Raw genomic sequence first — 72,089 nt, 5'->3', positions numbered from 1 at the left:
CAGCACCCCTGGCTGATGTGCAGGCAGCAAATGGCAGTGCACGTGGGCAGCAGGCAGTCAGGCAGCAGCAGATGGCAGGTGGGAGCGTGCTCGGGGCTCTGGGGGGCAGTAGTCCGGCCTTCTGGGCAGGAGCGTGGTCTTCCGTGGGCATTCATTTTAGCTGCTTGAATGTGCAACTTCACAAAACTGCATTGGTGGTGTCTGTGTGGGTAGGGATGCACACATTGTGACACTTCCAGGTGAACAATCTCAGGCTGATATGGTTTTCACGGTTCTTTCTCCAGACATTCAGGGTCAGTGTCAGGTTGAGTCATCATTGATTGTCAGATGGAAAGTGGCAGGGCAGTGTGCACTCCTCAGGGGTGTGATTTCTATGTGAAGTAATTAGCCACTAGCTGTGTACGGGCTGCCTCCCCCCGTGCCCTTCCCCTCCCATGCGCAACGGCTGTGCATGTGGTTGGGGATGGGGGGGCACCACCATGTCCACGGCCAGGCCCCGGCGTGTTGCAACGTTGTGCAGGACACATGCTGCCACTATGATCCTGCACACTACTGGGGGAGCGTACAACAGCTGCCCGCCAGAACGGTCAAGGGAGCAAAAGCGTGACATCAGCACTCCGAATGTGCGCTCCACTATGCCCCGGGTTGTAATGTGGCCTGCGTTATATCTTACCTGGGGTGGCGTGGTGGGGTTCCGAATTGGCGTCATCATGTGGGGGCTGAGAGGCTAGGCACTGTCCCCTGTGGAGGTGGTGATTGGTATCATTGGTGGGGTTGTGACCTTGCTCAGTATCTGAAATGCATGCATGTGCAGTGGCATTCATACTCACCAAGCAGCCATGTATCGCCATGCCGCCCTGCTTCTAGGTCCCGGCTTAGGGTGGACATTCGGTAAATGAAGCTGTCGTGGGTGGACCCGGGATAGTTGGCATATACTGAGGTGATGATTCCCTTGGCATTACATACTACCTGCACGTTGATGGAATGCCAGTGCTTGCGGTTCCTATAGATGTGCTCAGATGCCCTGGGGGGACGTAGAGCCACATGGGTGCAGTCGATGGCACCTTCTCCAGGGGGTGCTTGGGAGCACAGGGTGGGTGATGTGAGGTCATCCTCCCACTCACTCACCAGGTCCAGTATGATGTGTGGTGGAAACCTGTACCTCCCATGCACCTGGTCATCAGGCATCCCGAAAAGGCTGGTTCTGGGTGTAAATATTCTGGCCCTGACTATCCTCCTCCTCCTCCTCCTTTGGTAGGCCACGCCCACTGCTGCTAGGAACGGTATGTTCATCCTGGGTCTGAGCTTGTTATTTTTTTAGCGCGCAAATTAATGCGTTGCGCGTGTTGTAGGCGTGCGTGTGACCCGCGCACCCCTGAAATCCAGTACCCAGTCCAATAGCGTGTGGAAATTCCCGCACACACCGGGATACAGGTGCGCTGACGTACTTGCGTGTGTAAGTGTCCGCGCACACCTGATATACACGTACATAGGCCAATCGTGTGTACGCGCACTTTTGTCCAATTACACGCGATGACACCCTGACGTGCTGTCCAATTACACGCAATGAGACTCTGCCGTGCTGTCCAATTACACGCGATGACACTCTGACGTGCAGTCTTTCCACGTGTGCTCTGTCATCACGTGCTGTGTGGGAAACACCCGTGCGGGTCACGTCACAGAGGTGCTTACGCGCTGAGGGCCTTTGGTCCAATAGAATCGCGTATGCGTGCTGACGCGCTTACGCGCTAAGGGCCTTTCCTCGGTTTTCACGCTGACGTGCAGGATTTTCACGTGCCTAATCACTCCGTACCAAGCTGGCCACGCGTAAGCACACGGAATACCACGCTCCTGCCCGGAAGGCCGAACTACTGCCCCCCAGAGCCCCGAGCACGCTCCCACCTGCCATCTGCTGCTGCCTGACTGCCTGCTGCCCCTGCACTGCTGGGGGGTGGGGGTGGTGGTAGACATTAGTGGGGGCCTGGTGGAGGGTGCCCCTGCACTGCTGGGGGGTGGGGGTGGTGGTAGACATGAGTGGGGGCCTGGTGGAGGCTGCCCCTGCACTGCTGGGGGGTGGGGGTGGTGGGAGACATGAGTGGGGGCCTGGTGGAGGGTGCCCCTGGTGGCTGGGGGGTGGGGGTGGTGGGAGACATGGGTGGGGGCCTGGTGGAGGCTGCCCCTGCACTGCTGGGGGGTGGGGGTGGTGGGAGACATGAGTGGGGGCCTGGTGGAGGGTGCCCCTGGTGGCTGGGGGTGGGGGTGGTGGGAGACATGGGTGGGGGCCTGGTGGAGGCTGCCCCTGCACTGCTGGGGGGTGGGGGTGCAGGGGGACATGAGCAGGTGTGCAGGGTAGTCCCCTGTTTTGTGGGCTGCCTGCAGGGGCCGTCGAGGGTGTACAGGGAACACCTGTGAGGACCCACCCAGCCTAATCGCGTGTGGAACTTCCCGCGCACCCCTGTAATACACGTACCAAGCCAAATCGCGTGTGATAATTCCCGCGCACCCCTGTAATACACGTACCCAGCCGAATCGCGTGTAAAACTTCCCGTGTACCCCTGTAATACACGTACCCAGCCAAATCGCGTGTGATAATTCCCGCGCACCCCTGAAATACACGCGCCCAGGCTATTCGCGTGTGGAACTTCCCGCGCACCCCTGAAATACACGCGCCCAGGCTATTCGCGTGTGGAACTTCCCGCGCACCCCTGAAATACACGCGCCCAGGCTATTCGCGTGTGGAACTTCCCGCGCACCCCTGAAATACACGCGCCCAGGCTATTCGGTGTGGAACTTCCCGCGCACCCCTGAAATACACGTAGCACGCTGGGAGACATGAGTGGGGGCCTGGTGGAGGGTGCCCCTGGTGACTGGGGGCTGGGGGTGGTGGGAGACATGGGTGGGGGCCTGGTGGAGGGTGCCCCTGCACTGCTGGGGGGTGGGGGTGGTGGGAGACATGAGTGGGGGCCTGGTGGAGGGTGCCCCTGCACTGCTGGGGGGTGGGGGTGGTTGGAGACATGAGTGGGGGCCTGGTGGAGAGTGCCCCTGGATGCTGGGGGGTGGGGGTGGTGGGAGACATGAGTGGGGGCCTGGTGGAGGGTGCCCCTGCACTGCTGGGGGGTGGGGGTGGTGGGAGACATGGGTGGGGGCCTGGTGGAGGCTGCCTCTGCACTGCTGGGGGGTGGGGGTGCAGGGGGACATGAGCAGGTGTGCAGGGTAGTCCCCTGTTTTGTGGGCTGCCTGCAGGGGCCGTCGAGGGTGTACAGGGAACACCTGTGAGGACCCACCCAGCCTAATCGCGTGTGTAACTTCCCATGCACCCCTGTAATAGACGTACCAAGCCAAATCGCGTGTGATAATTCCCGCGCACCCCTGTAATACACGTACCTGGCCAAATCGCATGTGAGAATTCCCGCGCACCCCTGTAATACACGTACCCAGCCGAATCGCGTGTAAAACTTCCCGTGTACCCCTGTAATACACGTACCCAGCCAAATCGCGTGTGATAATTCCCACGTACCCCTGAAATACACGCGCCCAGGCTATTCCAGTGTGGAACTTCCCGCGCACCCCTGAAATACACGCGCCCAGGCTATTCGCGTGTGGAACTTCCCGCGCACCCCTGAAATACACGCGCCCAGGCTATTCACGTGTGGAACTTCCCGCGCACCCCTGAAATACACGCGCCCAGGCTATTCGCGTATGGAACTTCCCGCGCACCCCTGAAATACACGCGCCCAGGCTATTCGCGTGTGGAACTTCCCGCGCACCCCTGAAATACACGCGCCCAGGCTATTCGCGTGTGGAACTTCCCGCGCACCCCTGAAATACACGTACCCTGCTGAAATCGCGTGTAAAAGTTCCCGCGCACCCCTGTAATACACGTACCCTGGCTAATCGCGTGTATAACTTCACGCGTACCCCTGATATGCACGTTACCCGCTTTGCGTTCCTTGTTTGGCAGCCCTGTAAACTGGTCCAGGGTTAGCTCAGCCCTTTGCGATGATTTAGCGATTTTGATGGCTTTTCCTTGCGCGAGGGCGTTCTTGGGGGCGTTACTGGCGCTGCTGCAGGGTCGCTGCGATACTCTGCGCCACGGCTGGTTTGGGAGCCTAAAATCCATGAATACGCTGTGCGCGGAAATCAGTTTTAGCGCACGTGCCTGGCGCAGACAATCGCACGCGGACACTCTGCGCCAGCCGCTTGCGACACTTTTCTGCGAAATTCTATGAATTACCCTGTCAATGTCAATGTCTAGTGTCAAAAAAGCCTTTGACAAAACAAGACAAGAAAACAAGAAAATAAGCAGCAGACAATTGGATACAGAACCAACTGAGGTGAGATTCATTACACAATTTAACAAAGATCATAATGAAATTTACAAGGCATTACAGAAATACTGGTACTTACTGAAGCTGGATAAACATATACATAAATTTGTGGACGATAAACCATTGTTGATTTACAAGAGAGCACACACCCTCAAATCATTAATCAGTCCATCATTATTACCACAAAAAAAGGAATAATCAGGATGAAGAAGATCCTACAAGTAAGCCAGTTGTGCCGTGCATGTATGTTTATTTTACATTGACACAGTCCTTTTTTAGTTCATTCAACAATTTATTTTACAGGTCTTTCGATAAGCACGAAAGTTTTTTGGCATCAAACGGACAAAAGTGATTGTGAACGGTGGTAACACGGGTTAAGTGTCAACCTCTGATGTATTGAGGTTAAAACTCCACACTGAAGTACATTCCCTGTATAGATGTGATAGAGAAAGAACTATCAAGCAGGGAAAGTATACCTGAGGCTTGAAAATGGCCCCAGGGTTAGTTCACACAAGGTGTACACAACAGATATTTACACAACATACACAAGGGGGAAGACACAGTGGTGTCACGGGGATCGACACAGGTGTGTTTCGGCCAAAACATGGCTTGATTGAAGCCGGTCTATATGCTGGCCTTCGTCAGGAAAGGCACCATTGGTGGTGCTGTCCGTTGATTCTGCTGCTCCGGTGGCAGTGGCAAGCTGGGAAATATCCTCACGTGGTTGAAGGATAGTGTGTGCGTGATTGCATTTCGAGCTGAGGACCCCGTATACAGAGATCTGGGACCCACTGTGGCCCTTCACAGTCAGCGGGAACCCGAGAGATGTCGGCCTGAAGCACTCTCAGGCATATTCCTAAGTGCAATCACGCACACACTATCCTTCAACCACGTGAGGATATTTCCCAGCTTGCCACTGCCACCGGAGCAGCAGAATCAATTATTTGCTCCAGCGCATCGCTGGACGTAATTGGACCAGCTATGAAATAACTTGGGCACGAAGCGTTGTCTCGAGATCTGGAGGGTAGAGGGGTTGGGGTTATGGTGTCCAGTACTTTTAATAATATTTGATGGAGAAGGGGGTGCCCCCTTCTCCCAAAATTATAGCGATATCTCCCATGGTTCTTTGCAGCAGAGAGACTTTTCAGAAATGAAAAAGCAGACTTATTTTATTTCCTTGATCCGAGAGGTTTTTGTGAATATTCACGGATATATCTGAGGTTACCCAAAAACAAAAAGTTGAAAAAATGCCATTTGGAGGAGAAATGAAAGGATGAAATGGCATCAGGCTAGAGGTGGGGAGGGAGAAACAGGGGGAAAGAGGAAACCATGTGAAATTGCGTAGTTGGGGATTGGAGGCTGAGAACTAAATTCAGAGCTTGAACGTTTTGGCATATTGAAGGTCATTTTTCATATCCAAAGTTATATGTTAAACTGTGTTCAATATCCATGAATATTTTTGAAATATTCAAGGTTATTTGTAGTTTATCGTGGTTATGGGAACAACATTTTTTTTAAAGTGAGAGTTAAAAAATGAAATTATTTAAAAAAAGTGGAATTCTACTCTGAGGTGTGGGGTAACCTATTGGAGCAACATGTCAAGGGGTACAATATGGCCCTGCCCAGTGAGCACGAAGGCTGTGATCACTGGCCGGGGCCAAAGCCTGTGGCTTATAGGCTCAAAAGACATTTACAGTGGCCATGGCCAAAGGCTGTGGCCACCTAGTGGGTCCAAAACAGACATATTTGAGTAACATGTACAGAGGTCATGACTGAAGGTCATGGCAAGTGGCCCGGTAATGTCTTAAAATATAGAGTGGGCACGGCTGAAGGCGCTCCGTAGTATCTTTGCTGTTTAATTATTTTGGATATGATAGTGCAAATATTCTGCAGTCCTCCAAATGCTGTTCTATGAACATCAAAGAACATCAAAGATAAAACGGAGCGCGCACATGAAAGAGAACCCTAATGCAAAATAGATAGAAACGTCAAAACGCACAAAACCGGAAAATGACTGTTGAAAATTAAGAAACAAGACTTCCCAATGATCCACAACAAATAGAAAATGTGGTGAAACACATGTAGAGGAAGACCTTATTTGAGGGCCCATGATCTATAAGAGCAAATTAAGGATCACAACTCCATTTTCTGATTAATGAACCCAAAGATTTGAAATGATGACATGGTGCATGAACTCATGATGTGATTATACGTTTGATTCTACTATATTGAGGAAGTCTATCCATACGAGTAAACCAAGGATCAAACTCCTATATTTGAATTTATGATTTGCCAAGTTGATGGACCTTCGACTTGACTAGAAGTCACTGACAATTTTGAATTTGTGAATCTACAAACAATTTCTTATATGTTTAGACTTAGGCTGTTTCGAAAAATAATAAAACTTGATTTTGATGAAGATAAAAAAGGAAATGATTCACATTTTTGTCTGGTGTGGAAATCAACCCTGTAACCCTCCTAACTACTTTATACATAGCTTAATCAACCCAAGACGCATGAGCACAGTATAATGTTGACATCCTTGTGGTTGGAGGATTTGGCCATGTTTTCAAAACCCCAAGAAAGTTGGGGTGGGTTTAAAGTTTTTTTTAAAGAAAACCCTATCACTTGAAATGTGAAAGGCAGATAGTCCATAAGTCCATAGTCCATAAGTCACACATTCCACAACGTCACCTAGTGGCCGTTGCTGGAAGTTCACCTCCAGTTCTAAGCCACAACAGCAAGACATTTAATAACCTCTGACACACTTGTGGTTGAAGCTTTTGGCTATGTTTTCAAAATACCACGAAAGCTATGGTGGGTTTAAAAAGGTTTGAAAAGATGGCAGTGCTACTTTAGACATAGCTTAATCAACCCGTCAGACAATTTGCATATATATATATATATATATATATGCACTAACACCTAAAAATACCTCAACATTAGACACTTTTTGGGCGGCTTATAACTCCGCTCCCCAGGGACAAATCCTCACCAAACTTTGCAAAAAAAGTATATGGGCCACTCTGAATTTTGGTGATGTTTGGTCTGGGGGGGAAAAGTTATAGGGGGTCCCAAAACGTCTTTTTTTTCCCATAGTCTGAAAAAAAACTTTGCGCACGCCTACAGGCCAAACCGCTAGACGGATTTTCACCGAATTTGCGGCAGGGGCAGGGGCTTGGTCCCGAAAGCGGGCTTTTGTAAATTTGGTGACAATCCATCCAGTAGTTTCCTTTAAAACGACCAAAAAGTATGTCTCTAAAAATGAGTGATATCTATGTCCGCTCCACAGTCACACTTCCCTGTTAGCTCCGTGGACAAGATACCGATTGGCTAAGGGGCTGGCGTCATGACCGCGGACAAGTGACGTCCCCGCAGATTGGCTGCAGTGAGCCGTGATGTGCGTCAGATTGTTTGGATGCGCCCGACATCTTGGATCTGCCGACAGTGCGGCGGCGACCAGAGGCGAACTGCTGTTTCGGAAACTGTTTTGGTGTGTTTTGGAGTGCTTGGGGAGGTTCAGAGAGTATGAGATGGGTGAAATACTGTATTTGTTTAGGCAGCAGGTGTTAATGATGTATTCCCTATGCCTGCCTTGTCCGGGATGTTTGTAAGTACTGAAAATGAGGGGTCTCATAAGGATAGTACTTCAGTCCGTGCTGTGCGAAGGCAACATGAAACTGTTCTAAGGACACGCGTGGTGTTAGCGAATATTAAAAATTAAAATTGAGTACCTGCCGTAGTTAAAAATTTTTGTTTCTATGGGTGTGCTCCTGATTTATACGCCCCCATGGGTGTGATATGCTGCGGTGGTTGTGGCCAGTGCCTAGAGTCTTGGGTGCATGGCCGTAGGCCGTAGGCCATACTCAAAGACGCTAGGTCCTAGCCACAACCACCGCAGCATATGACAGCTATAGATACACCCGAAGTATCGCATATCGATCAGTTGGTTGTGGGGAGGGCCTAGAGTCTTGGTTGCATGGCCTAAGTGTAGTGACCTGCATTGGTTGTGGCTCCTTCGCGGTATTGTTGTAAAGGTTTTCTTACCAAGTGACACTTGACCGTGTGTGAATCCAGTCAGCTTGCAGTTGTTTTTGGTACCATCTGCATTGTAACGTAGAAGCATTAGTATTATGTATTTACAATGTGTTTGTATCAGTAAGGTGGAGCGATTATCTGAATTGCAGCTAGTACATAATCTGCCATGGTTTGCATTCTGTAGAAGTTGCTGAAATGGAATGGATTCACAATTAGGTATGGATACATACACAAATCGCTCATTTGGGATTTGTTTCTGTGTCACATTGTTACAGAGCGTGCATGTATGTTTCCACATGTATGAAATCTGGAAGATTTCATTTATAGGTATGATTTTGTTTTCCAGTACTTGTAGTAAGTACATTAGAAATTCTTGTGGATCTTCTTGTGAGTTTATAGTAAATCTCACCATTCCAGCACAGTAGTCCAATTCTTGTCTTATTCCGTGAACACTATACATGTTGTCAGGATTGTTTGTTGCGTTTCTATGAAGGACTAACATGTGCAAACACAATTGGTCTGTACTGTGTAAGTAAATATTGTTAACAATTGGTGGCAATTGAAATAGAATATTCATTGCTACACTTGCGTAGCAATTTACACCAGTTTCATTTGAAAATTTGAATGGACCAGCTAGTTCTGTCTCTGAGTGATTTCTTCTGAGTTTCTGTTCCTTCTTTGAAGAAGTACCTGATTTACTTTCTCTAATAGGTTCTTCTTTGCTTGTGGTAATTGATGAAGTTTTAGCTTCTTTTGGTTTCTTTGAAGGATTTGCCATCAGATTCTGTTGCATTTCTGTTTGAATTAGTTTTCTTTTACCAGGTTTTCCTTTTTTGTAACAGGATATGATTTCAGATGGGGGGTGTACAGTGAACACAGTCTATTTTTTTCTAAAATGCAAGGAATATCAGCGTTCACTTTACTTGCATCAAGGTTGATTAGAAATAGACCGCCAAGTGTACATAAGCGTGATAGTGCTACGTAGTTCATGCCTTCTTTAAAGACTGTGTTTCCTATATCTATCAATGCTTTGTCCAGGGTAAGACCTTGGGATTTATGAATGGTGATTGCATATGCAAGAGTTAGAGAAAATTGTTCACTACGTACATACATGTCTTTGAAGAGAAGGAATCGAGCTGTTGAGCGCCCTATCCTTTTCACTTCTGAAAGTTTGTCAAAGCGAATATTGACAAACTGAATGTTTTTGTCACGTGGGTATGTTTGAAAGCCAACAACTGTACCTAGTGCCCCATTAACTAGCCCTTGCTCCACATCAAGGTTACGTTTAAGCATTACTCTACAATTTAATGATAATTTTAATATTTTTTCCAACCCAGCTGTGTTGAAGATTGAATTTTCTAAGGTATTTATAGGCCGATTCATGGAATAATTAGCGCGGCGCAAGTGGCCAAAAACGTGCGAATCGCAGTGGAATAGCGAAAATCGCAGTGCAAGTGCGAAAATCGCACGAAAAGCAGCGCACATCGATTCATGGAAGGCCGTGCGCGAGAAAACCATCGAATGTGCGATAAAAAAGTGCGCGGCGCACGTTGGCGCACAGGCCATCTAACTGCGTGCGCCAGGTCTCAGCGAAAATCGCACAGGCCACAGCGAAAATCGCACATAGCGCGGCGCACGCAACAAAAGTAGGCGGAACACGGGGCGTAACACTCGGAATGGGGAACAACTTGCCAAAATGTGGGCGTCACGGGGGAAGTACAGGGTACAAGTGCGCGGAACGCCCACACGCTCGCCTACAACACGTATTCATGGAATTGAATAGGGCAAAAAAGCGCACGCTCAAACCAGCGCACAGGCACAAACACGACCGCAACAAGAAAGCAGGCGGTAGCGTCTCTGCGCCTGTAAGAAATGTGCGCCAAAAGGTGCGCCAACAAATAGCACCTATATACTGCCATGATGAATGTCCCATACTGTGGCCCTCCAGGACAAATGACGTGCAAAGGGGTACCCACAAACACAGACACCCGCTGACAAAAAATACGTGTGCGTGTATACCGGGGTGAACGGGAAGTCTCACACGCGAATTGGCAGAGCATGTGAATTCCAGGGGTTTGCTGGAAGTTCCACACGCGATTTGTCAGGGTACGTGGATTACAGGGGTGCGCGGGAAGTTCCACACGCGATTTGGCCGTGTACGTGGATTTCAGGGGTGCGCGGGAAGTTCCACACGCGATTTGGCCGGGTACGTGGATTTCAGGGGTGCGCGGGAAGTTCCACACGCGATTTGTCAGGGTACGTGGATTTCAGTGGTGCGCGGGAAGTTCCACCCGCGATTTGGCCGTGTACGTGGATTTCAGGGGTGCGCGGGAAGTACCACACGCGATTTGGCCGGGTACGTGGATTTCAGGGGTGCACGGGAAGTTCCACACGTGATTTGTCAGGGTACGTGGATTTCAGGGGTGCGCGGGAAGTTCCACACGCGATTTGGCTGGGCACGTGTATGACAGGGGTACGGGGGAAATTCTACACGCGATTTGGCTGTGTGCTCCCAGGTATTCCATGTACACCCTCTACGGCCCCTGCAGGCAGCACACACCACAGGGGACTACCCTGCACACCTGCTCATGTCACCCAGCACCCCCACACCCCAGCATCCAGGGGCACCCTCCACCAGGCCCCCACTCATGTCTCCCACCACGCCCACCCCCCAGCATCCAGGGGCACCCTCCACCAGGTCCCCACTCATGTCTCCCACCACCCCCACCCCCCAGCCACCAGGGGCAGCCTCCACCAGGCCCCCACTCATGTCTCCCACCACCCCCAGCCCCCAGCAGTGCAGGGGCACCCTCCACCAGGCCCCCACCCATGTCCCCCACCACCCCTACCCCCCAGCAGTGCAGGGGCACCCTCCACCAGGCCCCCACTCATGTCTCCCACCACCCCCACCCCCCAGCATCCAGGGGCACCCTCCACCAGGCCCCCACTCATGTCTCCCACCACCCCCACCCCCCAGCATCCAGGGGCACCCTCCACCAGGCCCCCACTCATGTCTCCCACCCCCCCACCCTCCAGCAGTGCAGGGGCAGCCTCCACCAGGCCCCCACTCATGTCAACCCCAGCCACCAGGGGCACCCTCCACCAGGCCCCCATCCATGTCTCCCACCACCCACACCCCCCAGCAGTGCAGGGGCACCCTCCACCAGGCCCCCACTCATGTCTACCACCCCCCCACCCCCCAGCATCCAGGGGCACCCTCCACCAGGCCCCCACTCATGTCTCCCACCACCCCCACCCCCCAGCATCCAGGGGCACCCTCCACCAGGCCCCCACTCATGTCTCCCACCACCCCCACCCCCCAGCCACCAGGGGCAGCCTCCACCAGGCCCCCACTCATGTCCCCTATCACCCCCACCCCCCAGCCACCATGGGCAGCCCCCACCAGGCCCCCACTCATGTCTCCCACCCACCCCCACCCCCCAGCCACCATGGGCAGCCCCCACCAGGCCCCCACTCATGTCCCCCTGCACCCCCACCCCCCAGCATCCAGGGGTACCCTCCACCAGGCCCCCACTCATGTCTCCCACCACCCCCACCCCCCAGCCACCATGGCCAGCCCCCACCAGGCCCCCACTCATGTCCCCTATCACCCCCACCCCCCAGCAGTGCAGGGGCACCCTCCACCAGGCCCCCACTCATGTCCCCCTGCACCCCCACCCCCCAGCATCCAGGGGCACCCTCCACCAGGCCCCCACTCATGGCCCCTATCACCCCCACTCCCCCGCCACCAGGGGCAGCCTCCACCAGGCCCCCACCCATGTCTCCCACCACCCCCACCCCCCAGCAGTGCAGGGGCACCCTCCACCAGGCCCCCACTCATGTCTCCCACCACCCCCACCCCCCAGCAGTGCAGGGTCAGCCTCCACCAGGCCCCCACTCATGTCTCCCACCACCCCCACCCCCCAGCCACCAGGGGCACCCTCCACCAGGCCCCCATCCATGTCTCCCACCACCCCCACCCCCCAGCAGTGCAGGGGCACCCTCCACCAGGCCCCCACTCATGTCTACCACCCCCCCACCTCCCAGCATCCAGGGGCACCCTCCACCAGGCCCCCACTCATGTCTCCCACCACCCCCACCCCCCAGCATCCAGGGGCACCCTCCACCAGGCCCCCACTCATGTCTCCCACCACCCCCACCCCCCAGCCACCAGGGGCAGCCTCCACCAGGCACCCACTCATGTCCCCTATCACCCCCACCCCCCAGCCACCATGGGCAGCCCCCACCAGGCCCCCACTCATGTCTCCAACCCACCCACACCCCCCAGCCACCATGGGCAGCCCCCACCAGGCCCCCACTCATGTCCCCCTGCACCCCCACCCCCCAGCATCCAGGGGCACCCTCCACCAGGCCCCCACTCATGTCTCCCACCACCCCCACCCCCCAGCCACCATGGCCAGCCCCCACCAGGCCCCCACTCATGTCCCCTATCACCCTCACCCCCCAGCAGTGCAGGGGCACCCTCCACCAGGCCCCCACTCATGTCCCCCTGCACCCCCACCCCCCCGCATTCAGGGGCACCCTCCACCAGGCCCCCACTCATGGCCCCTATCACCCCCACCCCCCCGCCACCAGGGGCAGCCTCCACCAGGCCCCCACCCATGTCTCCCACCACCCCCACCCCCCAGCAGTGCAGGGGCACCCTCCACCAGGCCCCCACTCATGTCTCCCACCACCCCCACCCCCCAGCAGTGCAGGGGCACCCTCCACCAGGCCCCCACTCATGTCTCCCACCACCCCCACCCCCCAGCAGTGCAGGGGCACCCTCCACCAGGCCCCCACCCATGTCTCCCACCACCCCCACCCCCCAGCATCCAGGGGCACCCTCCACCAGGCCCCCACTCATGTCTCCCATCCCCCCACCCCCCAGTAGTGCAGGGGCAGCCTCCACCAGGCCCCCCACTCATGTCCCCTATCACCCCCACCCCCCAGCCACCATGGGCAGCCCCCACCAGGCCCCCACTCATGTCTCCCACCCACCCCCACCCCCCAGCCACCATGGGCAGCCCCCACCAGGCCCCCATTCATGTCCCCCTGCACCCCCACCCCCCAGCATCCAGGGGCACCCTCCACCAGGCCCCCACTCATGTCCCCCTGCACCCCCACCCCCCAGCATCCAGGGGCACCCTCCACCAGGCCCCCACTCATGGCCCCTATCACCCCCACCCCCCCGCCACCAGGGGCAGCCTCCACCAGGCCCCCACCCACGTCTCCCACCACCCCCACCCCCCAGCATCCAGGGGCACCCTCCACCAGGCCCCCACTCATGTCTCCCACCACCCCCACCCCCCAGCAGTACAGGGGCAGCCTCCACCAGGCCCCCACTCATGTCCCCTATCACCCCCACCCCCCAGCCACCATGGGCAGCCCCCACCAGGCCCCCACTCATGTCTCCCACCACCCCCACCCCCCAGCAGTGCAGGGGCATCCTCCACCAGGCCCCCACCCATGTCTCCCACCACTCCCACCCCCCAGCAGTGCAGAAGCACCCTCCACCAGGCCCCCACTCATGTCTCCCACCACCCCCACCCCCCAGCAGTGCAGGGGCAGCCTCCACCAGGCCCCCACTCATGTCTACCACCACCCCACCCCCCAGCCACCATGGGCAGCCCCCACCAGGCCCCCACTCATGTCCCCCTGCACCCCCACCCCCCAGCATCCAGGGGCACCCTCCACCAGGCCCCCACTCATGGCCCCTATCACCCCCACCCCTCCGCCACCAGGGGCAGCCTCCACCAGGCCCCCACCCATGTCTCCCACCACCCCCACCCCCCAGCATCCAGGGGCACCCTCCACCAGGCCCCCACTCATGTCTCCCACCACCCCCACCCCCCAGCAGTACAGGGGCAGCCTCCACCAGGCCCCCACTCATGTCCCCTATCACCCCCACTCCCCAGCCACCATGGGCAGCCCCCACCAGGCCCCCACTCATGTCTCCCACCACCCCCACCCCCCAGCAGTGCAGGGGCATCCTCCACCAGGCCCCCACCCATGTCTCCCACCACTCCCACCCCCCAGCAGTGCAGAGGCACCCTCCACCAGGCCCCCACTCATGTCTCCCACCACCCCCACCCCCCAGCAGTGCAGGGGCAGCCTCCACCAGGCCCCCACTCATGTCTACCACCACCCCACCCCCCAGCCACCATGGGCAGCCCCCACCAGGCCCCCACTCATGTCCCCCTGCACCCCCACCCCCCAGCATCCAGGGGCAGCCTCCACCAGGCCCCCACTCATGTCTCCCACCACCCCCACCCCCCAGCAGTGCAGGGGCAGCCTCCACCAGGCCCCCACTCATGTCCCCTATCACCCCCACCCCCCAGCCACCATGGGCAGCCCCCACCAGGCCCCCACTCATGTCCCCCTGCACTCCCACCCCCCCAGCATCCAGGGGCACCCTCCACCAGGCCCCCACTCATGTCTCCCACCACCCCCACCCCCCCAGCATCCAGGGGCACCCTCCACCAGGCCCCCACCCATGTCTCCCACCACCCCCACCCTCCAGCCACCAGGGGCACCCTCCACCAGGCCCCCACTCATGTCTCCCACCACCCCCACCCCCCAGCCACCAGGGGCACCCTCCACCAGGCCCCCATCCATGTCTCCCACCACCCCCACCCCCCAGCAGTGCAGGGGCACCCTCCACCAGGCCCCCACTCATGTCTCCCACCACCCCCACCCCCCAGCAGTGCAGGGGCACCCTCCACCAGGCCCCCACCCATGTCTCCCACCACCCCCACCCCCCAGCATCCAGGGGCACCCTCCACCAGGCCCCCACTCATGTCTCCCATCCCCCCACCCCCCAGCAGTGCAGGGGCAGCCTCCACCAGGCCCCCACTCATGTCCCCCTGCACCCCCACCCCCCAGCATCCAGGGGCACCCTCCACCAGGCCCCCACTCATGGCCCCTATCACCCCCACCCCCCCGCCACCAGGGGCAGCCTCCACCAGGCCCCCACCCATGTCTCCCACCACCCCCACCCCCCAGCATCCAGGGGCACCCTCCACCAGGCCCCCACTCATGTCTCCCACTACCCCCACCCCCCAGCAGTACAGGGGCAGCCTCCACCAGGCCCCCACTCATGTCCCCTATCACCCCCACCCCCCAGCCACCATGGGCAGCCCCCACCAGGCCCCCACTCATGTCTCCCACCACCCCCACCCCCCAGTAGTGCAGGGGCATCCTCCACCAGGCCCCCACCCATGTCTCCCACCACTCCCACCCCCCAGCAGTGCAGAGGCACCCTCCACCAGGCCCCCACTCATGTCTACCACCACCCCCACCCCCCAGCAGTGCAGGGCAGCCTCCACCAGGCCCCCACTCATGTCTACCACCACCCCACCCCCCCAGCATCCAGGGGCACCCTCCACCAGGCCCCCACCCATGTCTCCCACCACCCCCACCCTCCAGCCACCAGGGGCACCCTCCATCAGGCCCCCACTCATGTCTCCCACCACCCCCACCCCCCAGCCACCAGGGGCACCCTCCACCAGGCCCCCATCCATGTCTCCCACCACCCCCACCCCCCAGCAGTGCAGGGGCACCCTCCACCAGGCCCCCACTCATGTCTCCCACCACCCCCACCCCCCAGCAGTGCAGGGGCACCCTCCACCAGGCCCCCACCCATGTCTCCCACCACCCCCACCCCCCAGCATCCAGGGGCACCCTCCACCAGGCCCCCACTCATGTCTCCCACCCCCCCCCCACCCCCCAGCAGTGCAGGGGCAGCCTCCACCAGGCCCCCACTCATGTCCCCCTGCACCCCCACCCCCCAGCATCCAGGGGCACCCTCCACCAGGCCCCCATTAATGGCCCCTATCACCCCCACCCCCCCGCCACCAGGGGCAGCCTCCACCAGGCCCCCACCCATGTCTCCCACCACCCCCACCCCCCAGCATCCAGGGGCACCCTCCACCAGGCCCCCACTCATGTCTCCCACCACCCCCACCCCCCAGCAGTACAGGGGCAGCCTCCACCAGGCCCCCACTCATGTCCCCTATCACCCCCACCCCCCAGCCACCATGGGCAGCCCCCACCAGGCCCCCACTCATGTCTCCCACCACCCCCACCCCCCAGCAGTGCAGGGGCATCCTCCACCAGGCCCCCACCCATGTCTCCCACCACTCCCACCCCCCAGCAGTGCAGAGGCACCCTCCACCAGGCCCCCACTCATGTCTCCCACCACCCCCACCCCCCAGCAGTGCAGGGGCAGCCTCCACCAGGCCCCCACTCATGTCTACCACCACCCCAGCCACCATGGGCAGCCCCCACCAGGCCCCCACTCATGTCCCCCTGCACCCCCACCCCCCAGCATCCAGGGGCAGCCTCCACCAGGCCCCCACTCATGTCTCCCACCACCCCCACCCCCCAGCAGTGCAGGGGCAGCCTCCACCAGGCCCCCACTCATGTCCCCTATCACCCCCACCCCCCAGCCAACATGGGCAGCCCCCACCAGGCCCCCACTCATGTCCCCCTGCACCCCCACCCCCCAGCATCCAGGGGCACCCTCCACCAGGCCCCCACTCATGTCTCCCACCACCCCCACCCCCCCAGCATCCAGGGGCACCCTCCACCAGGCCCCCACCCATGTCTCCCACCACCCCCACCCTCCAGCCACCAGGGGCACCCTCCACCAGGCCCCCACTCATGTCTCCCACCACCCCCACCCCCCAGCCACCAGGGGCACCCTCCACCAGGCCCCCATCCATGTCTCCCACCACCCCCACCCCCCAGCAGTGCAGGGGCACGCTCCACCAGGCCCCCACTCATGTCTCCCACCACCCCCACCCCCCAGCAGTGCAGGGGCACCCTCCACCAGGCCCCCACCCATGTCTCCCACCACCCCCACCCCCCAGCATCCAGGGGCACCCTCCACCAGGCCCCCACTCATGTCTCCCACCCCCCCACCCCCCAGCAGTGCAGGGGCAGCCCCCACCAGGCCCCCACTCATGTCCCCCTGCACCCCCACCCCCCAGCATCCAGGGGCACCCTCCACCAGGCCCCCACTCATGGCCCCTATCACCCCCACCCCCCACCACCAGGGGCAGCCTCCACCAGGCCCCCACCCATGTCTCCCACCACCCCCACCCCCCAGCAGTACAGGGGCACCCTCCACCAGGCCCCCACTCATGTCTCCCACCACCCCCACCCCCCAGCATCCAGGGGCACCCTCCACCAGGCCCCCACTCATGTCTCCCACCACCCCCACCCCCCACCAGTGCAGGGGCAACCTCCACCAGGCCCCCACCCATGTCCCCCTGCACCCAGGTCCTCACAATCACCACCCATGTGCGTAATGGTCAGCCTCCACAGCCAAAAGGCCCTACCAAGTAACCCATTCACCCACATGGAAATGAAAATTACATGTTACACCCCCAACGTACATAAAGCAAATGAACCCATGTCTGTCACACACAATGGTTGCAAATGAATTTGAAAACACCCAACATGACATGCATGAAACCAATGAGATGATACCACACAGTGAAGTATGAAACCAAAAATTTATTAAAAAAATATGAATGCAAATGAAATGAAACAAACTACAATGCCAATGAAAAAAAGAAAAGGTGCATGTCCGTCCCAAAAAATGAAAAACACCAAATCCAAAAAAAATGTACTTCAAAGTCACATTAAAAATGAAATCAATCCGACAGAAAAAAAAGAAAATCCAAACACCATTGCTCCATGGAGAAGAAAAAAATAAATTAAAAAATAAAACAATCCAATGAAGAACTATGTACAAAATATCCAAGGGTCCATGAGCCCAACTGGACAAAGGAAACCTACAAAAAACCCTAACAAAAATGCAACTATATACAAAAAGTGGAACTGTGTCCGTCGACTCCAAATCATAAGAATAAACAAATGAAACCTAAAACTAAAGAACTATATACAAAGGCGGCGGGCAAGTCCAGCGGCTCACTCCGTAGTGTTCCGGGCCAGGGCATCATCAAACTCCTCGTCTATGTCCCGGAGGCGGTCCTGTTCCATGGCCCCGAGGGTCCGCAGGGACGACGCCATCTGCTCCTCCAACCCCCTGCGGATTGCCTCGAGGCACTTGGCCCGCCTCAGGGCCTTCCGCATGGAGTTCTCCGCCCTGACCATCGTGAGCCGCTCCTCTTCCGCCCGCCGCCGCTCCGCACCTATCTGCTGGCCCAACCGCAGCCACACGGAAGACACTTCCTGTCCTGGGTCCTCCTGCCCTCCGGCCGATGCCTGCCCCTCCGATGTTGATGGCCCCGAGCCATGATGCCTCCCACGTTGACTCTGCTGCTGCCTCCGACGCAACTGCCTCTGCCAGCACGACGGCATCCAGGCTGATGGAATCCACCGACGCCGTCGTGCACGTGCCCTGCCTGATGATGCCGGCACATCCTCCATCTGCTGGGGTACAGTTGCTGTGGTGTCCACCCCTGCTTGACCTCCGACTCCCGACTGTGGCAGGGATGGGATCCCCACCGAGCTGGCTGCATAGGTCAGGGCAGGTCCACAAGGGGCCCTGGTGGCATCTGGGCCGGAAGACGGCAAGGAGAACGACTGGCGTATAGCCTCCACAGAGGAGGAGAGGGCCGCCAGATTGGCCGACACATGCAGGAAACCCCCGAACATGGAAGATCCCAATTAGGCCACGTCGGCACGGTGCTCTTCGTGATGATGTGCGTGCTCCTCCCGGGAAGCACGCACGTCATCACGAATTGCACCCGCGCGCATCGCAACCCCAATCAGGACCTTCTCCATACGGACACGGGTCCCCTCGTCCGCAGGTGGAGGGGAGTCAGGTGACATGGACATCCCCTCTACCTGCGGACGGGCCTGGGACGGGGCAACCCTGCTGGTGCATGGTGGTGCACTCACAGGGTCAGGGACAGCGACATGCCCAGGCCCCTCCACGGTGACCTGTGCTGCCTCCTGCCCCTGGCCCTGGACTGCACCACTTGCACCAGCAGGGATGCCCCCACCAGGCCCCATGTGTGCCCCTGTGGCGGCCTCCTCCTCCTCTGTGGAAACCACCAACCTGGATGGCTCCTCACCGTCTTCCACCGTAGCAGGCCCCTGTGGGGGCTCACCCACCCCTTCTGCTGCAGCCGTGGGGGCATCCCCGCCGCCTTGCTCCACAGCGCCGTCTCCGCCCTCTTCTTCACTAGCCGCTGCGTAGAGGGAGACAAAGAACACAAGCATCAGGGTACTGCACAATGGTCCCCTAGACAGGAAGCAATAGCAGATGAGTACCACTGTCAAAGTACACTTCCATCATGTCCCTCCACAACACATGGGTCAGTCCAGGCAAAACACACACAGTAACAGGCATGGTGCATGCCATGGACATTTCCATACATGTCCAATGGACTCTTGAAACATACAATGATATGGAACTCACATGCATCATGGGTCATGCCTATCACATGCACCCACTTCACCTCAGTCACATCCATCTGGCCCCATACACCCCAAACACAGCGGATACAAGGGTAACTAGGCTGCATCAGTGAATCTGTGCATTGTCACACACATGTGTCATGCATCCATGGCATGCACAAGTCACAGACACGCAGGTCAGGCACACAGACATGGCTACCATATATGTACCTGCCATCAGCACCCATCCCTCACCCCCACCCATGTCCAGGAACAGAGACTGGCATGCTCTCATGTCTAAAATCTGCATAGGGCTCCCCATGTGGCATTGAAACACATGCAACAACCATGTGGTTCACACATCACTGGTCGCACATGCATTACCATGATGTCCCTGCACACATACATGCATACATGGCCTATGTCACACATACAGGCAAGTATCAGAGAACCAGCACACCGCAACATGCCCTGTCTCACACAGCAATGCTTGGACACTTACCGCTCAACTCCAGACGGGTCTCCCTCTCAAGGATCTGGGCGTGGAGCGCTGGGCGTACTCGTTCCAGGACCCTCTTCTGGATGGAACTCATGCGGCCCCAGCCCCCCTCCACGAGGCGCCGGGCCTTCACGAGGGTCCTGGACCTCAAGTCCTCCCAGCGCTTCTTGATCTTCTGGACATCGCGGGTTGCCACCCCCACCGCGTTGATGGCAACCACACAGTCGGCTCAGATCCTCTCCCGTCCTTCCTTGCTGGCGTGGGACGATCCAAAGAGGGCATCATACTGCCCCAGAACATGCTCCACCAGGACACCAACTTCGGTGGCAGTGAAGCTGGTGCCCCTCTGCCCCTCTGGCCTGGGGTTGCCACTGGTGCCAGATGTGGAAGTGCCCGACATGGCAACCCCAGAGGCAGGTGTGGGTGGGCAACTGGGTCCTGGGGCTGGGCTGTGGAGCGATGTAATCCCAGTCGGGAGTCTTCAGTTCCAGCAGGGGTGGACACAGCAACTGGACCCCTGCAGATGGCTGATGTGCAGGCACCAAATGGCAGGGCACGGTGGCAGGAGGCAGGCAGGCAGGCAGCAGCAGATGGCACGTGGGAGGCTGCTCGGGGCACTGGGGGACAGTAATTCGGCCTTCTGGGCAGGAGCGTGGTCTTCCGTGTGTTTTCGCGTGGCCAGCTTGATACGGAGTGATTTGGCACGTGAAAATCCTGCATGTCAGGGTGAAATTCGAGGAAAGGCCCTTAGCGCGTAAGCGCGTCAGCACGCATACGCGATTCTATTGGACCAAAGGCCCACAGCGCGTAAGCGCGTCTGTGACGTGACCCGCACGGGTGTTTCCCACACAGCACGTGATGACAGAGCACACGTGGAAAGACTGCACGTCAGAGTGTCATCGCGTGTAATTGGACAGCACGTCAGAGTGTCATCGCGTGTAATTGGCCAAAAGTGCGCGTACACGCGATTGGCCTATGTACGTGTATATCAGGGGTGTGCGGGCACTTACACACGCAAGTACGTCAGCGCACCTGTATCCCGGGGTGCGCGGGAATTTCCACACGCTATTGGACTGGGTACTGGATTTCAGGGGTGCGCGGGTCACACGCTTGCCTAAAACACGCGCAACGCATACATTTGCGCGCTAACAAAATAACAAGCTCAGACCCAGGATGAACATACCGTTCCTAGCAGCAGTGGGCGTGGGCTACCAAAGGAGGAGGAGGAGGATAGTCAGGGCCAGAATATTCACACCCAGAACCAGCCTTTTCGGGATGCCTGATGACCAGGTGTATGGGAGGTACAGGTTTCCACCACACATAATACTGGACCTGGTGAGTGAGTGGGAGGATGACCTCACATCACCCACCCTGTGCTCCCAAGCACTCAGCCCCCTGGAGAAGGTCCTCAATGTACTGCACTTCTTAGCCACTGGATCATTTCAGCGGACAAGTGCCATAGTGGGTGGGGTATCACAGGCCACCCAGTCACGCTGCCTACACCAGGTCTTGAACATCATCACTGCACGCCCATCAGTCCGCAGGCACATATACCTGTCCAGAACACCTGCAGAAAGGCATGCTGCCGCCCTGGATTTTTACGGTGTGGCACGATTCCCCAAAGTGCTAGGTGCCATCAACTGCACCCATGTGGCTCTACGTCCCCCCAGGGCATCAGAGCACATCTATAGGAACCGCAAGCACTGGCATTCCATCAACGTGCAGGTAGTATGTAATGCCAAGGGAATCATCAGCTCAGTATATGCCAACTATCCCGGGTCCACCCACGACAGCTTCATTTACCGAATGTCCACCCTAAGCCGGGACCTAGAAGCTGGGCGGCATGGCGATACATGGCTGCTTGGTGAGTATGAATGCCACTGCACATGCATGCATGTCAGATACTGAGCAAGGTCACAACCCCACCAATGATACCAATCACCACCTCCACAGGGGACAGTGCCTACCCTCTCAGCCCCCACATGATGACGCCAATTCGGAACCCCACCACGCCACCCCAGGTAAGATATAACACAGCCCACATTACAACCCGGGGCATAGTGGAGCGCACATTCGGAGTGCTAAAGTCACGCTTTCGCTCCCTTGACCGTTCTGGCGGGCAGCTGTTGTACGCTCCCCCAGTAGTGTGCAGGATCATAGTGGCAGCATGTGTCCTGCACAACGTTGCAACACGCCAGGGCCTGGCCGTGGACATGGTGGTGGCCCCACATCCCCAACCACATGCACAGCCGCTGTGCATGGGAGGGGAAAGGGCACGGGGGGAGGCAGCCCGTACACAGCTAGTGGCTAATTACTTCACATAGGAATCACACCCCTGTGGAGTGCACACTGCCCTGGCACATTTCATCTGACAATCAATGATGACTCAACCTGACACTGATCCTGAATGTCTGGAGAATCAACCGTGAAAACCATATCAGCCTGAGATTGTTCACCTGGAAGTGTTACAATGTGTGCATCCCTACCCACACAGACACCACCAATGCAGTTTTGTGAAGAAACACATTCAAGCAGCTAAAATGAATACCCACTTGCAAAATGCAACAAGAGGACAGTGCCATGTCAGCCAACTCATCCCCAGCACCGCCACACGACACACTGTGCCATGTCATGCTATTTGCAGGTAAACAAAGTAATCCCCACAACATGACACTAGTGTCACAATGTACAGTGTCCCTAATTGAAACTTGCAACACCTGAAATGCTCACAGTAATGCAGGACCAACAACAAACTTGAGCAGGTACTACCATTAACATGACATCACAAATGTAATAAATTAGTAGTCTCACCACCTGGAAATGCCTACACTCCCACCACTACCAACTGTGCAGTGTTGGCGCCATGTAGAGTTGTAGGTGCACTGCTGCCAACATGGACCCCATCTCCAAACTAGAGGGCCTTGTGTAGACATGAGGAAGGGACCTGCAAATTGGGAGGTAGACACAGATGATGAGTTACACATCAATGCAACATGCAGTGTACAACACAACAGCAATATGCACTAGGAATGTACACACAGTATTGACTAGACTACCCACACATGTAGTGGGAGTCCAATGTCACCATGTGCGTCAATGTCACTTGGGCACACCCTTTGCAAGCCCATGGAAACGGGAAGCAGGAGGGGTTTGTGTGACTCAAACCCAAGCATCTGAACCAAATACATGACAAGCCTGCATGTGTCCAGCCACAATGCAGCGTATGCCCACAGGAACCACGGAAGGCAACAAATTGTCCCAAATAAATTGGGAAAATAAAAATAAAAATAAAAAAAATAAAAAATGGCCATTGATGGGCCCGGGGGGGTTGGGGAGGCCACCCAGGAGGTCCGAGGACAGGGTGCACACCAAAACCCACCTGTGTGGATCCTGGGAAAAACAAACACCTCCCTGGGCTCATGGCCCACACGGCTACCCTATTGTGGGAGTATCACTGCTGTCGCTATTATCACCCTGTGCAGCTGCATCCGGAGGTGGTTGCACTATGGGAGGCAGCCCACGCAAGGCCCTAGTCTGCTCCTCCATGGCTGCAAGCATGCGGGTGTGGTAGGTCTCGTTCTGGAGGATGAGTGTGCGGAGGTCCCCATGCAACAACTCACGGGATGCCCGGACCTCCGCCCTCGTTGCCTGCATCTCAGCTGAGAGCGTACGGGTGAGACGCTCCAGCTGCTGTTCTGTCCTTTGGTGTGTTGAAGCCTCAAGCTCAACAAGAGTCGTCCTGAGGTGAAGGAGCTCCTGCCTCAGGGCTTCCCTGTGGCCCTGGGACTCTATGGAGATGGCCTCCTGCAGAGTCGCCAGTGCCGCCCGCCTGTCCCTGTTGGACGCCAACATGTCCTCCCTGTGTGACTGGCAGATGGAGTCGGTTGCCTGCTGTAGTCGCTCCATCAGCCTTTCAGGGGGGACAATGGAAGTGGCCACCCTATCCATGGCCTGAGCCATCATCTCGGATGATGCTGCCTGTTGGGTTGCCATACCGTAAATGGATTGCTCCCATGCGGTATTGCCAGGTGGCGTACGGCCACCACGTCGGCGGGCACCACACCTGTCTGGGGCAAGGCGAACTGCACCTTGCTGTGCCGGCTGCAGGACTGCATTCCCCCTCTGATCTGCTGGCCCAGGAACAGGATCAGATGTCGCGGAGTGTGACACTGCATCCGTAACCACCAAAGGCGTAGCTGCCAACACTGACATCCCCATTGAGGGTTCTGACCCTGGTGCAGGTGGGTGGGACAGAACAGAATCCCTCCCTGGATGCGACGGCACGTAGGTCTCATCATCCGAATCAACACCTGAGTACAGCTCGGGGGAGGTGCAGCCAGAGACACCCCTTGAGAGCACGACCTGCAGCACTTGTGGGTTCTCACCCACCACCACACCACGTCCCTCACTGGTGGTTGGTCGGCCCTCGGACCCCTCCTGGGTCTGCACCATCTCCACAACCCCAGCAGTATCAGGTGCGTCTTCCCCTGCAAAGACATAAAAACAAAGAAATGGAAACAGGCATTAGCACCATGGCACACAATGAGGGCTGAGAAGCAAGAGAACCAGTACTTGATTGACACATGTCCCACATGACTAAAACCCTCCCATGCATGCACCCTCACTGCATATGAAGGGCAGGCAAATGGCACACACTGATGACACCAAGATGGAAGATGAACACATTTTCTGCATGCTGCCTGGCAGTGGCATCACACATTGGCCTGTGATTGGCAGGTGAAACACACATGCCATCACACAGATGGCATGTACCATTGCTATTGAGTGAAGATGGAGAGGAGGGCAGCACCTATTCATTCAGTCCAGTTCCCGCATGTAATAGCTTTTCTAATTCAAACAGGTCAGATTTTTCACCTGGAGCTGCCAGTCCAAAATGGTCCAATTGCACAGGGACATGTGTGAACAAATGATATCCAGGTAACAAAGTCACTCCACTTTACCATAGCCATGTCAGACATGTGACTAGAGGACTGCGAAATGCCTAGTAAAAGTGGTGGAATGCAAACAATCTGCCTGAATGAACAGTGAAAAATAAGCAACAATGTTGTGGAAAGGTGACACTTCAAGGGCAACTGGCGTGCAGTTGGGCTAGATGTCTACTGTTGGCAGAAGGGATACTGCTATGGCCAAATGCAGCTGCGCAGGATGTATTGCATGAAGCACATGGCTGACCCATACGACTCAGGCGCACACACTCTCACCTGGCACACAAACAGAAGCCCTCACACACACACCATGCACATGGATGACACACACATGCATGTGCACTCACCGGACAATGCCTCGTAATCAGGCATATCTCCCACGCCTTGGATCTGTTCCTCCGTGACGTAGGTCCCAGCGACTGACTCATGTGGAGTGAGTTCCATGTCTACTACTGGAGACCCACCTCCAGTCACTAGAGTTGCGGCATGACTTGAGGCCAGCTTACTCTTTGCCCTGTGCTTTAGGTAATTCCAGCGCTTATAGCAATCATTGGCTGTGCGCCTCACGATTCCAAGGGCACTTACGATGTCCGCAACGGACTGCCAGTGTGCCTGGCGTTGTGCAGGTGTGGTCTTGGATCCTGCAACAATGACCATCTCGTTATCATGTGCGGACACATACTCGACAAGTGCATTCAGTTCGTCATCCGTGAAGCTGGGCTTCCTCGACGGGCCGGACTGTGTAGCCGTGTCTGGGGCATCAGCCTGTGCCGGACGAGCACTCTTCCTCTTCCGCTTGGAAGGTGGTGGTGATCCTGAGTGTCCTGTGCCGCTCTGGACACTAGGGGCAGGAGCCCTGGTGGACTCTGTATCAGGAGTGTGGGATTGCACACTCAGCATGGGAGTTGGTGCAGGCATTGGCTCAAGTGTAATGGTGTCAGGGGGAATGTCAGCAGGATGGACTAGGACCGACACTGTCCTGGCTGGGTGTGTGAGAGCTGGGGTGGATGGAGCCGCAGCTGCCCCTGCAGCCTCTCCGCCCTGCCTACTTGGGGCAGCAGATGACCTTGCTGCCCCAGATGCACGTGGCATGATGACATCAACGTGCACCAGCGCACGTGTCATAGGCCTGCTGACCTGGAAGTCAGCCATGGAGTCAGCCAGGTCTGGTGCCACAGTGGGCTGGTCCAACAAGGGCTGAGCATGGATGGTGTCAGCCACATCAGCCTCAACGGGAGGGGGGGGGATTATGGGTGCCCTTGACTGGTCCTCCACACATGGGGGGACAGGCTCACCCTGCAAGTAACGACCACGTCCCCTACCGGATCCACCACGGCCACCACTTGTGGCTCTTCCACCTTTGCCACCCTTACGGAATCCTCGCCTCCCAGCCATGGCACTGATGTTAATGTGCGTATGGGAGTGGCTGTAAACTATTGTCCTGGGCAATTGGGGGTCAAAGGGGTTGGGTACCAGATGGTAATTGTACCCTAGTGCTCTAGCAAGGCTGAATGTAACCCCTGGGGAAAGATGATGGGTCACGCTACGCACAGGAGCCCCAAAAAAGGGAGATGACGTGCACGCAACCCCTCCTAGACCACGTGTGCAGAAAGAAAAACCTGCACTACGCTGTGGCACCCAGTAACACAAGAATGAACGTATGCGTGTCACATGCAGCCTAGAATGACCTCTGAAGGGGTAGGCTACACACGGGGCAAGCACAGATGTTAGATACGTGCGTGACTCACCGTCTGCCATGTAAAAGAGCGTGAAAAAGGAGCGCGTTTGGTTGGCAACACCCCCGCCAAAAGAAGATTTGTACGCTGTCTGAGGAGACAGGACAACAGTAGAAGGGAACACTGTTTGAGGGAACAGGCCCAGGTAAACCAGTAAAAGAGAAAAAAGAGAAAAAGCTGTCAGAGGTAACAGGGAATACGAACTTGAAACGCCGTGAAGTAAATCGCGTGTGAAACGACAAAAAGTACAGAATTCACCCACTCGCTCTCCACGAAAAGCACGTACAAGGAAATGGTGTTCTACACGTACCTTTTATACAGGCCCACAGGTCCAGCGTCACTTATGCGGCGTGTACGCGCTAGGGCCATTTCCACCAATTACACGCTTTGTCACTTCTGCGTGTAGGGCCATTTCCACCAATTACACGCTTTGTCACTTCTGCGTGTAGGGCCATTTCCACCAATTACACGCTTTGTCACTGCCGCGTGTACGCGCTAGGCCCATTCCCACCAATTACACGCTTTGACACTCGGACGTGTCTTTCATTTTTTTCACACGCAACATTTTCAAACGTGTGCCCAATTCAACGTGCACGTGACTTCTTAGACGCGCATACGCTGGCGACGCGTTTACGCGCTAAGGGCCTTTACTCGAATTACACGCAGACGTGTTGGATTTTTCACGTGCCAAATCACTCCGTATCAAGCTGGCCACGCGTAAGCACACGGAAGACCACGCTCCTGCCCAGAAGGCCGAACTACTGCCCCTCAGAGCCACGAGCACGCTCCCACCTGCCATCTGCTGCTGCCTGACTGCCTGCTGCCCACGTGCACTGCCATTTGCTGCCTGCACATCAGCCAGGGGTGCTGTTGCTGTGACCACCCCTGCTGGAACCGAAGACTTCCGACTGGGATTCCATCGCTCCACAGCCCAGCCCCAGGACCCAGTTGCCCACCCACTCCTGCCTCTGGGGTTGTCATGTCGGGGCAAACACCATCTGGGACCACTGACAACCCCCGGCCAGAGAGGCAGAGGGGCACCAGCTTCAGTGCCACCGAAGTTGGTGTCCTGGTGGAGCAAGTCCTGGGGCAGTATGATGCCCTCTTCGGAAGTTCCCGCGCCGACAAGGAAGGACGGACTCGGATCTGGACTGACATCGTGACTGCCATCAACGCGGAGGGGGTGGCAGTCCGCGACTTACAACATGTCAGGAAGCGCTGGGAGGACTTCAGGTCCAGGACCCTGAACAAGGCCCGGCGCCTCTTGAAGGCAGCGGATGCCAAGGGGCGCCGGGGCCACTTGTCTGAAGAACAGATGAGGGCCCTGGAACGCATATCTCCAGCACTCCACGTCCAGGTCCTAGAGAAGCAGACCCGTCTGGAGTCGAGCGGTGAGTGTACATGCATCCTGATTGTGAGCAGTGCGTGTGGTGATTATTCGGTAGTGTGCAGGTTGCACATCTGTTTGTATGGGGTCGAGTATGGGTGGGGGTGTACAGGGCCGTGGGGCTGACACATGCGAGGGCTGTAATGTGTGAGACATGGATGGTGCTTGTGTGTGTAGGCTTGCATGCCAAATGCAGTTGTGTGGGCACACTTGTTTGGATGAATGTGTATGTAAGTAGACATGTCCGTGATGTCACGCATGTATGTTGTTTTCGGCTGCATGTATGAGCACTGTGTACATGTGCATGTGTGTGTATTTGACAAGGGTGCAACAGTGATGCAACATGGATGCATGTGACAGCGGTATGTGGAAGCCTGATTGGCAGATGTGACATGGATGCCCGTCTGAACAGTGCGACACATGGCAGAGGTGTACACATGCATGCAGGTGTGGTGGTGTGTGTACATGTGTGGTGCACTTCCTGTGTTGCATGTGATGTCTGGCTCACCTTTGGCTGGTCATGCTGTTGTATGTGTAGGGATGGTGGTGGCAGTTGCGATATGGCTGTGGTATGGCTCATGTGTGCGAGTTGTAATGACATGTGTGTTGGGGATTGTGATGACATGTCTGAGGTTTGCCAATGCCACTCATGTGCAACTGTCATGTGTGTATGTGTCCATTGTACAGTGCCCTGATGCCTGTGTTTTGTTTCTCCCTGTCTGCAGCGTCAACTGATGAAGAGGGCGGAGAAGGTGCTGTGGAGCACAGCGGCGGGGATCCCACCGCCAGCCGGAGACGCAAGGCCCGGCTCCCCTCCCGTGTTGTCATCTCGTCGGGGAGTGAGGAGTCCGGTGCCGCGTCCCAGGCCGCAGCTGCCGGGGGGAGGTCCAAGAGGCGGAGGTTGGAGTTGGACTCCTCGGCAGCAGAAGGGGCAGCTGGGACCCCACAGAGCCCAACAGGGGAAGATGGCACGGAGTCATCAGGTTGGTGGGGGGTTTGGTGGAGGAGGAGGCCGTGCAAGCACCAGAGACTGGGTCTGGAGGTGGGGATCCCACTGGTGCTAGTGGTGCAGTGCAGGACCAGGGACAGCAGGCGGCCGCGGAGGTGCCTGTGTGCAATCCTGTCCCCGATCCTGTCCCTGCATCATCTTGCACCAGCAGGGATGCCTACGTCCAGACCCGTTTTCAGGCAGGGGATGAGCTGACGTCAACTGGCCTTCCTCTGCCTGCGGACGTGGCTATCCAGGTCCGGGTTGAGCCTGTCCTGGCTGGTGTGGCGTTGCGTCAACGGGCCATGCGAGGTGACCTGCAGTCTTTTCATGGAGAGACTGCACGTCATCTCGAATGGCTCGTTGACCACGTCAGCCTGCTGGGACAGGTCACCCAGGCTGGATTCCTCCGTCTGTTGGGGCTTGCTCCGACCCCCTCCTCAATTGGACCCACTACGTGCCAGTCGTCCTCTGTGCCATCTTCCCACCCATCAGTCACCTGGGTGCCCTGTGGAGCTGCCTCTGACGGTGCGGCCAGGCTGGTGGAGGAGGCATCCCTGCCACAGTCGGGAGTCGGACGTCCAGCAGGGGTGGCCACATCAACAACTGCACCCCAGCCGGCGGAGGATGTGCAGGCAGCAGGAGGCAGGGCACGGGCAGAGGCACAGCAGCAGCAGCAACGTGGTGGGAGCCATGAAGGCCCGGGGCCTTCAACATCGGAGGGGCAGGCATCGGCCGGAGGGCAGGTTGACCCAGGACGGGGTGTGTCTTCTGTGTGGCAGCGGTTGGGCCAGCAGATAGGTGCGGAGCGGCGGCGGGCTGAAGAGGCGCGGCTCACAATGGTCAGGGCGGAGAACTCCATGCGGAGGGCCCTGAGGCGGGCCGAGTGCCTCGAGGCAATCCGCAGGGGGTTGGAGGAGGACACGGCGTCGTCCCTGCGGACCCTCGGGATCATGGAACAGGACCGCCTCCGGGACATCGAACAGGAGTTCGATGATGCCCTGGCCCGGAACACCACGGAGTGAGCCGCTGGACTTGCCCGCCACCTTTGTATATAGTTCTTTAGTTTTAGGTTTCCTTTGTTTGTTCTTATGATTTGGAGTCGACGGACACTGCTCCACTTTTTGTATATAGTTGCATTTTAGTTAGGGTTTTTTGTAGGTTTCCTTTGTTCAGTTGGGCTCATGGACCCTTGGATGTTTTGTACATAGTTCTTCATTGGATTGATTTTATTTTTCATTTGACTTTTAGGATTAGGATTTGGTGTTTTTATTTATTTTAAATGGACATGCAGCTTATCTTTTTTTCATTGCCATTGTAGTTTGTTTCATTTCTTTTGTATTTATTTTTTTTTTAATACAATTTTGTTTTCATACTTCACTGTGTGGTATCATCTCATTGGTTTCATGCATGTCGTGTTGGGTGTTTGTGTGTGACGGACATGGGTTCATTAGCTTTATGAACATTGGGGGTGTAACATGTAATTTCCATTTCCATGTGGGTGAATGGGTTACTTGGTAGGGCTTTTTGGCTGTGGAGGCTGACCATAACGCACATGATTGGGGATTGTGAGGACCTGGTGGAGGCTGCCCATGGTGGCTGGGGGGTGGGGGTGGTGGGAGACATGGGTGGGGGCCTGGTGGAGGGTGCCCCTGCACTGCTGGGGGGTGGGGGTGGTGGGAGACATGAGTTGGGGCCTGGTGGAGGGTGCCCCTGCACTGCTGGGGGATGGGGGTGGTGGGAGACATGAGTGGGGGCCTGGTGGAGGCTGCCCCTGGATGCTGGGGGGTGGGGGTGCAGGGGGACATGAGTGGGGGCCTGGTGGGGGCTGCCCATGGTGGCTGGGGGTGGGGGTGGTGGGAGACATGAGTGGGGGCCTGGTGGAGGGTGCCCCTGGTGGCTGGGGGCTGGGGGTGGTGGGAGACATGGGTGGGGGCCAGGTGGAGGGTGCCCTGCACTGCTGGGGGGTGGGGGTGATAGGGGACATGGGTGGGGGCCTGGTGGAGGGTGCCCCTGGTGGCTGGGGGGTGGGGGTGGTGGGAGACATGAGTGGGGGCCTGGTGGAGGGTGCCCCTGGTGGCTGGGGGGTGGGGGTGGTGGGAGACATGAGTGGGGGCCTGGTGGAGGGTGCCCCTGGTGGCTGGGGGGTGGGGGTGGTGGGAGACATGGGTGGGGGCCTGGTGGAGGGTGCCCCTGGTGGCTGGGGGGTGGGGGTGGTGGGAGACATGAGTGGGGGCCTGGTGGAGGGTGCCCCTGGTGGCTGGGGGGTGGGGGTGGTGGGAGACATGAGTGGGGGCCTGGTGGAGGGTGCCCCTGGTGGCTGGGGGATGGGGGTGGTGGGAGACATGGGTGGGGGCCTGGTGGAGGGTGCCCCTGGATGCTGGGGGGTGGGGGTGGTGGGAGACATGAGTGGGGGCCTGGTGGAGGGTGCCCCTGCACTGCTGGGGGGTGGGGGTGATAGGGGACATGGGTGGGGGCCTGGTGGAGGGTGCCCCTGGTGGCTGGGGGGTGGGGGTGGTGGGAGACATGAGTGGGGGCCTGGTGGAGGGTGCCCCTGCACTGCTGGGGGGTGGGGGTGGGGGTGGTGGGAGACATGAGTGGGGGCCTGGTGGAGGGTGCCCCTGGTGGCTGGGGGTGGGGGGCGGGGTGGTAGACATGAGTGGGGGCCTGGTGGAGGGTGCCCCTGCACTGCTGGGGGGTGGGGGTGGTGGGAGACATGAGTGGAGGCCTGGTGGAGGGTGCCCCTGGTGGCTGGGGGGTGGGGGTGGTGGGAGACATGAGTGGGGGCCTGGTGGAGGGTGCCCCTGGTGGCTGGTGGGTGGGGGTGGTGGGAGACATGAGTGGGGGCCTGGTGGAGGCTGCCCCTGGATGCTGGGGGATGGGGGTGCAGGGGGACATGAGTGGGGGCCTGGTGGGGGCTGCCCATGGTGGCTGGGGGGTGGGGGTGGGTGGGAGACATGAGTGGGGGCCTGGTGGGGGCTGCCCATGGTGGCTGGGGGGTGGGGGTGGTGGGAGACATGAGTGGGGGCCTGGTGGAGGGTGCCCCTGCACTGCTGGGGGGTGGGGGTGATAGGGGACATGGGTGGGGGCCTGGTGGAGGGTGCCCCTGCACTGCTGGGGGGTGGGGGGGTGGGAGACATGAGTGGGGGCCTGGTGGAGGGTGCCCCTGGATGCTGGGGGGCGGGGGTGGTGGGAGACATGAGTGGGGGCCTGGTGGAGGGTGCCCCTGGTGGCTGGGGGGTGGGGGTGGTGGGAGACATGGGTGGGGGCCAGGTGGAGGGTGCCCCTGCACTGCTGGGGGGTGGGGGTGATAGGGGACATGGGTGGGGGCCTGGTGGAGGGTGCCCCTGCACTGCTGGGGGGTGGGGGTGGTGGGAGACATGAGTGGGGGCCTGGTGGAGGGTGCCCCTGGTGGCTGGGGGGTGGGGGTGGTGGGAGACATGGGTGGGGGCCTGGTGGAGGGTGCCCCTGGTGGCTGGGGGGTGGGGGTGGTGGTAGACATGAGTGGGGGCCTGGTGGAGGGTGCCCCTGGTGGCTGGGGGTTGGGGGTGGTGGGAGACATGAGTGTGGGCCTGGTGGAGGGTGCCCCTGGATGCTGGGGGGTGGGGGTGGTGGGAGACATGAGTGGGGGCCTGTTGGAGGGTGCCCCTGCACTGCTGGGGGGTGGGGGTGATAGGGGACATGGGTGGGGGCCTGGTGGGGGCTGCCCATGGGGGTGGGGAGGATAGGGGACATGAGTGGGGGTCTGGTGGAGGCTGCCCCTGCACTGCTGGGGGGTGGGGGTGGTGGGAGACATGAGTGGGGGCTGGTGGAGGGTGCCCCTGGTGGCTGGGGGGTGGGGGTGGTGGGAGACATGAGTGGGGGCCTGGTGGAGGCTGCCCCTGGATGCTGGGGGGTGGGGGTGGTGGGAGACATGGGTGAGGGCCTGGTGGGGGCTGCCCATGGTGGCTGGGGGGTGGGGGTGGGTGGGAGACATGTGTGGGGGCCTCATGGAGGGTGCCCCTGATGGCTGGGGGGTGGTGGTTGACATGAGTGGGGGCCTGGTGGAGGCTGCCCCTGCACTGCTGGGGGGATGGGGGTGGTGGTAGACATGAGTGGGGGCCTGGTGGAGGCTGCCCCTGGTGGCGGGGGGGTTTGGGTGATAGGGGACATGAGTGGGGGCCTGGTGGAGGCTGCCCCTGCACTGCTGGGGGGTGGGGGTGGTGGAAGACATGAGTGGGGGCCTGGTGGAGGGTGCCCCTGCACTGCTGGGGGGTGGGGGGTGGTAGGAGACATGAGTGTGGGCCTGGTGGAGGGTGCCCCTGATGGCTGGGGGGTGGGGGTGGTTGTTGACATGAGTGGGGGCCTGGTGGAGGCTGCCCCTGCACTGCTGGGGGGTGGGGGTGGTGGGAGACATGAGTGGGGGCCTGGTGGAGGCTGCCCCTGCACTGCTGGGGGATGGGGGTGGTGGTAGACATGAGTGGGGGCCTGGTGGAGGCTGCCCCTGGTGGCGGGGGGGTTTGGGTGATAGGGGACATGAGTGGGGGCCTGGTGGAGGCTGCCCCTGCACTGCTGGGGGGTGGGGGTGGTGGAAGACATGAGTGGGGGCCTGGTGGAGGGTGCCCCTGCACTGCTGGGGGGTGGGGGGTGGTAGGAGACATGAGTGTGGGCCTGGTGGAGGGTGCCCCTGATGGCTGGGGGGTGGGTGTGGTTGTTGACATGAGTGGGGGCCTGGTGGAGGCTGCCCCTGCACTGCTGGGGGGTGGGGGTGGTGGGAGACATGAGTGGGGGCCTGGTGGAGGCTGCCCTGCACTGCTGGGGGGTGGGGGTGGTGGGAGACATGCATTGTTGATCAGTAGTGCAAGGTGACATGTGGGTTGGCTGGGGGGCATGCCCATGGTGGATGGGCTGCCTGCGGAACATGAGCAGGGGTGCAGGGTAGTCCCCCGTGGTGTGGGCTGCCTGCAGGGGCCGTGGAGGTTGTGGAGCGTACACCTGGGAGGACCCACACGGCCAATTCACGTGTAGTACTCCCCAGAACCCCTGAAATACACATACCCTGCTGAAATCGCGTGTGGAACTTCCCGCGCACCCCTGAAATACACGTACCCTGCTGAAATTGCGTGTGGAACTTCCCGCGCACCCCTGGAATACACGTACCCTGCTGAAATCGCGTGTGGAACTTCCCGCGCACCCATGGAATACACGTACCCTGCTCGCACTGGGCCATCGCGTGTGGAACTTCCCGCGCACCCCTGAAATACACGTACCCTGCTGAAATCGCGTGTGGAACTTCCCGCGCACCCCTGGAATACACGTACCCTGCTGAAATCGCGTGTGGAACTTCCCGCGCACCCATGGAATACACGTACCCTGCTCGCACTGGGCCATCGCGTGTGGAACTTCCCGCGCACCCCTGAAATACACGTACCCTGCTTGCACGGGGCCAATCGCGTGTGGAACTTCCCGCGCACCCCTGAAATACACGTACCCTGCTTGCACTGGGCCAATCGCGTGTGGAACTTCCCGCGCACCCCTGAAATACACGTACCTTGATGAAATCGCGTGTGGAACTTCCCGCACACCCATGGAATACACGTACCCTGCTCGCACTGGGCCAATCGCGTGTGGAACTTCCCGCGCACCCCTGAAATACACGTACCCTGCTTGCACGGGGCCAATCGCGTGTGGAACTTCCCGCGCACCCCTGAAATACACGTACCCTGCTCGCACTGGGCCAATCGCGTGTGGAACTTCCCGCACACCCCTGAAATACACGTACCCTGATGAAATCACGTGTGGAACTTCCCGCACACCCATGGAATACACGTACCCTGCTCGCACTGGGCCAATCACGTGTGGCACTTCCCGCGCACCCCTGAAATACACGTACCCTGCTGAAATCGCGTGTGGAACTGCCCGCGCACCCCTGGAATACACGTACCCTGCTGAAATCGCGTGTGGAACTTCCCGCGCCTCCATGGAATACACGTACCCTGCTCACACTGGGCCAATCGCGTGTGGAACTTCCCGCGCTCCCCTGGAATACACGTACCCTGCTTGCACGGGGCCAATCGCGTGTGGAACTTCCCGCGCACCCCTGAAATACACGTACCCTGCTCGCACTGGGCCAATCGCGTGTGGAACTTCCCGCGCACCCCTGAAATACACGTACCCTGATGAAATCGCCTGTGGAACTTCCCACGCACCCCTGAAATACACGTACCCTGCTTGCACGGGGCCAATCGCGTGTGGAACTTCCCGCGCACCCCTGAAATACACGTTCCCCGCTTGGCGTTTGCTGTTTGCCAGCCTGGTGAACTGGTCCAGGGTTAGCGCAGCCCTTTGCGATGATTTAGCGATTTTGATGGCTTTTCCTTGCGTGAGGGCGTTCTTGGGGGCGTTACTGGCTCTGCTGCAGGGTCGCTGCGATTCTCTGCGCCACGGCTGGTTTGGGAGCCTAAAATCCATGAATACGCTGTGCGCGGAAATCGGTTTTAGCGCACGTGCCTGGCGCAGTCAATCGCACGCGGACACTCTGCGCCAGCCGCTTGCGACACTTTTCTGCGAAATTCTATGAATTACCCTGTAAGTCTTGTTGTGGCTTGCTGACACATGGGTAGTGTCATACCATGTACGTCCAGTTTGTCTGTGGAGCAAATTTCAATTATTGGTTGCATTTCTTTTTTTTAACATTGTTTCATTGAATTTAAAACACCTTGCAAGAGTTGGCATTAAGGCCTTACAATTGACATTTTTGTGCGCTAATTGTTCCATAACATCAGTAGCAAATGCGTTAGCACCATAAAGTGCATGAATGTGCTGGTTTTTCAATATTGCTTGTGCTTCTTGAGATAGTACACCAACTCTAATACTTTTTAAAATGTTGGCGTAAGTGAGATCTGCAGATTGATGCATGTTTTCTGTTAATTCTCTGTATTGGAAATGTTGCCAAAGGTTTACATTTTCTATGCTGCCAACAGTTTTACGGCAGAGTTTGTGTCCTAAGGTTTTAAAATTAGGTTCACCTTTCACTGGTGTCAATTATAGAAGATCTCCAAAAACGATAATGTGTTTCCCTGCAAAGAGTTCTCCGTAGTTTGTTTTAAGTACTTCTTGCAATCTGAGGTGAATTAAAGCCAACATCAGGTTGGAGACCATGCTCACTTCATCTATTAGTAGCATTTTCATTTGTTTTAATACTCTGCGTAGTTCCTTTGCAGCTTCTGCAGAAAGTTTGTAATAGTCTAATTTGTTTTGGTGTTAAACTGGAAGGAGTAGTAATCAGTGTAAAGTGACATTGCCTATGTTGTAGGCAGCTAAACCTGTGGGGGCAGTCACAACAGCTGACAGTTTGTTGTTTGTCAATTGCTGAAGGAACTTGCTGATTTTGATTAAGAATGTTTTTCCTGACCCAGCTTCACCACTGACATACAGCAGTATAGGTTTGTAATTTTGGCAGATACATTCTTTATTTTCGTGTTGTACACCATGTGCAATTTCTTTTGTTACTTCTTCAAAAATGGTGCGCTGATCTTTGTTACGTTTTGATTGTAGTGCAGTTAAGTCTTCTATATCTTCTTCATAGTGACACATGGTGTTTTCCACTTCTGTCATAGCTAATTCTGCCTCATTTGGTATTAGTGGCTGTCCTAGTGGTTCTTCACTTCCTGTTACAGAAGGTTGACTACTGTCAGAAGTGTCCTTATCTAGTTGGGATTGAACTTCTTCTCCATTTTGTTGTTCATTGTGCAACATTGTTTTGTACTGCGTAAAGTTCACATCGGTGATAGTGCTTTCATTTGCTTTGAAAGTATCTTCATAAGAGTCACAGTTCTCTAGTATCTCTTCCTCTTTTCTCCATGGTTTAAAAAGTTGTAGCAGGGACATGTAATATATTTCTTTCTGTTGAGTAGTTTTTAATGACAATTTGACATGATTAATTAAGCTTCGTTTGGTAAGTTTCACTAAGCTGCCTTCACAATCTGTCACTCTATATCTACCTTTGCTTTCATTGGGTTTTATATTATTTTAATATGCAAAGTTTTGAGCTATGTGGTATAGACACATGGTTTCCAAAGTGGTACTCCTGTTCGGGTAGTATGTGTCCAGTAAATTGTATTTTAAAATGTCTTGGCTGTTGGGATCATTTTTGGCAATTGTTTCTATGTCCTCATATGATTTCAGAACTCTTTTTCTAGATTTAGCAGAACCAAGACTTAGCCATACTACATTTTCTGATTTTCCATACAAAGCAGTACCAGTTAAACGATCTGCAGCTTCATAGGCACCACATTCTCTATGAGAGAGCATTTTTATGCCTAGGCTGTACAATTTCTGAGATAGTGTTTTGTCTGATGATAGATCATCCCAGAGGTCTTGAAGCTCTGTTTTTTCTGCTTTTGTTAAGTAGGCTGTAACATATTGTGCAACTGTAGTGGAATTGTCTGCAATGTACTGCACATCTATGTTTGCATTCCATAAGAGGGCAATGATTGCATTGTAATCATTGATATATTTTGATTCTTCTGTTCTTGTTATGTAATACGTGTTCTTAGGTGATTTACCTTTAACACTATGTTGAACTGAAGACATGAAGTTGTTCACTTCACCTGTTTCTGTAACTGGTCTAGGGAAACCAAAGTGGCATTTGGTGTAGTATTTCCCTTTGCTTTTATATTTGCGACGACAATATTTGCCACATTTGTGTCATTGAAATTGTAAAATCTGTCTATGAAGGTCACTATGTGTCTGTTTTGAAGGGATTTCACAAGTGACATATTTTTGGATGAACTGCAAATCAGTGGCATCACTGTCCTGACCCCATTTAGGTGCACCTTTGATCCATAAAAGCATGTGAATATGTGGTGCTCCTCTGGCTTGGTATTCTTTTCTCCAAAAGAAGTGTCACACTTCTTTGAGGGGAGGAACAGTTTTATTACAAATAAAGTGCAGCATAGCAATGAAACGATGATGGAAATATCTTGCCACATTAACAGGATCTAGTGAGCAAAGTTCTCCAGGTGTTAGTATATCTATGTTGGTTTTGTTGTTGTTTGATATGCGTAGGAAATCATGTAAATCTTCCCATGCATACTCTGCATAACTTAATGTAACAAACCAAGTGGGTGGTCTAAGGATTCTGATTATACAACGTACATCTCTGTGCCGTCGGAACCAGTATTCTTTCGTACCATGCATGTTTGCAAACAGATTTGTTATACTTGATTGTGAAACCTCATCTTTTTCTTGCACTTTTTGTATTAATTACGTAGCTGACATATTTTGAAAGTAGGTTCCAGATTTCAATATGTGTGCAACTCCGTAACATAGGGTTGCTAGTTCACTTTCAAAGTGTGGGTGGAATATGTATTCCACATTTTATCTAAATCTGGGCTCTTGAGAATACATTCGTAATGAGCGGTATTCTGATGCCATAATCTGAGTGGGTCTATCATCGCATCTTCCGCCTTTGCCAGTAGGAAATAGCAGTGGAAAAGCACTTGCTTCTATACTTTTTTCCCATATGCTCATTGGTGACCCTTTGGTTTGTCGCATTTGGTTCATTTCTAGTGCATCATCTATGCTCTCATTAGAGTGCAATGGATGAATTGTGTAATGGTCCAAAAGAGTGGATACTGCAGCAGGATCCAGAAGTTCAAACTGACCAGTTTCTGATGACTCTTGAATTATTTCAGTTGTTTCCCTTAAGCTTTCTTCACTATTTATTTCTTTGTAGTATTCGTTATTGTCGTTCAGATATTGCAAGGCTTGTCTAACTTTATGTAAGTCCACCAGTTGTTGCCAAATTATTTTGTCTCTTGTTGGTAGACCATTTACTAGGACAATTAAAGAATGCTGTATTGGACATTGCACTCCTAGAGTTTGCACATTTTCTGTCAGATATAATGGCAAATAAACTACTTTGCCACGAATGCCTTTCACCAATTCAGAGAGAGGTAATTTTGCTGTTTTTGGTTGAAGGCATATTATTGCTTGAAATGGGTGAAATGTTTGAATTATGATGCTCTCATACAAATTGAGTTGTTGAATTGGTTTTGGTAGTGAGAATAATTCCAAATTATTTGTGATAGCACGTGAAGGAGTTTGGTTGTTATCCAGTTTTGTAGTGCAGTAACTGCAACATATGAGGGGTTCACTTATTTGGTATTTGTTTTCTGCTAAAAGGTAGAGAGCTAATTCAAACCATTTGGAATATTCATTGTTTTCTATTTTGTATGTTACGTCTATAGTTTTTGTGTTCCTTTTGTAAAATGTTCTGCGGCAACACACACATGGTTTGGTACCTCAGCCGATGTACTTTTAAATTTTAGTATTTCTTTTTTGTATGTGTGTAATAGAAGGGTGCTATGTGCAAAATTGTTGCTAGTCTGTTCTAAAACTATTGCATTTTGTAAGTGGCCTTCACTTCCAAAATATTTTCTCTGGATACGGTCGACTTCTTCTTGTATGTATTTGGGTGTACCATGCAGAAGAATGTTATTTAAATTGGCTAATTCTAAAGCTGGACTTTTAGCATAGTACAGATTATACACTAGATTTCTTACATTTGAATGATGTATTGATATCCTTTTGATATCATGGAAGGGGATTTGGCAAATAGGTCCTGAAATGCAGGCTAATGAATGTCCTTGTAGTCCTGTGTATTTGAGCACTGGACGCATATCCATATTTTGCAGCACTTTCATTTTGATTTTGTCTTTACCTTTCACATACTGATTGAGGAACTGACGTAAAGATTTGAAAGATTTGTTAAGAATGTTACACATTGACGTGCACGGCCATTTGTATACTGGATGGTCTGCTTCAGTCGAATGGAGAGGTAATTCTGAGTTTTCAGGGGATACTTTTGTAAGCAGTGTTTCTTGTCCCATGATGGTATTATTGATTTTTTCATACCCTTGTCCACTGCTATGGATCTCAATTGTGTTTGTTTGATTTTGTTTGTATGCTTCTTCATTAAATTATGGTTCTGTGGTTGTTGTGTGACTCCATTCACCTCCGCAAATATTTAAGAAGTTATTTTTGTTGACATTCCGTTTACTGAGAAGTTTCTTTTGTAGTTTAGTACTTAGTGGTTTCATCCTATTTAACACTAAAATAAATAACTTCCTTTTGAGAAGGACTGCGCTTTCTACGAGAGCTTGTAGGATTAATTTTCTATGGTAGGTTTTAAGGGTTGAGGATGATTTTGCTCCTCTTCTTATTAAATTCTGAAGGACTCTGTGGCGAAACATTTTTGCTAAAATACTTTTTTTACTATGGGTTCTTGCTAGTATATCAGGATTCATAGGAGCATTGTTAGACGTACTGGTAGCCAAATTTTTGTAAGGCGTTTTCTGTTTCGTGCCAAATTTTGATAGAGGAGCCAAAGTTTTGGTAGTTGAAGCTTCCTTTATTTCGTTAAATGACTGTGTTAGCTGTTTTGTTTCAATGTTCTGTACAAACTCTGCTAGAGATGGATGCTTACTTTGGACACTTTTATTTTTATTTGCTCTATTTCTGTGTTCCTTTCTACAGACTTGCTTTTTGGCAGGCATTCTTTGGGGTCTGTTGAAATAAAAGAAGGCATGGTTTGGTCTGTTTTACAATGTATGTGTGCTGTGTGCATGCATGCATGCATGAGTTTGATGGGGAAGCTGTTTGTGGTGGTGTGTGAATGTGCATTGGGCAGTTACAATGAGTTGGGAAGGCTATTTTTCTGTTTTTATATTACTACACTGTGCTTCAGATGAGAGTAGAAAGTGAGCTAGTTGTGAGGAGAAGCGTTAATAGTAAAGGTAATGGTATAAAATTAAAACAGCTATTTGTTTTGTAGTACTAACATTGTAAGGCTTCCGTATGTTATTTGTGTTACAAAAACACAGGGAATTGTGTGCCATTCTGCCTGTTATTCTTTGTTTAATAAAGGAGGATTTGTGGGTAGAATGGTTCAGTAATCAATGTTTTTTTTTGGTGCGCAAATTACATAAATAACATAAAATGAGGAACAGTAAGAATATAAAGGTAGTACTGTAATTACTTTTTTTACAGAATGACCAGGTTTCTTCGGATATGTTGTTTGCAGTGTAAATGCTGTTGATTTTCAGGAGAGTAGTCTTCACTGCAATTGTAAAAGGAAGAAGTTAGTAAGTTTGTGTGTTTAAAGCAGTGATGTTAATGTACACGTTCATTTTGCATCTTTCGTCAGAGTATTCTCCTTTGATATCTGAACACAGTGCATGTGCGCATTTCATTTCACTATGTGCAGCCTTTATATGTTATTTGCAGTATGTTAGTTGAACCTGCTTCGCAAATGAGTACAATTTTCAGTTAATGAAATTCCCTTGTTTTTTTTAAGCTGTGTTGTCCATAGCAGAGAGGTTTGGAAGTGATAGGTCATTATAGCAGATGGGAAAAATTTGACTACTTTCATATTTTAAGTATGAATGTGAAGAATCGGGAGAGCCTCAGAGGGAGATGTTACCACAGCAATCAGGAACGTTTATTTTTCTCTTACGATTGCATTGAAAGTAGCATTAATTTAGGCGGAAAACAATAAACAATTGTGACATTTTCTAATGGAAAATCGAGTTTCGTGCCTGAATCAGGAGGGTTGCTACGTATGTATAGGTTATGCGGGAGACAGTAAGAAGTAGTGCGGTTTCTCAATGAAAAATTGGAAATCTTGTACTTAAAGGGGGAGCGTTGGTATGTATTGGCTATGCAGATTTAGTGGCATTAATTTGTTTAAATGGAATCATAAGGGTTGCACATGTTCTCTGAATAAAATATGCATACCTGTAGTTTGTACTCATGCATGTGCTTGTCCGCGGGTAGGGCGTGCCACATACGGGGTTCTACAGCAACTCCAGCATGGAAAGGGGACTGTAGGCATCAGCCAATCAGATGTTCACATTGTTCATTTGTGTCGAAAGACAGTGTGTCTAGTGAAGATGGCAGAGGTGGAGATAGTGAGGGTGTTGGTGCTCGGAGACATTTTTGTCCATGGTTTACAGCCGTATTCCGAAAGTAGGCATGTGGCACACAATTTCGATGTCAGAGGAGTGGAGGTGGTGTGGATCGCTGCGACTGATTGTAATGTCGCTGCAATTCTCCAAGTTTGCAGAGATATGCGTAGGATGACCAGTCCCCATCTGGTAGTTTTGCACTACGGTGCTTGCCATTTGGGCTACGTGAGTTCACCTACTTTGTTGGAAGATTTGGACCAGTTGGTGCAAGCAGTCATTAACATCTTTTCAACTGAGAAAGTAATTTTTTCTGGCTTACTCCCTAGAGGAAAATGGGACAACAGTTCTGTTTTTTGTTCTGATCAAAGTATTGGTAGGTGTGCCATCAATCGCGCATGCATGCTTTCATGTTACGAGCTTGTATGTTTTTCTGCAGCCACGAGAACATTGTTTCCAGTAATGCGACTTATTTTGAAGCAGATGGTGTTTCGTTATCTTTTTTGGGAAATGCCATGTTCTTTTGGAATGTAAGGTTGCTTTGGAGAAGGTTCTGTAATGATTGTAGGAGTAAAGTAAGAAGAAGAAAAATAAAAAAAATACAAAATAACAGGTGTCTGTCAGGCATCTGCCAAAAAAAAAACGCCTCTTTTCACAGCCCATCTTAAAGGGGAAAAGGAGAATACTATTTAAATGTACAGTCGTCACGCTTAGATCCTCTACGTGTCCGTGGACATGGCGTTAGTCTGTAGGCAGCGCGTATTACCAACAGGGTTTCTGGGGTGGAAACACATGCAAATGAGAATGAGCGAAGCTACAGATTGGTCAGTAAAGTTCAGTGGGTGTGTTCTGAACAGAGAGATTTAGTGAGAACATCTTTTTCCTGACAGAAGACCAGACAGATATGGCTCTGTGTGCTCGAAAACAGATTTTCTGGATTTTGGGAGACTCATGGATACATTGGTTGAAGGTGCAGCAGAAAGATGCGGTATATCTGCAGATCTTGGATTTTCTCATGTGGAAGTGCACTGGCATGGAGTGCATGGAATGAAGTGGCTGGACTTGGTACCTCTCTGTGCTACTTTACAGACAGAGCGTCATCCTGATATAATTATCATTCATTATGGAGGAAACAGTTTAGGGCATGTCTCTGGAATTTCTTTGCAATTTTCAATGAAGGAAGGACTTGCGAAGGTTATGGACAAGTTTTCAAATTGCCAAGTAGTTTTTTCCCGTATTGCACAAAGACAAATGTGGCTGCTTTCTTCTGCATTTGGTCCACAAATGGAGAAAGCGAGGCGCATTGTAAATAAGGGTGTTTATGCCTTTCTAAGAGATGTTGCCATGTCCTCTTTCCACAATGAAGACATTTTGTTTCGCAGCACTTTAATTTTTTCGCAGAGATGGAGTCCATCTCACATATGCTGGCAATCAGTTTTTTCTTCGAAGTGTACAAAATGCATTGCAACCTTTTTTGGATTCATAGTCACCTATTTTGCATTACGTTTTTTCGAATCCACAGTTTTTCAAACACACAAAACACCACCAAAAGGCTCTTTTCAGAGCCACCACTTACTCCCAGCGAAAGGTGCATTGGTTTTGCTCCGCTTGCACCCTCCATTTTTGAGCGTCCTACGACTGTCCGCTGACTTTTTGAAAAATGCGCGGGAGCCTTCACCGGTCATTTGATAGTTCCATTGTTATACTGAGAAAGGCGGCTCTGAAAAGAGCCTTTTTAGTAACTTTTGTTGTTTTCCATGTTTTTATTTTTTTACACATGACACACTAGGAGAGGAGGGTAAAGGAGGGTAATGAAGGGACACCAACCACAGGGATAAGAAAGGGCAGGTGGAGAGAGAAAGAGGTAGGGTGGGACTTACTTAGGTAGGGAGCAGTTCGTCTGGTGCTCCGTGACCGTAGTCTCAAAAGCACTTCGAAGACTTTCTCCCCTGCAGAGTACTGGATCACAGTATATAATTGTGACCCTCAAAAGGTAAGGGTCAACAGCATCGCGAATGGCCTGTGAGGCAGTTGGAGGGATGCGCTCTCCCACAGGAGTGTCTCTTGTGGTGAGAGGATCAGACACAGAGGATGCTGCGGAGAAACTCAACCTACTACATTCTTCACATGGTATGACCTTGCGAATGTCCGCACTGTGGAATGAAGTTAGGCGTCGCTTCATGGTTGTCGTACCAAAGTTGTACTCACTAGGTCTCCCGCGACTCAGCACCAATTGCACTGGTTACACATGACCTGGTTCGCACGTGCTTTTGGTACATTTGCAAAAACGGTAAACAATCGCCACACCCACAACTCCCGGCGAGTGCTTGTTGTGCGGAGTTCCTCCACCTCATTCTCTTCTTCCTCTTCTTCCTTGCTCTCTACCTCCGCACATGTATTTCCCTCTGAAGGCCCTTGGGGAGGTGGTGGCGGTGGAGGGTTTGGGGGTGGTGCTGAGGCTGATGAGGCAACAGCAGCCATGGATGCCATTAGGGTTGGTCGGCTAATCTTCGCTACAACAGTAAAGGCAGCAAAACCCAATCCGCTATAGCCAGAAGTACAAGGAAGATGAGCTCGGGGGTGTGGCCTTTTATAGGGGTGGAGGGCTGCGCCTCGTGACCATATCGATCACTCAAAAGCGTTACAAAAATTCTAAACAATACCTTGAAAGGTAGGGCCATTGTATGGGACATGTGAAATGGTGATTTTATACTGTAAAATAATTTCCCATGTCTGTATAAGTTATTTTGAAATGTTGCGGAAGCAGACAAACTGCGCAAATTAGGCCACACGCTCAGCATGGGTGCGGTCACATGATGATGTCATGAACACATCCGCGAAGGAAATGGGTGCCCGCTGGACACCAACAGACGTGCGCATGTGCACGGGTGTTCTAAGGACAGTGTTCGGGTCCTGAAACTAATTAAAAGTGCGACACAGGTGAGACGGACAGTAACGGACAGGCACGATGTTCGCAGTAATTATGGGTGTGGTGCGCATGTGTGAAGATGTTCTGCTGACTGTACGGCCAGGTACAGTGTCCTTAGGACACCTCTATTTGGTTTGACTACAGACATGCCAGCCACCGCGCCTGTTCTACGGACAGTTCCATCTTGGCTGCGGACAGTACGGACAGGAATAGTGTCCTTAGGACACTCCCATTTTGTTCCTTTACAGACATCCCGGACACCTTGTGTGTTCTAAAAACAGTTTTATATTGGTTGTGACCAGTATGGAGAGGTATAATGTACTTAGGACACCCCCATTCTGTTCATTAACGAACAACTTGGAGAGCTGGTGCGTTCTAAGATCAGTTCCATCTTTGTCCCGAATGGTACGGGTAGGTGTATTGCCCTTAGAACATCCATATTATATTGGTTACAGCCAGCCCCGAACAGGCGCGCTGTCCGTGGACATTTTAACTCTTTTTTAAAAAAACCATTCCACTACAACTAACATAAAAAATGTTTTAATACACACACATACATCAATCAAGAGAAAGAGGGGGAAGCAGACACTGTAACGAATATAGGGGAATTAGGGTTCAACACGGGCTGGTTGTGAGGGGATGAAGGGATGGATGTTTTGTGAAAACGTTTATGTTCTTCTTGAGGGTTTGGGGATGGTTCACTAGGAAATGGAGAAGGGGGACAGGTTCAGGTGGCACAGTGATATCTTATTTTTCCTCTCACGTATTCCTCCACAAATTGTCTTAAACCGTTAAAATTCTCATTTAGTATGTCCATTTTCTCTTCTATCCATTTCAGGCTGTCTTGCTCTGTGTCTGTTGGTGCACTTTCTTCTTTTTTTACCTCTTCTGTTAAAAATAAATATATACATGTTAAATGCCCATAAAATACTGACTATTAATTTGCTTATGCAAAGAAGTGTGTACCATTGTTACCGCTAATTTCCAACATTTCCCCATGCAGAAAATTCTCCTCCAGCCACTCCAAAGTACTGCACATTTCTGTGTCAAAACAACAAAAATACATTATTTGTTCTGCACCTCATACAAAAAAGTACACACACATATAAGAAAAATGAAGTTCACTTACTCTTTCCTTGTAATTTGTTTTCGTTGTGCTGTGTGCATCTACTGTCGCTCCTGGCTGCACAGTTTCTGTGAGGTAATTACGTTGGAGGCATAGTTTTTTTTGTTATGTATAATCCATTTCATTCTACATGGTAATTAAATGCATGGGTAATGTTTGAGACGTGTAGGTTCAATTGGTTACTTATTAGTACTTATAATATGTTTATGTGTTCTTTTATAAACTTGTGCATTTTTCATATGGCACAATAGTACAATTTCAGATACCCCCTGACTGTTTGGGTAGTGTTGATCTCGTCCGCGCCTGTCCGCACACAGGCGCTCCATCCGTGCCTTTCAAATATCATTAGCGTGGGGGTTCAGTATGTTCTATGGTAAATGTACATAAACTAAGGGATTTATAGTACATATCTCCCGATTTCACATGATGAAAGTGTATATTCAATAAAAAAAACTTTGTTAATGTTATGATTAAGTTGCCCTACTAAAAAACCTGTGAAATTCACTAAAAAAACTTTACAAACGTGACTTTATGCTTCGAAGTAAAACCTAAAAACCCCTGAAATTCGCCAGTTATGGTAGGCTAAGCAACCATAACTGCCCGCATCACTGTGCACTGCTAACACTAACACCCAGGACATCAAAGATGACATCACAAAGAGTTAAAACACACCTAGTGACGATGCTTCTAGAATTTCTAAGCATTTAGGGTAACATTTTGGATAGCTCCATGGCTACCTCCAAACTCCTAATGAGGCCCATTGTGAGATGTAGTAGGTACTACATGAGTTGCTATTTTGGTGTTAAAATAGCCTACAATTCAAATAGGAAGTTTTTGGAGCAAGCTGATCGATGATCTTAGAAACTATTGGGATGTTGTGTTTGTGTGATTTAGGATACGGCAAATTACATATATGTTTATAATAGCCATTTCCTCTCTGCTAGATGGATCGCGGGTGTCAGTTAAGATGGCTTTAATATGCCATGAGTGCCAAACTGATATCAGTAATCCCCCATTAGGGCGGCCAATTGGGCCTTTTACGGATAGTATTTCAGCATACTTCTGCTGCTTATTTCACATATGTCGTACATCCAAGTTTCCTGTAGTGCAACAATATCAAAAACTTCTATATGTTTTAAGAGCCCATCCTCAGCAATTAAGTGACTGGAATTTCTAGTATTCCAAGATAACAGCAGGTGATATCAACATGAGGGATTCGAGAAATGTACTTTGAAAGCTTTAGGTAGCCATTGCCAATAGCCATCGGTGCTATTTGCTTGATCTTCCCCACTATCAGGTGCATTTTTGCTTCCACTGCCGTGCAGCGACCTTACACGCACTGTAGTATAATTCTTTGATGTAATGTCTGTTTTTAAGACAACACCCATGTCATTATATGGTCTTATCTTAGATTGTGTTGTTAAAGGACAATTTTTAAAATGGTTTCTTATTTGGTCCAAATCTGCTAAGCAGTTTTCACGCTACGGCTGTTCAAAAACTGCACCTTTTCTCTAAGGGAACATAAATAGAGTAGGCTGAAAACAGCCTTTTTATGTTTAACTAATAGCTTTTTCGTTTTCGATTGAATTGTTCCCAGAATTTAGTTTAGTGGGGCTCTTGACAAACTTTTGTTTTTCAAGAAATGTATCCAAATCCATCCAGCAAGTCAAAAGGTATTAGCCTCACACACCCTCTCTGCTGTAAAAAGCACCAAGGCAGATATAAAGGTTGTAATGATCAGGGAGCAATCCCTCCTCTGTCAAATATTTTTTTTAACTACTGAATAGATTTATCCCAATCCAGTCAAGATATAAAATAAATGCTTTGTGCCCAGGTTGTTAAATGTTTGGTAACAATCTGCTTTTTTCGCACTACATGTGTTAAAAACAAATCACTTTTTCTGTATGGGAAAGAGAATGGGCTGAAAACTGTAAAACTGTGGTGTTTTGTTTTCTTAATAACCTTTTCATTATACAATATTTTGTTGTGATAATTTGCAGTTTGGGTGGGGTGGGGGAATTTGACAAACCCTTGTTCTGAAAAGTTCATCCAAATCCATATAGCAGGTCAAAAGTGATTAGCTGTTGAATTTTGGGAAAACATGGATGCTTGTTCATTTCTGTTGCAAGGCACCATGGGATATACAGTTATCATTTTGGGAGAAGGTACACCCCCTTCTCTGTCAAATATTTTAAAAACTACTGGAATTTGTTGCTTTACATCTGATCACCTTAGCTGTTCCTTAACTTAAATTTTTTTAAATGAATTTCCAGGTTTTTGTTATGCCAGATTCATTCAAGGGCCACTAGCCCTGGCCTTTCGTCATGGCCACAGTACATGTTCCAATTATAGGTTTCCTTGGGGCCCTTCGACCGGGGCCGGTGATCATGGCCTTTGTCCTATTACCACACAGGTTAACATCTGAGGTTCCTAATAGGAATGTATTTCGTTAAACAATGGATTGTGGCGAGCGTGCGGCCTGTTGGTTCAATTAAAAATTCACACAACATTGGTAAATGGAAATGGAAGTAAAGCTCTGAGCTGAGCCACCCTTTCCATTTACATGGCGGCCCGGTCGACATGATAGGAGTGAGGTGGCGGGGAGAAGTCGCAGGCAGGGATGAAAGAAATGGGCACACCGGAAGGTAGTAGGAGAGAATATTGTGGGGTGGGTGCAGGCAGCTGTGAGCTTGCCTGGTAGGCTGGCTTATACCTTGAGGTGCTACCCACATTCAGAGGAACCTGATTGGCTGCTCTGCTCGCCTGGGTGCTAATTGTAGCTATGAACCAGTTCAACCAATTCCTGATGTAAGAAAACGTTCTTAACCAAGTGTGCCTCCAGCCACATTTTTAACTTTTGAAACTTATTAGATAGATATTTGTCAAGCACTGCCACAATATATGCAGATATTAGTACCATTTGCCAGCTTTTGCCATCTTCTTACCAGCTAGTACAATTATAGCATTGCCTGGAAAATGCAGATCCTTCACCTACACAAACTGTTAGCTTTGCCAATGTGTGTTCTACAGAATTATGATAAATCTTCCTGACCCATTTTAAGAAGCTACGTCAGGGTTACCATCAGATTGCTGTATCAATGTGAGGTCAGTATGTAATGATTTATGGTAATGTTATATTTATTTTCCATTTGTGGTAGTGATTCAATACTGTAATGTTAAACGAGACTTTAAAATCTCTAATTTTCCTGATTACAATATATTAACAGTGTATGGGATTGAGAAAAACCTGCCAAATATTGAATACCATCTCGCAATGAACAGTTTCTTATAACATATATTATATTCTTAGTTGAATTAATAGGAAGAAAAAGTAAGTTATATCTATGCAAGGCATGATGTGCTGTTTAAAAAAAAAAGACACCAAAACCTGTCGGTCTAACTGGGTCCTTGTCGATCTTCAATGCTGCTTCAAAGCCGAGAAGGGAAATCAAGACTATGATATGTCTAAAATACCTTTCACCAACCTCATTACAATGGTGAAGCTATCAAGCTCTAGCCCCGATAGCTCCCTAATTAAGCTAGATAATCAATCAATACAGCAACATGCCTAATACGCAGCTTTCCAGTTTTTGAACAGCATTAAGAGTTTTACGAACATAACAATAGACCGGAACATTCTGATAATCGCAAGATGCTCAATGACCGTAACACCTGATCACCCGAGACAACAAATGTTATGAGGTAAATTTAAAGGGAAGACAACTTTGTATTCCCACTCCAAAAATAATGTTTTGACCCATTGAATCCCAACAGTTGTACCACTTGTGCATCACTGTTGCATGGCAATGTGGACTTTTCTCTTGTAGACACCCCTGATACTTGTGCCACAATCTTCTTTTGTGTGATGCCTTGGTTTAATCTGTATTTTGCAGATTTCTAATACTAAAATCTACTTCAATGATCTTCTTTCATTGTATGTTTCAGTTTTGCAATTAATGCATTGATGTTTCGGTTCTACAGCTGGTGAGGACAGTTGTTGTCAAGGGTTTTGACCCATGTTGAATCAATAGACTGGGTAGATGTGGGGATGAGCTGTCGCCGCCCATTATTCTATCCCAGTACAAACTAAATCAATAGACTGGGTGGACGTGGGGATGAGCTATCGCCGCCCACATTCACGCCAGAATAGGAGAACTGCGCAGTTGGTACGAGACCACTCCAAAGATACAACCTTCTTGTGGGGGGTTCCACATCACCACTCTACTGTAAGGATGCCATCAAAACAATGTTAAGAAAGGGTCCTATCCTATCAAGCAGAAGACCACTCTATTGAAATGCAGTAATTCAAGACAACTCAAAAATGGATGCAGTACCGACAAATTCCCCAAGGTGGCGCTAGCGGTCTAAACTCTGACAGGGAAACTGTATTTAGGAGTTGCAAGAGGGGCAGGGACTTCAAAGCTTGTTGGTTAATTGACAATCTAGCCACCTGCTGTTCCCAGAGGCCAAGAGGCTCAGAACTCTTAACACCCCAGAGACTCACCACAGGAGGCAGGATATCACATGGCCCTTCTGAGTGAGAGGGAGGGGGTTTCCCCTTCAGCCTGGAGGAGAGGCAATAGCCCCTTTCTGTTGAATGGGGTATGTTAATTTTGAGTGTTTCCTGTCAACAGCCCTCTGCCAGCAAGGAGAGACATATGATCACTGACCCACCCAGACTCCTGGAGGCGGACCCAAACACTTGGGGGAGTTGAATTGCAACAAATATATATTTTATACAAACAGTGATAATTTATTGTAACCAAATGACAGGAATGTACAACTTTGAGAGTCTTAGTATGGAAAATGCCCTCACGATTTGAGTCCAAACTCCAATTTGTACCATGTTCTGGGGCAAAACCCCGCTAATTATGATTATTGTAGACAATGTGTTTAAGCTAGAGACATGGAAAGTTACTGGGATATATGTGGAAGGGAAATGTACCTTTGTATCATTTTTGATGAAAAACCCACATTGCAAAACCCACTAAAATCGAAAATAAGTTGCCATTTTTTAATGCAAGCTCCTAGAAACGCCAGAGTCGGGACAGGGACTATCTTTAGTAATATATGATGTATGTATGTGATGTCAAGCAACTGTGTACCTGGGAAATATGTATTTGGATCAGGTATAGATTTGTGGGCAAATTGACCAGGGGAGGATCCTCTGACCCATAAACAGACCTCATCACTCTGACTCACAACCCAATTCCCCAATCATGGGAGAGGGGAGAATTGGGCCAATGACAAGTAGAGAGGGGCAGGCTCAGTTAGGCCACGCACACACCCACTTCCAAAACACATAAAAAGATACTGCTGGGACAGGTAGGGACATTCAATTCCATTTTCTGCGGCACGCTCTGCCGGGAGACTGCAGACTTCACATCCATCAATCTTCAGAGACCAGAAATTTACTTCAGAACTTAAAGCAAGGGCCTAAACCCACAAACTGAGAACTCTTCTCAGCAGGCCTCAGCATCCTTAAAATCATTTGCAAACTATTCCACAGCCGGGCGAGCTGTTTGAATTCTTTGCAAAGAACAATTGCCAGAGACCAGACCAGAGATCCAGAGAGACCCAGACCGCTGTGAGCAGAACCGGTGCCTGATTGACCCGCCGAGCAGAGAGAACCGAAGTCCAGTCCAGTTGACCAGATCCGTGACGAGGCCCATTCATTTCAAAATTAGGAGTGAGTATCCGCCAGAACTGTGCAGAACCCAATCTCTTAGTTAAAATAATCTAATTCAAGCTATTTTAACCTAATTAGAACAGCCTCCTAGAAATCGTGTCATCTGTCATTTTTAAAGCTGCACAACTTTCACCTGTCAATTGTGCAGCTGCAAGCTGTCACCTGTCATTTTGAGTTTTACTTTAAATCCGAAAATCTACCTTTATTAAATCATCCGTATCTCCGGAACCGTTTGTGCTAGGAACGAGATTTAACTTTCATCTGAAAGCGTAGAACCTATGCTTTCCAACAAACCTAGAACCGACTTCCTACTCCTTATACCTCCCTATACTTTTTCCGTATTTGCGAGACACGCACTGGCGAAATTTAACGCGATTTGCGATTTGGCCCGATTTCTTCATCTGTAGAAATCAGCAGCTTTTTGCTTCTCTTTGCTAAAATTCGTTTGCAATCTGCTAATCATTCATAGAGTATTGTTAAAGTGAGCCTGAACTAATATAAAGTAGCCATCACCTACCCTGAAACTCTAGAGGGAATTAAAAGCAATTTTAGCACCTTTTCACTTCCTTGCAAACCACATTAAAGTTATTCGCCTGTGTTTAAAACTCATCCCTGTTTTCCCTAAGCTTGCTGGGAGAACTGGAACTGTGTATTGCATTATAAAGTGTGATTTGTTGGGATTCTTGAAGACTGTGTGCTATCCTTCCATTTCTTGTATTGCATAGGGGGGGAGTGAATTGTCAAAAGAAAAAGTGATATTACCTTTTGCTAAAATCATAAAAAGTTATTTCTGTACTGCATTTTATTCCACCTTGCGTTTCCTTGAACCATATAAAGCATTCTTTCCCACCTTATTCTTCTGTTCCTATTCATAAGTTACCTCTTGCTGATTACTGCTCATATTCACAAGTGTAATATCCATTATCAATTTAATTATAGAAGTGTGATATATATATATATATATATATTGTTTAAATTTTCAAATAAACCTTTTAATTTGCAAAACAAACCTACTTCTTGGCTCAGTGAGGTCAGGGGGATTCTAAGAGGGGGGTGTTATACAAGGGTTTTCATCCAGAGTACTGAACTGGATATAAAAATACATCAATAAGGGTTTTCCTCGGCATCCCAGACTAGGCATTGACTTAGCTGTAGTGTTGATTGAATATCGCTTACAAAAGTGGGGGCTCGGAGCCGGGATATTCTGGGTTAGTTTACCACTTGTGCAGATTAATACAGTGTGCCAACTGACCAGATACACATATCCGGTTAGATCACCACGCTGTTTTACACTGTGAAAGCATCCCTCAAAGGAACGCTCTAAGGAAACGGTCTGTTTTGTTAATTAAAATACAAACTTCTGTAAGTCAGGAAGGAACTCAAATTCCAGAATGACGACCTTGGTAGATATGAAAATAGCCAGAGAGCACTTCTTACATAAGCTATTTGTGAGAGGTGAGTGGACTCATCAGGACCAAACGGTCTGGTTGCAGGCAATCGCGCAACAGGCCACTGAAACAGGGTCAGATACATGGAGAGATCAGGATCCATCACATGTGGCCCTGAGTGAATTATATATGGCTTCTAAGGCCAAAGATGAACACAATAAGATTGCCAGGATAGCGGCATATTTGTATCTCTATATGGGAGCCATGCAGGACAAATGTGCTGAAGGCCAAGACCTGGCAAATAGGCAACAGATGGCGTTAGAAAAGGCCCAATCTGACCTGGTCTCTTCTGAGCAGAGGCTGCAGAGGAGCCAGGAGTCAGAAAATGATAGTAGGCAGTATATCATTAAAATAAAAGAGGACATGGATATACTGCAACAGGAAAAGACAGACCAGGATACCAGAATTCTGGCTTTGCAGAAGGAGCACCAAGACAGTTTGGACTATTTACTGCAGAGCCAGAAAAAGCTGGAGCAACAGATCAATTTCAACAGGGCATGCACAGAGCAGGTAGCCACCCTGCAAATCCAACTAGACAGAGAGAAAGAGGAAAGCAATAAATTGATTTTGAAAGACCTGGATACCCAGGCAGAGTTTGATGAAGAACGCCAGAAAGCTGGTGCCTTTCAAAGGCAGAGGGACGACCTGGCGTCACAAATGCAGGCTCTTGGTCAGGAAAGGGATACCTTAGGCCAGGAAGTCTGCCATTTAAAAAGAAAAATTGAAGAAAATCACGTGGCCCTCCAGGGGCTTGGTGACCTCCAAAAAGAGCATCAGGGCGTGCTAGACCACACCAGGAGGGTGGAGGAGGCTCTGGCCAGTAGGGATGGTACTGAGGAGGTAACCCTCCTGCAGCAGAGACTGGCCCAGTACTCCAGGACCAATCAGGAGGCACAGAGAGAAAATGAGGCTTTCTGTCAGCACAATGATAGGCTTCAGCAACATGTAGCCATGCAGGAGAGACTGATAGAGTTTAGTAAGGCCTTAACTGAGGAACTGAAAGCGCAGGCTCTTGCATTGCAACAGGAAGCAGGGGCGGATAGAGATGAGGTTCGCTGGGAAAGAGAAACTCCTGAGCATAACCTCAGGAGCCCTAGTACCAGAGGCCTTCATCTCGCCCAGTCCCTGGACTCTGCCACCCCCATGTCCCCTCGCGCACATGAGCCCAGGGCCACGGGGATGGCAGATTACTATCCAGCTAGAAGTATGGGGCTCATAGGCCAGTACCTCCCAGGAATGGATGGGCGGGCATCCGGGTATGGGCACCCAAGCACAGTGCAATTTAGTGGGGAACCCCAGGAGAGTAGGCCCACTAAGGGCATCCTGAAAACCTCTGCCCAGTTAGGTCAGTGGGGGGGATACCAAGCAAATCCTGGTAGCAAGGAGGGATCTGAAGACTCCTCTGAGCGTCACAGGACACAGGAGACCAGGTCCCCACATTCTGCCAGCCATTCCCACGCTCGCAGAATCCGGGAAAACCTGGAAGATCAGACGGGCACATCTGGGAGCAGTGCTTCTGAGTCAGAGGATGAATGGACCAGGGTTACCCGAACCAAAAAGGCCAATAAGGCAAAAAGGGCCTTGCTTAAGGACCCATTGAAACAAATAAAGGCAATAAGGAGTGTCATCACGCCTTATCATAAGAACACCAAGTATTCTGTTTGGGAACACTTGTAGCTCTATGAGCAAATGATGGAGACTTTCCATTTGAAGGACAGCAGTAGCTGCATCCAGTACGTCAAATGGACCTTCTCACCAGAATACTCCAGTTTCTTTGCAGGGCTGGAGGATCAAAACCATTCAAGGTGGTCCACATACAGGATGGCCATCTTGAAACATTTTTCTGTGCACAGAAATCCTCAAGAGGCTCGCAAGGCAGCCTACAATTTGCAATGTGGGGAGGGTCAGGCCCCACAAGAGTTTGTGCAAGAATTAAAGCGTGCTTTTGCGCAGACCACCAGAAGGGTGCGCACGGATAGCAGAGAATTTATCAATACGTTTTTCCATGCCTTACCCCAATACATAATGACCCATGTCGTGAGAGATTTTCATGAGAAAAGATCTTTAGACTGGCTCAATGAACAGGCTACCCAGATCTATGAGGTGCAGAAGCCCATCGAAAAAAATAAATAATGCGCCGAGAAACCCCTAAAACCAACAGTACCCTTGCTGCTGCCAAGGTGGCAGAGGTAAAGGTTGCCCCCATTTTAGATTTGGAGATGGGGGGCCTAAAAACCTGCCTGCACCAAATAATTCACAGCCCAGAAGGCCCTCGGCCCAGTCACAGACAGGGAGTCGAGGAGGTAGTCCCACAAATGGGGTCCCCCGCTCCCCTGATTATGTAAGTCCCCGCTACAAGGGAAACCGACCCATCCTGGGTTATGTGTGGACTCCTCCAGTCCAAGGGGGGGATCCAGCCAAGCACCTGACCCAGGGAACTTCCCTCCTAACTTCCCCCAGGAGGTCAGAAATTCACCAAATCCTGGGCAGAACTTTTTCCCCAGGTATCGACCCAATTTCCAGCCCCAAAATCATCCATCCTTCTTTCCCCAATTCCCTGAGCCCAGACAACCTAATCCTGCAGAGGGAAGGCCAAGGGTGGAGGGGTACCAAATTCTTCCCAACAAGGGGTACTACCAGAGAAGGGATAGCTACCCTTTCCGTGATCATCCCAGAGGAGAAAATAGAGCCCCGTATCAGCCTGAGCGGGTTTCACAACTTGTGCGCCAGGTCCAAAATATGGCACGGGATCTGGGTCGCGTGCCCCAAACTCTGGACCTGGTGCTCCAGAACAATGACGGGAGCAGCACCCCGATAACCCACCGGTTCCCAGGGAGGAGGCACAAGGGGAAGGGGGGTGTAAAGCCTTGGAGGAAGCTTCCTTCCCAACTTGTAAACAGCCCCTGGAAAACCAGGAACCGGTAACAAAATCTCCTGCCCCTGAAAGCCTGCCTCCCAAGGAGCAGAGGGGGGGCAGGAGAAACAAAGGACCCAAACAGATCCACTTTGTGGAGGAGGTACATGTCTTCCAATTTGAGGGAGAGGGATCCTCAGAAGATCCTGGGAAAAGGATCTTCTCCTTCAGAGATGGGGGAACTCCTCCCAAGGAAAAATTGGTCCCAAGGGATGTCAATTCAGACTGGGGAGATGTGGGGACTGAGCTGCCCATCATCACATCCCAGAACCGACAATACAAAAATCCCCTGGTTCAAACCCATCCTGGTGACTGCCTCCAAAAGGGGGGGGGGCGGCCCAGAACCGGAACCAGGGGAACCCACAATGGCTCTGATCTCCAGTTGCCAACTTTTTCTTTCAGATTCCCAAGGCTCTCCACAGAATTCTGCCCAAATCTCTTTGCTAGCAATGTCCAAAACCAGAAAGTTAGCCCACCAGTTGTCCAAAAATGTGCATAATCTGTGCCCCCTTGAGGAGAAGGAGGGAAGATACTATGCCCCGGTACAAGTACAGGGGCAGGGTACAATTTTGGCACTGGTGGACACTGGATCCCAAGCTACCCTTCTGTCCAAAAGGGCCTTTGAGGAACTAAATGCAGGAAGGGGGGAGAATTACCGTATTCCTCTCACCTCTCTTCCTGGACAACTGCAGAACTTTGATGGGAAGGAAATTCCTGTCGAGGGGACTGCAGATTTGGATATCAAAATTGGGCGACACAAGGTGAAACACCCGGTCAGAGTAGTGACTCCAGAGGGCACCCCTTGTTTACTAGGGAATGACCTCCTGAGAAGGTTGTCACACCTAATAGATTGCGTAAACAAGGTCCTCTGGACCCAGACTAGCCGACCAATAAAATTAAAACAGAGTGTCAACCATGTTAGTTTAAATGGCACCTGCCACATGGTTGAGCAAAAATCTGACCAAGTTGAATTTCACTTCCAGAACAACCAAATTCCAGACGTGACAGTAATAGCAGTAGGACAACAGACTGGTGATGGGGGGGTCTTCTCTATTTCTGAAAATCAACCTTCCTTCCAGTTTAAGGTGGTATTCCACATTGGAAGGAAACACCCTGAAATTCTTTACTAATCCACAATAAGAAACTCCCACTCCTATAGTCCAGAAAGATGTGAAATCAGCTCAGAGCCTGGCTGATATTCAGCAAATTGGAGAGCAGTTGTTCATCCCTGTTCAGTTAAATGATGGGAAGGACTCTGTTCTCGCTCGAGTGTGTGTGAACAACAGTAAGAGCTTCATCAGCGAAGCCATGTTCCGTCAACTCCCAAAAGATCCAGCCATTCCCACATTCAAACTGCTAGACAAATGGGAAATGGACCTGGAAGCACCTAATTCCAAACATCTCCTGCCAAGCAGGTGTATGCTCAAAATCTCCATTGGCAACAAGAGCATAGTCCATAATTGTTGGGTCATGCGAGACATCACTGCCGCCTTTTACTTAGGCAGTGACATTCTCAATCACTTTGCCATTAGTTTGGACCTAATAAACTTCAAAGCTTGGTCCCGATTAGTGGATAATCCCATGGGCTTTGATGATCCAGAAAAAGCATTTAGGTCAGCTCAATTGCTACCTTATGCAGTTGAAATTCAGATTAAAGAGGAAGTCCCCATCCCAGAAAGGACCCGACAATTCTCCCTGGAAGTGAAGGTTAAAAGAGGACAAAAACTGAAAAACCCTGATGCTTACATACATCTAAATGCTTCTCTCCAACAGCAAGGGTTGGGGGTAAACCCAACTCCATTAGTCAACATAGAACATGACACCATTCCAATAGAGGTGGATAACAGCGACTTAAAGAGCATTACTCTAGCCGCAGGCACCATTATTGGAATGGCGGTTGATGACCGACATTTCTCCATTGATTTAGGAAATGAACTGTTAGGATCGATCCCCATGGACTGTTTTGACAGTGACAGTGAGGAAAATACAACACCAGACAGGATTTTCACCCGGCATGGGGGGAACCTCCTGGTGTACACTTCTTGCCCTTATGGTAAGGAAGATGTGACTTGTGACTTCAGGAGGGATGAGGTGATTTTCCAGGTCCATGAGGGCTGCCTTTCCCACCTGAAGCCTCCAGTCCAAATCAGCACTCTAACCAGGGACTTCTCCACCCAGCTGGAGGAGGCCGCTGAGATAGCCAAACCAGAAGTCTTTCCCGGTTTCAGGCAGATGGTGGAAGGGAGGGTCAACCTAGCTGATGCCTGCGTGACTCTGGAACAGAAGCAAAAGTTGAAACAAGTTTTCTTGGATTTCCAAGATCTCTTTGCGGTAGACTCATATGACTGTGGTCGCACCGACATCCACACAACAACAATTCCCACAGAACCCGGAATGACGCCAGTGTTTGTGAAGCAATATCGTTTGCCTCTCGCATCCATGGAGTCCATCTGTGGAAGAACACATAGTGGAGATCCGTTATGTTCTGACACAGTTGAGGGCTGCCGGAGTAAAACTTTCCTTCCAGAAAGCACAGTGGTGTAGAACCCGTGTTAATTTCTTGGGGCATGAGATTACTCCTCAGGGTCTCTGTCTCCAAGAAAAGAAAGTGGAAGCACTCCAGAAACTGAAGGATCCCACAACTCTGTGGGAACTAAGGAGCCTCTTTGGAATGACTAATTACAGCAGAAAGTTCATTGAAGGCTACGCAGAGATCACTAGACCCCTGATTCATCTCTTGAAGGGGGGTTCAAGTGGGAATGGGGTCCAGAACAATCCGAGGCAGTAAGACAACTCAAGAGAAGCCTCTCACAAGCGCCTTGCCTAGCTTACCCTGTCAGAAACAAGGAGTTCTTCCTGGAGACAGGGTTCTCTAATACGTGCTTGACGACAGTATTATACCTAAAGCATGACAAGGTCAATAAAGTAATCTCCTATGCGAGCAAAACTTCATCCTCTGTGGAGGAGAAATTCAACGATTGTGAAAAGGCACTCCTGGCAACGGTGTGGGCATTGAAGAATTACCGCCCGTTCATCCAGGGGGAACACATCATAGTGGAGACTCCACACCAGCCTCTGCAATACCTCCAAAGTGACAGAATCCAGGCCGGAAATGTGAGTAATTCCCGAATTACTTCCTGGATTCTGTCAATGCAAGGCTTTCCTGTAGAGGTCATATATGGCCAAAACTGGAAGAGTCCCCTGGCGCAAGGTCTGGCTGACTTGCATGATTGTGCCAGAGAAAACTGTCTCGAGGACGAAAGTCTAAAAATCAAGGACAACATGGAGGCATACCTTAATTCCCCACACAAAGTCTTTGAAGAAGACAAGTGTGAGGGAATGCCCACTGTCTATGTGGATGGATGCTCTTACCATGTTGACAACAACGGGGAGAAAGAACTGGTGGCCGGCGTAGGGAACGCATGGGTGAATGAGTCCCCAGAACCCTCTGCTGGATACAAAATTGGTCCCTGAAGTAGTCAGGTGGCAGAGTTGATGGCTGTTCATCAAGCCATCCTCACTGCCGTCCAACATCAACTCCACAAACTAGTCATATTCACAGATTCGGATTATGTACGGAACGGGTTCGTGGAGCACCTGGTTAATTGGAAAACCAGAGGCATGTTATGTGCTAATAACAAACCCTTGAAACATGGGAAGTTAATCCAAAACATTGATGATCTAGTCACATCGAATGGGATGACCATCTACTGGAAAAAGATCAAGGGTCATTCCAAAGTAGAGGGACCAGACAAAACTGGAAATGACTTAGCTGATCAGCTGGCCAAAACCGGGGCCATCCAAGGGGATCTAATAGAAATAGAGTCCCTGTTGGGGGAAATCCAGGTCACTGCTATCACTAGGTCCCAGACAAATGCTCACAATGATCTTTCAACTGTACAATGGAGTAAGGAGACCCCTGATGCTGATTTAATTACAGCTCAGAAGGGGGATCCAATAATTGGTAAGTTTTACCAACACATTGAGGACCCTGAGAACTTTCCCCTGACGGATACCGATTACATTGGGAAAGAGGACCTAAGAGTGTTGATGAAATGTCCAAAAAGGTTCCGAATCCAAGACGGTTTGTCGGTAAGGAAATCCCAAGCTGGCCATGATCAGTGGGTGGTCCCTACCTCATTCCGAAGCCTGATGTTAAGTCACGCCCATGATGCGGCCACCGCCGGTCATACGGGGTTTCACACAACACTGGAAATCTTAAGAGAGGTTGCATACTGGCCACACATGGGGCAGGACCTCGACCAATACTTGAAGGGGTGTCTTGTGTGTGCACAATTTCAGCCATCATCCCTCACACACCGTGCGCCTCTCTAAAAGAGGGGGGTGACACTGCCATGGTCATATTTGCAAATCGACTTTGTAGGCCCTGTAATTCGCTCGTCTAGAGGAAACAAGTACATATTGACCGTTACATGCTTATTTACCAAGTGTGTGGAATGTCTCTAAGCCCCAAACTGCAAGGCATAAACAGCAGCTGCCCTGATGATTAACCACATCTTTTCCTGTTTTCGTCTACCTCAAAGGATTGAGTCAGACAGAGGTAGCCACTTCACCAGTGAAGTAATGACAAAGATGTGGGAGATACTGGGGGTTAAAAGGAAGCTACACATTGCTTACAGGCCAGCTCCTTCTGGAGCAGTAGAGAGATATAACCGAACCATTGTGAGCATCTTAAAAAAGTTTGTGGCAGATTCTGGGCCAAGTTGGGATATCCGATTACCTCTCGTCCTAATGGCCATCAGATCTACCCCTTCATCTGCAACTAAAATGTCACCATTTGAGTTGATGACTGGACGCAAGATGGTGCTTCCCCAGCATTTGCTCTACAGGACCCAAGAGCAGACACTGATAAATGCCTCCACAACTCATGAGTATGTGGAGAATTTAAGGAAACACCTTCAACATGCTTTTGCCTATACTCAGCGGAATCTAGAAAGATCAGCCGAGAGCATGAAGACCCACTATGATTTGAAAACTACCCGAAAGGAATATAAGGTGGGTGATCGGGTCTATCTATACAATTTCCAAAGGAACCAGGCCAAACAGCAAAAATTCTTGCCTACATGGAAGGGACCGTTTGAAATTATAGACAAGATCTCCCCTGTTGCCTATATGATCTGCATCCCCAAAGGCAGTTTGGCAGAGGGGGAAGATAATGGGTCCATATAAATCAGTTAAAGTGTTGCCATCCCAGGCACACTCTGCAACAACTGGAGGCGTCCTCTGCAATACCAGAGGGGACCGCTCCAGAGTAATTCAATTCCAACCCTAAAATATCCCACATATAGGGCCTCATTACAACCCAGGCGGTAAGTTCCCTACTTTACCACCATGGTGTAAACTCTGTTTACACCATGGTGGATGGCGGATTTACCGCCCGATTCCAAGGTGAGTGGGGCGGTAAATCCCCATTCCCCATTTACCCTTCCCCATTCCCATTTTTGCCCCATAGGGCATAATGGGAGTGGGGTAGGCGCTAATTACGGCACCGTAAATTACGGTGCCGTAATTAGCACCAAGGCGGGTTAGCGCCTTGCATTTTAACGTCTGCTAAAAGCAGGCGTTAAAATGGTAATCAGGCGTTAAGGGTTAATGGCGCCGACGGCGCCGTTAAACCCTTAACGCCTGGGTTGTAATGAGGCCCATAGTCTTTAAAATATTATGATTTGGAAAAAAAAATGTCTTATAATTCTATCTTGTTTTTTGTTAAAATAAGAACGCCAATGTTTTGACTATAAAATGTATATGCCACCCCACTATATCAATGGTGGGGAAGAAATGTCTATGAATAGGTATTGCCACTTTCCTTTGTCGTCCTAGGGGAAAGAAAACCTGGAGACTGGCCAAGGAGGACGATCCGGGGACCGAGAGCAGAGATCCGAGGGGCCCGGGGTACCGCCCAATATTCCCATGAAGACCGGCGAGGAGAACCGATCGATCCAACTGGGTGGAGGAAAAGATGCTGAACTGTGCCATCTACAGAATTGGAAGAAGATAATGCGGACATACCAGCGCAAGGGCTCAAAACCTCCTTTGCACCCGACTTCCCCTCGACTTGAATCAAAGCGCAGTCGGGCGGGGGGATTTGTCAAGGGTTTTGACCCATGTTGAATCAATAGACTGGGTAGATGTGGGGATGAGCTGTCGCCGCCCATTATTCTATCCCAGAACAAACTAAATCAATAGACTGGGTGGATGTGGGGATGAGCTATCGCCGGCCACATTCACGCCAGAATAGGAGAACTGCGCAGTTGGCACGAGACCACTCCAAAGATACAACCTTCTTGTGGGGGGTTCCACATCACCACTCTACTGTAAGGATGCCATCAAAACAATGTTAAGCAAGGGTCCTATCCTATCAAGCAGAAGACCACTCTATTGAAATGCAGTAATTCAAGACAACTCAAAAATGGATGCAGTACCGACAAATTCCCCAAGGTGGCGCTAGCGGTCTAAACTCTGACAGGGAAACTGTATTTAGGAGTTGCAAGAGGGGCAGGGACTTCAAAGCTTGTTGGTTAATTGAAAATCTAGCCACCTGCTGTTCCCAGAGGCCAAGAGGCTGAGAACTCTTAACACCCCAGGGACTCACCACAGGAGGCAGGATATCACATGGCCCTTCTGAGTGAGAGGGAGGGGGTTTCCCCTTCAGCCTGGAGGAGAGAGACAATAGCCCCTTTCTGTTGAATGGGGTATGTTCATTTTGAGTGTTTCCTGTCAACAGCCCTCTGCCAGCAAGGAGAGACATGTGATCACTGACCCACCCAGACTCCTGGAGGCGGACCCAAACACTTGGGGGAGTTGAATTGCAACAAATATATTTTTTATAGAAACAATGATAATTTATTGTAACCAAATGACATGAATGTACAACTTTGAGAGTCTTAGTATGGAAAATGCCCTCACGATTTGAGTCCAAACTCCAATTTGTACCATGTTCTGGGGCAAAACCCCGCTAATTATGATTATTGTAGACAATGTGTTTAAGCTAGAGACATGGAAAGTTACTGGGATATATGTGGAAGGGAAATGTACCTTTGTATAATTTTTGATGAAAAACCCATATTGCAAAAACCCACTAAAATCGAAAATAAATTGCCATTTTTTAATGCAAGCTACTAGAAACGCCAGAGTCGGGACAGGGACTATCTTTTGTAATATATGATGTGTGTATGTGATGTCAAGCAACTGTGTACCTATGAAATATGTATTTGGATCAGGTATAGATTTGTGGGAAAATTGACCAGGGGAGGATCCTCTGACCTATAAACAGACCTCATCACTCTGACTCACAACCCAATTCCCCAATCATGGGAGAGGGGAGAATTGGGCCAATGACAAGTAGAGAGGGGCAGGCTCAGTTAGGCCACGCACACACCCACTTCCAAAACACATAAAAAGAGATTGCTGGGACAGGTAGGGACATTCAATTCCATTTTCTGCGGGACGCTCTGCCGGGAGACTCCAGACTTCACATCCATCAATCTTCAGAGACCAGAAATTTACTTCAGAACTTAAAGCAAGGGCCTAAACCCACAAACTGAGAACTCTTCTCAGCAGGCCTCAGCATCCTTAAAATCATTTGCAAACTATTCCACAGCCGGGCGAGCTGTTTGAATTCTTTGCCAAGAACAATTGCCAGAGACCAGACCAGAGATCCAGAGAGACCCAGACCGCTGTGAGCAGAACCGGTGCCTGATTGACCCGCCGAGCAGAGAGAACCGAAGTCTAGTCCAGTTGACCAGATCCGTGATGAGGCCCATTCATTTCAAAATTAAGAGTGAGTATCCGCCAGAACTGTGCAGAACCCAATCTCTTAGTTAAAATAATCTAATTCAAGCTATTTTAACCTAATTAGAACAGCCTCCTAGAAATCGTGTAATCTGTCATTTTTAAAGCTGCACAACTGTCACCTGTCAATTCTGCAGCTGCAAGCTGTCACCTGTCATTTTGAGTTTTACTTTAAATCCGAAAATCTACCTTTATTAAATCATCCGTATCTCCGGAACCGTTTGTGCTAGGAACGGGATTTAACTTTCATCTGAAAGCGTAGAACCTATGCTTTCCAACAAACCTAGAACCGACTTCCTACTCCTTATACCTCCCTATACTTTTTCCGTATTTGCGAGACACGCACTGGCGAAATTTAACGCGATTTGCGATTTGGCCCGATTTCTTCATCTGTAGAAATCAGCAGCTTTTTGCTTCTCTTTGCTAAAATTCGTTTGCAATCTGCTAATCATTCATAGAGTATTGTTAAAGTGAGCCTGAACTAATATAAAGTAGCCATCACCTACCCTGAACCTCTAGAGGGAATTAAAAGCAATTTTAGCACCTTTTCACTTCCTTGCAAACCACATTAAAGTAATTTGCCTGTGTTTAAAACTCCTCCCTGTTTTCCCTAAGCTTGCTGGGAGAACTGGAACTGTGTATTGCATTATAAAGTTTGATTTGTTGGGATTCTTGAAGACTGTGTGCTCTCCTTCCATCTCTTGTATTGCATAAGGGGGGGAGTGAATTGTCAAAAGAAAAAGTGATATTACCTTTTGCTAAAATCATAACAAGTTATTTCTGTACTGCATTTTATTCCACCTTGCGTTTCCTTGAACCATATAAAGCATTCTTTCCCACCTTATTCTTCTGTTCCTATTCATAAGTTACCTCTTGCTGATTACTGCTCATATTCACAAGTGTAATATCCATTATCAATTTAATTATAGAAGTGTGATATATATATATATATATATATATTGTTTAAATTTTCAAATAAACCTTTTAATTTGCAAAACAAACCTACTTCTTGGCTCAGTGGGGTCAGGGGGATTCTAAGAGGGGGGTGTTATACAAGGGTTGTCACCCAGAGTACTGAACTAGATATAAAAATACATCAATAAGGGTTTTCCTCGGCATCCCAGACTAGGCATTGACTTAGCTGTAGTGTTGATTGAATATCTCTTACAAAAGTGGGGGCTCGGAGCCGGAATATTCTGGGTTAGATTTACCACTTGTGCAGATTAATACAGTGTGCCAACTGACCAGATACACATATCCGGTTAGATCACCACGCTGTTTTACACTGTGAAAGCATCCCTCAAAGGAACGTTCTAAGGAAACGGTCTGTTTTGCAAAATAAAATACAAACTTCTGTAAGTCAGGAAGGAACTCAAATTCCAGAATGACGACCTTGGTAGATATGAAAATAGCCAGAGAGCACTTCTTACATAAGCTATTTGTGAGAGGTGAGTGGACTCATCAGGACCAAACGGTCTGGTTGCAGGCAATCGCGCAACAGGTTACTGAAACAGGGTCAGATACATGGAGAGATCAGGATCCATTACATGTGGCCCTGAGTGAATTATATATGGCTTCTAAGGCCAAAGATGAACACAATAAGATTGCCAGGATGGCGGCATATTTGTATCTATATATGGGAGCCATGCAGGACAAATGTGCTGAAGGCCAAGACCTGGCAAATAGGCAACAGATGGCGTTAGAAAAGGCCCAATCTGACCTGGTCTCTTCTGAGCAGAGGCTACAGAGGAGCCAGGAGTCAGAAAATGATAGTAGGCAGTATATCATTAAAATAAAAGAGGACATGGATATACTGCAACAGGAAAAGACAGACCAGGATACCAGAATTCTGGCTTTGCAGAAGGAGCACCAAGACAGTTTGGACTCCTTACTGCAGAGCCAGAAAAAGCTGGAGCAACAGATCAATTTCAACAGGGCATGCACAGAGCAGGTAGCCACCCTGCAAATCCAACTAGACAGAGAGAAAGAGAAAAGCAATAAATTGATTTTGAAAGACCTGGATACCCAGGCAGAGTTTGATGAAGAACGCCAGAAAGCTGGTGCCTTTCAAAGGCAGAGGGACGACCTGGCGTCACAAATGCAGGCTCTTGGTCAGGAAAGGGATACCGTAGGCCAGGAAGTCTGCCATTTAAAAAGAAAAATTGAAGAAAATCACGTGGCCCTCCAGGGGCTGGGTGACCTCCAAAAAGAGCATCAGGGCTTGCTAGACCACACCAGGAGGGTGGAGGAGGCCAGTAGGGATGGGACTGAGGAGGTAACCCTCCTGCAGCAGAGACTGGCCCAGCACTCCAGGACCAATCAGGAGGCACAGAGAGAAAATGAGGCTCTCTGTCAGCACAATGATAGGCTCCAGCAACAGGTAGCCATGCAGGAGAGACTGATAGAGTCTAGTAAGGCCTTAACTGAGGCACTGAAAGCGCAGGCTCTTGCATTGCAACAGGAAGCAGGGGCGGATAGAGATGAGATTCGCTGGGAAAGAGAAATTCCTGAGCATAACATCAGGAGCCCTAGTACCAGAGGCCTTCATCTCTCCCAGTCCCTGGACTCTGCCACCCCCATGTCCCCTCGCGCACATGAGCCCAGGGCCACGGGGATGTCAGATTACTATCCAGCTAAAAGTATGGGGCTCATAGGCCAGTACCTCCCAGGAATGGATGGGCGGGCATCCGGGTATGGGCACCCAAGCACAGTGCAATTTAGTGGGGAACCCCAGGAGAGTAGGCCCACTAAGGGCATCCTGAAAACCTCTGCCCAGTTAAGTCAGTGGGGGGGATACCCAGCAAATCCTGGTAGCAAGGAGGTATCTGAAGACTCCTCTGAGCGTCACAGGACACAGGAGACCAGGTCCCCACATTCTGCGAGCCATTCCCAGGCTCGCATAATCCGGGAAAACCTGGAAGATCAGATGGGCACCTCTGGGAGCAGTGCTTCTGAATCAGAGGATGAATGGACCAGGGTTACCCGAACCAAAAAGGCCAATAAGGCAAAAAGGGCCTTGCTTAAGGACCCATTGAAACAAATAAAGGCAATAAGGAGTGTCATCACGCCTTATCATAAGAACGCCAAGTATTCTGTTTGGGAACACTTGGAGCTCTATGAGCAAATGATGGAGACTTTCCATTTGAAGGACAGCAGTAGCTGCATCCAGTACGTCAAATAGACCTTCTCACCAGAATACTCCAGTTTCTTTGCAGGGCTGGAGGATCAAAACCATTGAAGGTGGTCCACAAACAGGATGGCCATCTTGAAACATTTTTCTGTGCACAGAAACCTCAAGAGGCTCCCAAGGCAGCCTACAATTTGCAATGTGAGGAGGGTCAGGCCCCACAAGAGTTTGTGCAAGAATTAAAGCATGCTTTTGCGCGGACCACCAGAAGGGTGCGCACGGATAGCAGAGAATGTATCAATAGGTTTTTCCATGCCTTACCCAAATACATAATGACCCAGCTCGTGAGAGATTTTCATGAGAAAGGATCTTTAGACTGGATCATTGAACAAGCTACCCGGATCTATGAGGTGCAGAAGCCCATCGAAAATAAAAATAATGCACCTAAAAACCCCAAAACCAACAGCACCCCTGCTGCTGCCAAGGTGGCAGAGGTAAAGGTTGCCCCCGTTTTAGATTTGGAGATGGGGGGGCCTAAAAACCTGCCTGCACCAAATAATTCACAGCCCAGAAGGCCCTCGGTCCAGTCACAGACAGGGAGTCGAGGAGGTAGTCCCACAAATGGGGTCCCCTGCTCCCCTGATTATGTAAGTCCCCGCTACAAGGGAAACCGACCCATCCTGGGTTATGTGTGGACTCCTCCAGCCCAAGGGGGGGGATCCAGCCAAGCACCTGACCCAGGGAACTTCCCTCCTAACTTCCCCCAGGAGGGCAGAAATTCACCAAATCCTGGGCAGAACTTTTTCCCCAGGTATCCACCCAATTTCCAGCCCCAAAATCATCCATCCTTCTTTCCCCAATTCCCTGAGCCCAGACAACCTAATCCGGGAGAGGGGAGGCCAAGGGTGGAGGGGTACCAAAATCTTCCCAACCAGGGGTACTACCAGAGAAGGGATAGCTACCCTTCCCGTGATCAGCCCAGGGGAGAAAATAGAGCCCCGTATCAGCCTGAGCGGGTTTCACAACTTGAGCGCCAGGTCCAAAATATGGCACGGGATCTGGGTCACATACTGAGGGCTCAACAGAATCCTCAGATGAGCATGCCACCGCAGCATGCCCCAAACTCTGGAACTGGTGCTCCAGAACAATGACGGGGGCAGCACCCCGATAACCTAACGGTTCCCAGGGAGGAGGCACAAGGGGAAGGGGGTGTAAAGCTTTGGAGGAAGCTTCCTTCCCAACTTGTAAACAGTCCCTGGAAAACCAGGTACTGGAAACAAAATCTCCTGCCCCTGAAAGCCTGCCTCCCAAGGAGCAGAGGGGGGGTAGGAGAAACAAAGGACCAAAACAGACCCACTTTGTGGAGGAGGTACAGGTCTTCCAATTTGAGGGAGAGGGATCCTCAGAAGATCATGGGAAAAGGATCTTCTCCTTCAGAGATGGGGGAACTCCTCCCAAGGAAAAATGGGTCCCAAGGGATGTCAATTCAGACTGGGGAGATGTGGAGACTGAGCCGCCCATCATCTCATCCCAGAACCGTCAATACCAAAATCCCCTCGTTCAAATCCATCCTGGTGACTGCCTCCAAAAAGGAGGGGGTGGCCCAGAACCGGAACCAGGGGAACCCACAATGACTCTGATCTCCAGTTGCCAACTTTTTCTTTCAGATTCCCAAGGCTCTCCACAGAATTCTGCCCAAATCTCTTCGCTAGCAATGTCCAAAACCAGAAAGTTAGCCCACCAGTTGTCCAAAAATGTGCATAATCTGTGCCCCCTTGAGGAGAAGGAGGGAAGATACTATGCCCCGGTACAAGTACATGGGCAGGGTACAATTTTGGCACTGGTGGACACTGGATCCCAAGCTACCCTTCTGTCCAAAAGGGCCTTTGAGGAACTAAATGCAGGAAGGGGGGAGAATTACCCTATTCCTCTCACCTCTCTTCCTGGACAACTGCAGAACTTTGATGGGAAGGAAATTCCTGTCGAGGGGACTGCAGATTTGGATATCAAAATTGGGCGACACAAGGTGAAACACCCGGTCATAGTAGTGACTCCAGAGAGCACCCCTTGTTTACTAGGGAATGACCTCCTGAGAAGGTTGTCACACCTAATAGATTGCGTAAACAAGGTCCTCTGGACCCAGACTAGCCGACCAATAAAATTAAAACAGAGTGTCAACCATGTTAGTTTAAATGGCACCTGCCACATGGTTGAACAAAAATCTGACCAAGTTGAATTTCACTTCCAGAACAACCAAATTCCAGACGTGACAGTAATAGCAGTAGGATAACAGACTGGTGATGGGGGGTCCTCTCTATTTCTGAAAATCAACCTTCCTTCCAGTTTAAGGTGGTATTCCACACTGGAAGGAAACACCCTGAAATTCTTTACTAATACACAATCAGATACTCCCACTCCTATAGTCCAGAAAGATGTGAAATCAGCTCAGAGCCTGGCTGATATTCAGCAAATTGGAGAGCAGTTGTTCATCCCTGTTCAGTTAAATGATGGGAAGGACTCTGTTCTCGCTCGAGTGTGTGTGAACAACGGTAAGAGCTTCATCAGCGAAGCCATGTTCCGCCAACTCCCAAAAGATCCAGCCATTCCCACATTCAAACTGCTAGACAAATGGGAAATGGACCTGGAAGCACCTAATTCCAAACATCTCCTGCCAAGCAGGTGTATGCTCAAAATCTCCATTGGCAACAAGAGCATAGTCCATAATTGTTGGGTCGTGCGAGACGTCACTGCCGCCTTTTACTTAGGCAGTGACATTCTCAATCGCTTTGCCATTAGTTTGGACCTAATAAACTTCAAAGCTTGGTCCCGATTAGCGGATAATCCCATGGGCTTTGATGATCCAGAAAAAGCATTTAGGTCAGCTCAATTGTTACCTTATGCAGTTGAAATTCAGATTAAAGAGGAAGTCATCATCCCAGAAAGGACCTGACAATTCTCCCTGGAAGTGAAGGTTAAAAGAGGACAAAAATTGAAAAACCCTGATGCTTACATACATCTAAATGCTTCTCTCCAACAGCAAGGGTTTGGGGTAAACCCAACTCCATTAGTCAACATAGAACATGACACCATTCCAATAGAGGTGGATAACAGCGACTTAAAGAGCATTACTCTAGCCGCAGGCACCATTATTGGAATGGCGGTTGATGACTGACATTTCTCCATTGATTTAGGAAATTAACTGTTAGGACCGATCCCCAAGGACTGTTTTGACAGTGACAGTGAGGACAATACAACACCAGACAGGATTTTCACCCGGCATGGGGGGAACTTCCTGGTGTACACTTCTTGCCCTTATGGTAAGGAAGATGTGACTTGTGACTTCAGGAGGGATGAGGTGATTTTCCAGGTCCATGAGGGCTGCTTTTCCCACCTGAAGCCTCCAGTCCAAATCAGCACTCTAACCAGGGACTTCTCCACCCAGCTGGAGGAGGCCGCTGAGATAGCCAAACCAGAAGTCTTTCCCGGCTTCAGGCAGATGGTGGAAGAGAGGGTCAACCTAGCTGATGCCTGCGTGACTCTGGAACAGAAGCAAAAGTTGAAACAAGTTTTCTTGGATTTCCAAGATCTCTTTGCGGTAGACTCATATGACTGTGGTCGCACCGACATCCACACAACAACAATTCCCACGGACCCTGGAATGACGCCAGTGTTTGTGAAGCAATATCGTTTACCTCTCGCATCCATGGAGTCCCTTACTGAAATAATTAAGAACCTTGAGTCCCGGGGAATAATCCGTCCAGTCCACAGCACTTTCAATAATCCGGTGCTGGGAATATTGAAGCCAAACGGACAGTGGAGACTCTGCGCCGACCTTAGGGAGCTCAACAAACGGGTCCATACTTCCCGATGGCCTCTGCCCTACATTGACCAAGTGCTGGCCCAGATTCAGGGGTCACAGGTATTCACTGCAATAGACCTGACCAATGGATACTGGACCGTGCCTGTCAGTAGGGAGGACCAATACAAACTGGCTTTTACCTTTGGGGGCCAGCAGTACACATGGACCCGGACTCCCTTCGGATACCTCAACTCCGGCAATGAATTCAACATTTTCCTACATAAGGCCATGCCCGACCTGGGTGCGAGGGGTAACCTGGCTTATGTAGATGATGTCCTCATCAAAAGTTCATCTGTGGAAGAACACATAGTGGAGATCCGTTATGTTCTGACACAGTTGAGGGCCGCCGGAGCAAAACTTTCCTTCCAGAAAGCACAGTGGTGTAGAACCCGTGTTAATTTCTTGGGGCATGAGATTACTCCTCAGGGTCTCTGTCCCCAAGAAAAGAAAGTGGAAGCAATCCAGAAACTGAAGGATCCCACAACTCTGCGGGAACTAAGGAGCCTCCTTGGACTGACTATTACAGTAGAAAGTTCATTGAAGGCTACGCAGAGATCACTAGACCCCTGATTCATCTCTTGAATGGGGGGGTCAAGTGGTAAAGGGGTCCAGAACAATCCGAGGCAGTAAGACAACTCAAGAGAAGCCTCTCACAAGCGCCTTGCCTAGCTTACCCTGTCAGAAACAAGGAGTTCTTCCTGGAGACAGGGTTCTCTAATACGTGCTTGACGGCAGTATTATACCAAAAGCACGACAAGGTAAATAAAGTAATCTCCTATGCGAGCAAAACTTTATCCTCTGTGGAGGAAAATTTCAACGATTGTGAAAAGGCACTCCTGGCAACGGTGTGGGCATTGAAGAATTACCGCCCGTTCATCCAGGGGGAACACATCATAGTGGAGACTCCACACCAGCCTCTGCAATACCTCCAAAGTGACAG

The sequence above is a fragment of the Ambystoma mexicanum genome, chromosome 5p (assembly GCF_040938575.1).
Source record: "Ambystoma mexicanum isolate Mex_15411 chromosome 5p, UKY_AmexF1_1, whole genome shotgun sequence".
In the NCBI taxonomy this organism is placed as follows: Eukaryota; Metazoa; Chordata; class Amphibia; order Caudata; family Ambystomatidae; genus Ambystoma; species Ambystoma mexicanum.
This window is presented reverse-complemented; position numbering follows the sequence as displayed.